At 35.7% G+C, this 72,089-nt stretch overlaps 2 pseudogenes; both read left to right on the top strand.

Annotated features, from left to right (window-relative positions):
- The first annotated feature begins 47,776 nt into the window (after positions 1-47,776).
- LOC122738229 lies at positions 47,777-48,273 on the top strand (annotated as a pseudogene).
- A 1,285-nt stretch (positions 48,274-49,558) lies between these two features.
- LOC122753804 lies at positions 49,559-68,514 on the top strand (annotated as a pseudogene).
- The last annotated feature ends 3,575 nt before the right edge of the window (positions 68,515-72,089 follow it).

Genomic DNA, 72,089 nt, shown 5'->3' with positions numbered 1-72,089 from the left:
CATCCCAGTTATCTTTGCCAGGAAAATCCCAAATGGGATTGTGAAACATCAGACAGTACTGAAACAACTGAACAACATAGATCATATACTGGAAGTTATTAATACAGTTGTTTGTTCCAAAGACAAACGACCGACTAATTATAAAGCAGTATGATTGTGTATTTTCTGTATACTGTAAGTGTTTGTAATGGTTTCTATCAAAAGTCCATTTACCCAAAGTAATATATTTCTGTTTCTGATTGTCGATGCTTCTCCCTGGTATAGCTAATAATGTTGTACTGAATAAAGTCTTACTGACTTGTATAACAAATTACAATAAAGTTGTTTTTTTCTTCCAAGACTCTACTGGCAAGTGAATTATTTAATTAGCAAATATGTATTGATTCCTCATATCAATCAGATTGGCTAACATGAAAGGAAAGGAAAATGATAAATGCTGGAGAGGATAGGGAAAATTAGGAATACCTATACTATTCCAAAGAGATAAAAGAGAAGGGGAAAGGACATATATGTTCAAAAATTTATATCAGCTCTTTTTTGCAGTGGAAGAGAACTGAAATTGAGGAGATACTAATCAATTGAGGAATGGAAGAACAGGTTATATGTTAGTGATGAAATACAATTGTGTTATAAGAAGTAGAAATAAAGAGCCTTTCATAAAAACCTGGGAGGACATATTAATTGATGCAGAATGCAGTGAGAAGAATCACTAGAATCTTGTACACAGTAAAAGCCATATTGCAATGATAAACTGTGAAAGACTTAACTACTCTGAGCATGACAATGATACAAGATAATTCTGAGGGAGCCATTGTGAAAAAAATGCTATTCACATCCAGAAAGAAAAGTGATGAACTGAGAGTGTAGAATGAAGAATACATTTTTCTCTCATTTTATTTTATTTTTTTTGCAACATGGCTAATGTGGAAATATTTTCCATGAATTCACTATAAAATTAATATGATATTGCTTGGTTCTCAGTAAGTGGGAAAGACAAGAGGTAGAGAGATAATTTGGACCTAATTTTAAAAAAATAATGTTAAAATAAATATAGTGTTAGAAAAAAATTACATGTAGTAATTACGTTCAGGTAGAAAAAAAAAACTTTGCTAGTGTTTACCTCTGGGGAATACAAAGAATTTTTTTTTAAGTCATTGTCCTAATGCAGTTTATAATCAAGTTGGAAAAAGAGAAATAATGATTATCATGTTAAATAACAAGAAAATTAATAATAAAAGTTATGTCATAAAATATTGTATGACTAGCTACCAAACAGTTTATAAATTGAATGTTGATACAGGTAAACTCTTGTTAATACTATTTGTCACTAATCTATAAAGACTTATTTTGACTAATTAGTTGTGACCCTTTGCAATAAAATATAAGCAACAATTTTATGAAAAAAAAAGATAGAATTTAAATGCCCTATAACAGTACTCTCTATTGAGGTTTAAGTTAAAATATATGTCTCTTCATCTCCTTGGGGACAAACCAAAGCTATATCAACTACACTATTTTTTCCCAGGAGAGATTAGCATAGGATAATGCACTTTTATCAGAAAGTAATTTTTAATTTTCCCTAGGAATTTCCTTCCTTTCTTATTTATTTCCCTTTTAAGTTGTTACTTGAGTGTCATAACTCATACAGATTGTGTTCTCTGAGAAAAAGGTTACCAAAAAATTCAGAAATATACAATGTGTATATTTATGTATATATGCAATATGCATTATGTGTGTATTTCACTTTCTTGTGAGAATCTTTATGATAGTACAACATTAACTGTGCTGTGATAATTGAGTAGCATGTTTCCAGACTAAAAGTGACAGTAGATAGGGAGTATTTCAATATTATAATTTCCTTTAAACTTTCCAATATTCTTAGTTGTGTCTTAAATAAAAATTCAGAATTCAAAATATTTCTAAACCCAGCTTAGAATTTGATATGTCCAATCCAAAAAAGATAAAAAGGCCTAGTTCTGTAAAAGAATAGTATTTTAAATTTTCAAATACATGATATTATAAACAATATTATCAGTAGATAACACCTTTCAAAAGTAGTATATGTATGTATACACACATACATATAGACACACATGTATATATTAATATTTATATACATATATGTTTATTTAATACCCTAAGGTCAAGAAGCTAGAAACATTATATACACAAGTATGTATACTTTGCTTACTTTATATATATATATATATATATATATAGTGTGATATTAAATATATATGAATGTATTTTTGTAACTTATCAATCTTGAAATGCTATGTAATATATGATTTAAAAGCCTTATTCTAAAAAAAAAAATACAAAAGATCATCAGACTGCCAAAGAGATAGATCTATGGCATTAATTGGGGGGTGGGGGCATGAATTAGAAATCCTTGTTAATGCAATCAATGCAAAGTATTGCTAGTAGTATATGCCACCAATTCAGAGCATCATACTATTGAAATTTCATGCTGAAAACATCAGTAGTGTTATGTGAATATCTGTCCTTGCTGTTTACTGACATCTGGATCCCACAGGGGAGAAGATATGAACTTCTTTCTCTTCCAGAAACCAGGAATTGCTTCACCATCTTTTTTTTGCCTCTTCCAATACAATTAAAACATTCCTTCAATAATTTTTAACATTGCCCACCTCTCCTAAGTTGTGTGTTCATGTTCCCTAGGAAAAAAAAATTGTAGGAAAAATATTATGTTATGTTTTGGTGATGTCAATGAAATAACACCCCTGATATTAAAAAAAAAAAACTACTTTGTTTTGGAGAGCTTCCAAAGTACTTTACAATGTTAATTGCAATCCAACAGTTGTTCTGTATGATGTAAAAAAAATGCTAATGAGAATTTAGCCAATTAAGCAATGTTGTGTTAATAAAAGGCAATGGAGTCCAATAATTGGAACATTTCTCAGCTAGAGTACAGAGTACTAAAATCAGCCGATGTATGTTATCAGAAAAATAATACAATGAATGAAAATTTTCATCATCTCATTTAACTGGAGGGAAAACTTGCATAAATGGAAAAAAATGCTCATTTCAGAACTCATGTCTTTGTAAAAGAAGGCAATTTCGCTTTCAAAACACATATTTAATTTTAATTGATTCTCTTATCATATTTCCTGAAAATATTAATGTAAGTTTCAAATAGCCTCCTCTTAATAATGAATGTAATATAAAACTAGTAATAAGGTATCTCAACTTCCACCCAAACATGACAGAGTTCTTTAGAAATAGGAGATTAACTCCATTCCAATAATTATAATAATGGTTTGTAACTGATTTCATGTTTTATATTATTTGATCCTTAAAATAATTCAATTCAATTCAACAGAATATCATAAAGAATCTTTTATGTAAAGGTACTAGTCCAGATTCTAAATACAAAATTTAAACAAAATGGTTTCTTTGCCTTAAGGGGTTCGCATTATGCTAGGTGGCTACAATTATACAGACAAGCAAATACTATCTATATCTATAGCTATAGATAGCTATAGCTATAGCTATAACTATCTATCTATATATGTATATATAGATATATATTATTTCAAATGATCCAAAATATTTGATTTAGTAGGAGCTGAGTGTGAGAATGTTAATTCTAGGAATTAGATAAGTCTGGTATACATCCCTTTAGGACTCAGAAACTTATCTTCTGAGTTATTTGGAGTATTATAAATACTCAAATCGACTACAAAGGACCTATGGTGGAAAATCCCATCCACACATCCAGAGATCCAGAGAAGGAACTGATAAATAAAAGTGTGTATAATATAGTATAATGCTAGCCTGCTGTAGGGCAGGGTGGAGAGGGAAGGAAAAAGATAAAAAAGCACACAGCAGAGAACAAAAGAAAACTCAGAAGGAAGCCTAGAAAACAGTTTAGTTTTGAAAACAATGTGTAGTATTTATTACATAGTTAAAAAGAAAAACAGTGTGAAAGGGAAATTCATGGTTTTATATTGAATCTTCTTTTGATGTTTTGCTGTGTAATGGAAATGTTCTTTTAAAATTTTTTATTTAAGTTCAAAATGAATATTTTTAAAGTAATATTCTGAGGAAGATGGGTACATAACAAGTTTGAATGATTTAATTCCAGTCTTTCCCTAGTTCTACAACTGTTCTTACCTTCATTTACCGTGCTGCTTTTATGGAAGAGAGAATTTTTTCAATAGCATAGCAACATAATGATTCACATTTATTTAGGGATTCAAAGTACACTGAGAGTGTTACTCATATATTTTTTTCACATTAGCTTCCCAACTATTCTGTGGTTTTGATACCACAGTATTATTATCCATATTTTATGGAGATTAAATGACTTGCCTAAGGCCACTTAAGTACAATGTCACAGAGTTGGGATTTGAATTCATGTCATGAATTTTTTGTTTTTGTTTTTTTCTACACAAATAAGACTTTATTATTCACGGTATAATCAGTGACTACCTTTTCAGCAAACATTCCCTGAAGACAAATCATTTTCTCCAAATATAACACTTTATCTACTTATGCTATTTTGCTTCAGGTAGCAGTTTCCTTATTAGCTGTGTGATTGAAGACAGACTCTAACCCCTGTGATTCCTTCTTGAGAAATTGCTATAAGTGTACAGCCATTTTGTGATGTCCTCAAATGACTTCCTACCTCGGTTTTGTTTTTGTTTTTGTTTTGTTTTGTTCCCTCCCCCCTCCCCCCCCCCCAGGATTCAAACTCTTAAAAGTTTGGCCAGAAATAGACTTTCCAAAATTTGTTTCTCTTTGAAAACAGGTGAACAAATTTCAAAATTGGCTCTCCTGGGTATGGACAAACAGAAAGCATTGGCAAATGAATTATAAGCAAAAGTTTTAAAATATGGCTATAGACTATACACAAGAGATGGGAATAATTTTATGTTCTGATGAAGAAAAACTACACCATAGTAAGGAATTAGTTAAAAATCTCTGACTTTGTGGGGCAGCTAAGTGGCATAGTGGATAGAGCACCAGCCCTGGATTCAGGAGGACCTGAGTTCAAATTTGACCTCAGACACTTGACACTTACTAGCTGTGTGACCCTGGGCAAGTCACTTAACCCCAATTGCCTCACCAAAAACAAACAATCAAACAAATAAACAAAACCTCTGACTTCAGGCTTAGAAAATTATTTTAATAGGGAAGAAGCAGCTGTGAGCTAAAACAAATTTTTGGTTCAACTTCTAGCATCCTAACATAGTCTTCATTTTAAGGGCCAAGTTATCTCCTGTCTTCAGATAGGGATATGTAGGCATATACATTTAGCTAGTACAGAAGGAAGGGACTATTTAGATGTGTCTTCTTGACTTTTCTAGGTTAACAAGACCACATATTTAGAGTTGAAGAGCCTTACATGAAGAAATTAAGACCAGAGAATTAAAATGCTTTCTTCAAGATCATAGATCTAGAAAATACCAGGGTTGGGCTTTGATATAAGGATCTCAGAATCCAAAATTCAGTACACTTTCCACTAACCTGTATTGGTTTTCCCCCATTTCTGTTGTGAATATTGGTGTAGAAGAAGAAACACAAACCATAGCAGGATACTAAGTCATATAACAATAAAGTGACCCAACTTTGTGATTCTTTTCTCTTGTACCTCAATATTCATAATATTTTATAATTTGCATCATTTTATAACACTTGTTATGAAAGTTATGAAGTGCAAGATAATATAGGCACATGTGCCAATCAATATAAATTTGATTTGCAGAACTGCAGAACTCATCCTGAATCTTTAGGTTTATAGATTAATAATTTAAGAGGAAAACAAGTAAGACTGCTTGTGAATTCATGAATGTCATAATTTTTTTTCTAGGGAAAACTATTCAAATGCTTCTCTCCATGGAGTTAACAGTCTACCCTAACCTCATCTCCCCTAGCTCCTGCAGAGCCACTCTCAAGAGATATATGGCTCTTTTGTTCACAGAGGGAATCTCAATGGAACATGTGAAGATGGAGTTGTATTGCCTGAGAATGTACACAAAACTGACTGCACAGACAAAGGTAGGTAGCGGTGGAAGAATTGGCCATGAGGGTTAGGTCAGCATGATCACCACTGGAGATCCCTTCTCTAGAAGCAAGTAACAGAGTAAACGCAGCTGGTGATATTCAGATAAAATGTTACAGGCTTCCTTTTCAACTTTGTATAAGGAGAATATCCCAGTTTCAGTATGCCAATATTCTGACATTTAGATAAAGCTTTATTGGTCCTGTTTCCTCCCTGGGTCTACAGGATCTGAAATGTGTGTACACATATGCATACATATATACATGAATGTACAATATATCTATTGGTGTGTATATATACACATGTGCAAGTTTGTGTATATAAGTACACATATACATATTAGTATATGTCAATATATCTAGCAAAATATTTCCTTTTCTGTATGCAATATACATGGTATATGTAGAATACACATATGTTATCTTATAGCATACAATATACATGTATATCATATTATAAATGTTTGATGTATAATATATTACATGTAATAAATGTTTGATATATAATATATGCATGTAAAATATAAAGAGAAAATAGATATGTTGATAAATGTGTTGATATACACATATGTCTGTGCACCCATATACATATATGTGTACATAAAAGGAAACAAAGAGTTACATGGAAATTAGATTCACAACCCCTTCTTTCTCTAAGAAGGGATTGGGAGAGGTAGGGAAAGTTGAGAGGAGTGGAAAATTGGCACTCTAGATCTATGGGGTTGGGGGTGTCCTTCCTTAATCTTCAAATTATTGATATTGTAAAATTAATATATATATTTTTCAAAACTATCAAAATTAAGTTTAAGTGATTTGTTATCAATTGTGTATTTCAATAATGAAGAAGTTGCTATTAGGTAGGAGTCAAAAGAAATTGAACAAAATATCTGGAGACATATATGGAAACAAAACATGAATGATAGCCTGCATTTTTTTGTATTTGTGGGGCTTTCAGTTACGAGCAATCCTATACTTCTGACTGAAGCAACAAAATCATTCTTGTACATTCATGGTATTATGGAAATACTATGGATTGATATTGCTCCTCAAACACTCAACCAGTCTTCACAACTACATTCTTGGCACTCATTCCCAACTCACCATCTCCTGACCACTTTCATTCAATGCAATTAATTATACACCAGTTTTATAGCCACAGCCTGGTTCCCATAAAAACTGTAGTGGGAATTCTGCTATACAACTTGCTTCCCAGTGTTCTGGTACTACGGAAAAATCTTGGGAATATCTCCTGTGTACTGCCCAAAGGGCCACATGCACTTTCTGTTCCTATGTTCATTAAATCTTCATTCTCCCTATTATTCTTTTTTCCTTTTTTTTTTTCTTTTTCTTTTTTTTTTTTTTGGTGAGGCAATTGGGGTTAAGTGACTTCCCTATGGCCACACAGCTAATAATTGTTAAGTGTCTGAGGCCAGATTTGAACTCAGGTCCTTATGAATCCAGGGCCGGTGCTCTATCCCCTGAGCCACCTAGTTGCCCCCCTTCCTATTATTCTGATAGCAAAAATGGGATATGAAAAAGCGGAGTAATCTGGCATGTTAATATGTACTTATGGTTAGAAGATCCTGAAGAAGTCTCAGTTTTAGAGATAGAAACTTAGAAAAACTTGTCACTCTTAAAGGTAATGCTGATATAAAGATCACTGATTGATCATAGAACATCTCAAAGGGAGGAAGGAGGCATAAAACCAATCAAATACCTGGAGACGTGAAGTATAGCAAATTGTCTCAGACCCTTTGTTTAACTAAGATCTTACTCATTCTCAGCTTCTAAAAACTTCTGACCTGGCACCACATTCCTACATTGGTTCTCTAAAATTAATTGTTGTTAACTACTCTTTCTGAAATGAAAAGGTATAACCCTAGTTACTGACTTCTGGCTATGCATGAGTGACTTGGTGCTTTGGACCCCTCTTCAAGTGGGGGCCTTTCAAATCTGATCTCTGTTCACCAGTTTGAAAAACCTCAGCTTAAAACTCTGGGAAATATCTAAACTATAGCTAGTTCCATGTTAGGACTTTTCAATGGAGGGCTCAGGAGGGATTTTAGGAATATGACAGTAAGTTTTTAAAAGTCACTTTTTAAACTTTTTTTGTTGTTGTTTTGTTTTTGTGTATTTTTTTGAGCAAGGCAATGAGGGTTAAGTGACTTGCCCAGGGTCACACAGCTAGTAAGTATCAAGTGTCTGAGGTCAGATTTTAACTCGGGTTCTCCTGAATCCAGGGCTGGAGCTTTATCCACTGTGCCACCTAGCAGCCCCACTTTTTAAATTTTCTGATAGGATTTCACTGCCTTATGAAGTATGAGGCATTGTCATATTGACCTAAGATATGTAATATACTATATTTTGTGTCCTTCAGTGAAGTAAGGAGAAGAATAAGGTGTAGTAGAGGCCTGCGGACACTGGAGACTCTCTAGTGGTTTGGAATCAGAGGATTTCACTCTGCTTTCCAAAGTTTGTAAATTTCCAAAGTTTGGTTTGGCTGTGAAAATGCTTCAAAGAATAGAGTGGTGTTGAGTAGGAAAAAGGGCATATAAGTCCAGGGTCAAAAGGGACCTCAGAGGCCATCAAATTCCAATGACCTAATCTTATGGATGAGGAAACTGAGTCACAGGAATGTTAAAGTCACATAACATAGAAAGCATCAGAGGTAATATTTGAACTTAGATCCTCCAACTCGATAGAAATATGCCATCTTGACTACAATATGTGAGCCGAATGGAACAAATTGATCTGATCTTCATCCTTACATAAATATAACAAAATCACTTTTTGATTGATTCCATTATCTTAATTGTGTTGGGTATAGTGGTATTCACATAAGCAAAATGTTAATTCCCCAAGCACTAGCCAATCATTCAAACAAACAAGCACTTATTAAGCATTTATTATGTCCAAAATCATGTGTTTGGTGCCAGGGATATGAATACAAAAAGGAAGGATGAAAGACAGAAAAGAAAGAGATGAAAGGAAGGAAGGAAGAGAAAGAAATGGAAAAAGAATCCTTGCCCTGGTGATCCTAGCATCCATCTCAATATCAAAAGGCATCACTGTATAATGAAATAACAGGGAAATCAGAATTTGAACCTTGATACTAACATTAATTAACTTTGTGACTACTGCCAGGTGAATTAGCTTCTCTGGACCTGATTTTTCCTCATTTGTAAAATCAGCATTGTAACCAAAGCTTGTCTCCCAAGATTGTTGTAAGGGTCTAGTGTGCCAATGCATTACCAACATTACTTTGGAAACATTAGGGTTCTATACAAATGATAGTTATCAGTGTTGCAGTTATAATTAAGTTGCATGTTCACTAGTCACTAGGTGAAAGGTGAAACTGCATTTTGCAGAAAACCACTTTCAGAATAGTATTGTTACTGCAGCCCCAACATAATAGGGTAATGACCATGGAATACCTGTGTCAATGTGGTTAATTACTCAGCCATCTTGGAAACACTGGCTTATTCCAGAATAGGGACATTTCTGGTCAAGCCCCAATAACTCTGTTTCTTAGTGTTTTCCTGGTAGTGGGTGGTATCAGTAATTGGATCTGATGAAACATGCTGATTCTAACCCAATTTTTCCTCAAAAACATCACCCTTGGAGGCATTTTGTGCTATAAGATGAAAAGTAATTGAAAAATACTTAATATCTTTCCAGAGTGAATTGTGCAAGCAGAAGAAGCATTGCTAAAAAGAACAGCAGTTTGAGAAATGAGTCAAACAAAAGCACTATTAGAACTATGCAATTAAAATAAATTAATAAGGCGAATGAATGAGGGCTAGTTTATTTCTGAAAATTCAGTCTACTAACATCCATATACTGGGACCAATAAAGTGGATAAATGGGTTTTCCTTTCTATTTTATTAAATCTTTAAGTCATCAGAAAATACACAGACCTGCTGTGCTTCACTGATATCCCTTCTTCCATTAAAACTAGTAAGAAAAATGAGTCAGAAAGGTTTCCTATCTTATTGTTAAGTGAATCATATTTAATGTTTCCCTGTCACAAAAAGGTGATGTTCTATTTACTTTGACATGAGCCCCCTCCCCATCCACCCAGCAGGCACTCGGATCAATGGAAATTAACCCATTTAGGCATTTTAAATGATGTTTTCTATTTGAAAATAATAAATTCATCATTTAAAAGTCACATGTGATTTTGTAAGAAAAGGGGTATTTTTCATTTTTAATGATTCTTACTAGTTGGAATCCATGCATGACTCTGTGGTTGAGAAAATTCAACTGGATCCTATACTATTGGAAATGTTGTTCTTGTTGTTGTTGTTGTTTTACTAGACATTAGATAAAATTTCATTGAGATATATAGAGCTTCTGATAAAAGGAGCCAAAATGCTATATAGTGTGAATTGCAATTTAAAGAGCAACTCATGCTGCTGATTTTAATAATTGAGTGTGAATTATCAATATCTCCAGATCAATGAAGGTGTTCCCTTTCATCTTCCCTTTTGGACTGAATGTTTTCAAAGAAGAGAATACATCATTGGTGGATCGCTATTTCCCTCTGACCTCCATGAAAATAGGTGTTTCCTACTCTTCTGTATCCACTGATCTCCAAAATACTCTCATTTATGATGTGCTCTTATTTTTAGTCCATACAAATCACTCTGTTAAAGGATATACTTTTTTAAGAATTACATCAGGTTTCAAATAGGAGAGATTGCCTGTGTGTATCAGATTTTTTTACTGATACCAAAACATTTTTTTCTTTACATTTTAAATCTAAGGTGTTCATGCATTCTTTTTCTTCTTCATTTTTCATTTTGTTCCACTACCTCTGACTCTTCATGACCCCATTTGGTGTTTTCTTGGCAAAAGATACTGGAGTAGTTAGCTGTTTCCATTTCCAGCTCATTTTACAGATGAGGAAACTGAGGTAAACAGTGTTAAGTGACTCATCCAAGGTCACACAGATAGTATCTGAGGTCAGATTTTAATTCGGGTATCTCTGACTCCAGGCCCAGAGCTCTATCCACTGTACCACCTAGCTTCCCCTAGCTAAGTGGCTTAATGGATAAAACACTGGCCCTGAAGTTGAGAGGACCTCACTTTAGACACTCAGCTGTGTGACCCTGGGCAAGTGACTTAATGACAATATCATTAACTATCTGGGGCCATATCCAGTCATCCAGATATTGCCACTGGACTCAGATGACTCTAGAGAAGAGAGTGAGGTTGGTGACCTTGCATAGCATTCCCTCACAAATCCGATTCACTTCAAGTTATGACATCACCTCTTGATATCATAATCCTTTTTGAAAATGAAGAACAACAGCAACTCTTCTTTTATCATCTTTAATTTCTTTGTCTTATTTATAGATTCCTAAAGTCATAATAAGAAAACCAAATCCATCTAATGTTAGCTCCCTCTATCCCATATTCCATACCTCAAAACCCTTTTTGGTAAATTACACTTCATTTTCTTCTGCTTTGCCCAATCTCCAAAGAAGTAGGTTGTGTTTTTTTTTTCCTTCCAAGGCTAACCTCTCCACTTGTTCATTTAATTTTGCCCTTTTTAAGGACCCTTCCTTCCTTCCTTCCTTCCCTTTTTATTCATTGATCCTCCTTTCTTACTGATAAAGAGACCCCAATCTCTCTTTCAAAAACAAAATTAAAAAAAAAAAAAACTTTCTTCTGACCTTGCATCCCCTCAAGCTAATGTCCCATATCTTTTCTCATTTTCAGGGTGTAACATCTACAGAAAGTAACCTAAATTTGTTTCTACTTTTGTCTACTGAAACCCAGTTCTCAATTCTTTGCAGTTTGGGCAACAAGCCCACCCCTAAGCTCCAATTTCTCTTAGCAAGTAGCTCTCAAGGCCATAGATGATAAATCTAATATAGTTTTCTCAGTATTCAAAATTTTTAAGTTCTGAAATATATAACACTATTAACAAGCATGTCAAATTCAAATAAAAACTGGGGCAACTAATCCACGTATAAGGATACTCATGAGCCACATATTAACTTCGCTTTAAAATGTACTGTTAACTATGTTTTATTGTGTTTTTATTTTGTTAAATACTTCCCAATTACATCTCAGTCAGGTTGAGGCTTCACTTGGGAGTATTGCCAGCTGCATGTGACTGATACTCTTCAAAAATTTCTTGCCTTGGTTTCCATGATACCATTTTCTTTGTAAGCCTCCTGTCTAAGTTTTCCTCTGGGTATCCTTTTCTGTATCCTCCTTCCCCTCCCTTTCTTCTTCCTCAACTAAATGTGTCTATCACCTAAGGATATAGCATGGGTTTCCTTCTGTTGTGATCTCTCTCTCTCTCTCTCTCTCTCTCTCTCTCTCTCTCTCTCTCTCTCTCTCTCTCTCTCCCCCCCCCCTTTCCTTGGGGAATGATTTCTCCATTGGTGACATCCACTATAATCAGGATTTGAAATATCATCTCTATATGTATTACTTACAAATCAATCAGTACACCCAGCCATGATCTCTTTCCTGAACTCCAGCAAGACATTACCAACTAACTTCTTTACATCTCTACCCAAATGTCTAATAAATATTAATTAAATACAAGAATAGAAATCCTAAGAATCAAAATATAAAATAATAAAATTGAAAGTTGAAAAAACAATTGAATTACTAACTAAACATAGGAGCTAGTTTTATGGAAAAAAAACTAATAAAATAGATAAATCATTGTTTAATTTGATTTAAAATGAGACAGAAGATAATCTAATTCCCACTATCAAAAAGGTAAAGGATGACTACACCTGCATTGAAGTTGAAGTAAAAGAAATGATTGGCAGCTATCTGGCCCAGTTAAATGTCAATAAAGCTGACAATATAAAAAATTGATTAGTATTTACAAAAATATAAAATGCTCAGGTTAATAGAAGAATACTAAAATAAGCTTATCTCGGGAAAAAGAAACTGAATAAGCCATAAATGATATCCTAAAGAAAAAAAATCAGATGGTTTCACAAGTGAATTCAACTATATAAAGTACAATTTATTGCAATACTATATAAACTCTTTGATAGCAATAAAGAGGAAGTCCTACCAAATTCTTTCTATGGGAAAATTATGTTTTATACCTAAATTAGGGAGAACAAAAAACATAGAAAGAATACTATAGATCAATTCCCTAAAGAATATTGATGGGAAAATTTTTAAAATAAAATACAAATAAGGAGATTATAGCAATATATCACAAGGATCATACACTGACTTGGTGAGATTTATAGCAGGAATACAGGACTGGTTCAATATAAGGAAAATTATAGCTATCATTGAACATATTAATAACCTAACTAGCAAATATATAATTATATTAATAGATGCAGAAAAGCTTTTGACAAAATATAATACCAATTCTTATTGTAAAAATAAAATTAGCGGGGGCAGCTAGGCTGCGCAGTGGATAGAGCACCAGCCCTGGATTCAGGAGGACCTGAGTTCAAATCTATCCTCAGACACTGGACACTTACTAGTTGTGTGACACCAGGCAAGTGACTTAACCCTTTTTGCCCCACAAAACAAAACAAAAAACAAACAAAAAAATTAGAAAGCTTAGGAATAAATGGAGCGTTTCTTTAAATGATAAATAGTATTTATCTAACATCAATAATAGTACATTTTTTACAATGTGGATGAACTATAAGCTTTCCAAATCATATCAGGACTAAAAAAAAAAAAGATGTTCATTACCACCACTATCATTCAATATTGCATTGCCAATGCCAGCTATAGCAATAAGACAAGAAAAAGAGATTGAAATAAGAATTAAGAATGAGAAATAAAAGTTTTACTCTTTACAGATGATGGTGGTATACTTAGAGCACCCCAGAAAATCAACTAAAAAACTAGTTGAAACAACTACCAACTTAAGCAAAGTTGCAGGATACAAAACATGCCCATAGAAATCATTAGCATTTCTATATATTATTATTATTTTTTTTTTGGTGAGGCAATTGGTGTTGACTTGCCCAGGGTCACACAGCTAGTAAGTGTTAAGTGTCTGAGGCTGGATTTGAACTCAGGTACTCCTGACTCCAGGACCAGTGCTCTATCCACTGCACCACCTAGCTGCCCCTATTTCTATATATTATTAACAGTACTCAGCAGGAAGAGATATAAAGAGAACTCCCATTTAAAATGACTGAAAACAGTATAAAATACTTGGGAGTCTGCCTGACAAGACAAATCTATGAGCAATATGAATATCATTGAAATTAACAAAACTGTTTGCACAAATAAAGACAGATATATACTATTGGAAAAATAGCAATTCCTCATTAGTAGGCCAAGCCACTTTTTTAAAAAATATCAATTCTAAATTCATTCTTCAGTACCATGTCAATTACCTACCAAAGAATTATTTTATAGACTATAAAAATATCCAAAAATTCATCCATAAAACAAATATCAAACATATAAAGTCATCCATGAAAAAGAAATTTGACTGAAGGCAGCTTAGCAGCACCAGATTTCAAACTATATTACAAAGTGACAAGCATGGAAACAATCTATTTCTGGCTAAGAATAAATTCCACTGATTCACTGTTCTATTTAAGTACACAATACTCTGTAGTAAATGACCAAATAATATAGTGTTTGATAATTCCAAAGATCCAAGCTTTTAGACTAAGAACATACCATTTGAGAAGAATTGATGGAAAAACTGGAAAGTAGTTTGGAAGAAACTAGTCATAGATTAACAAATCACACTGTATGCCAACATAAGAGAAACCTAAATAAATTATTTAAATATAAGAAATAACAACATAAGCTGACTAGTGAAGCATGGAAAAAATGTACCTGTCAGATCCATGGAAAGGGGAAGAATTATGACAAAGAAAGAGATAGAAAGGATCATAAGAAATAAAATGAATCATTTTGAAAGCATCAAAGGAGGAAGTATTTTTTTACAAACCAAACCAATGTAGACAAAATTAGAAGGAAAGCAAGAAACTAGGAAATGAACCTTAATGGAAAATTTCCTTGAAAAGGCTTATTTCTTTTCTTTTTTAATTAATAAAGTATTTTATTTTTTTCTGTTACATGTTAAGATAGTTCTCAACCTTTGTTTATACAAGCTTTACAATTTCAGATTTTTCTCCCTCCTTCCCCTCCCTCCCCCCTCCCCTAGACAGCAGGTAATCTGATATAGGTTATATATATACACACATAATAACATTAATCCTATTTCTACATTAGTCATGTTATAAGAGAAAAAAAATCAGAGCAATGATGGATAACCTCTAAATAGAAAAAAAAAAAACAACAAGCATCAAAAACAAAAGAAATAGTATGGTTCATTTAGCATCTATACTCCACAGTTTTGTTTGTTTGTTTGTTTTTTCCTGGATTTGGAGATCCTCTTCCATCACGAGTTCCCTGGAACTCTTCTGTGCCGTTACATTGGTGAGAAGAATATAGTCCATCACAGTAGATCAACACTCAATGTTGATGATGCTGTGTACAATGTTCTTCTGGTTCTGCTCATCTCACTCATCATCAGCTCACATGAGACCCTCCAGGTTTCTCTGAACTCCTCCTGCTCATCGTTTCTTATAGCACAATAGTATTCCATTGTATTCATATACCACAAATTGTCCAGCCATTCCCCAATTGATGGGCACCCCCTCAACTTCCAATTCTTTGCCACCATGTAAAGAACAGCTATAAATATTTTTGTTCATGTGCGTCCCTTTCCCCCTTCCATGATCTCTTTGGGAAAAAGACCCAAAAGTGGTATTGCTGGGTCAAAGGGTATGCACAGCTTTATCACCCTTTGGGCATAATTCCAAATTGCTCTCCAGAATGGTTGGATCAGTTCACAGCTCCACCAACAATGGATTAGTGTTCCAAGTTTCCCACAGCTTCTCCAACATTTATTATTTTTCCTTTTTTGTCATTTTGGCCAATCTGATAGGTGTCAGGTGGTACCTCAGAGTTGTTTTTATTTGCATCTCTCTAATCATTAGAGATTTAGAGCATTTTTCATATGGGAATAGATAGCTTTGGTTTCTTCATCAGAAAACTGCCTGTTCATATCCTTTGATCATTTCTCAATTGGGGAATGATTTGGGTTCTTATAAATTTGATTTAGTTCCTTATATATTTTAGAGATAAGGCCAAAAAGGCTTATTTCTTAAATATAAAATGAACAGAGCCAAATTTGTAAAATTGAGTGCAATTCTCTAATTGCTAAGTGCTCCAAAGATATGAACAGGCAGTTTGTTTTTTTTAATAAAAATTTGTATTTAAAGTTTTGAATACTAAATTCTATCCCTCTCCCCCCACCTTATTCCCTAAGGCAGTAAGCAATCAGATGTAGTTTGTACATTTGAAATTATGTAAAACATTTCCATATTAGACATTTTGTATAAGACTCATAAAAGAAAATGAAAGAACAAAAGTGAAAAATAGCCTGTTTCAGTCTGTGTTCAATCAATCTCAATTCTTTCTTTGCAGGTGGTTAGTGAGCTTCATCATTATTCCTTTGGGATTTTTTTGGGTCATTGATTTGCTGAGAATAATTGTCATTCACAGTTTTTCGTTGAACAATATTGCTCTCACTATGCACAGCATTCTCCTGGTTCTGCTTACTTCACTATGCATAAGTTCATGTAGTTCTTCTTCTTTTTTTTTTTTTTAGTAAGGCAATTGGGGTTAAGTGACTTGCCCAGGGTCACACAGCTAGTAAGTGTTAAGTGTCTGAGGCTGGATTTGAACTCAGGTACTCCTGAATCCAGGGCCAGTGCTCTATCCACTGCACCACCTAGCTGCCCCCATGTAATTCTTCTAAAAATCATCCTGCTTGTTATTTCTTTTTTATTCCTTTTTTTTTTTTTTTTTGGTGAGGCAATGGGGGTTAAGTGACTTGCCCAGGGTCACACAGCTAGTAAGTGTCAAGTGTCTGAGGCCAGATTTGAACTAAGGTCCTCCTGAATCCAGGGCCGGTGCTCTATCCATTGCGCCACCTAGCTGCCCTGACTGTGAGTTCTTTAGGCACAGGGACAAAGTTTTGTTTTTTTGTTTGTTTGTTTTTATGTTTGTTTGCTTTTTGTCTTTTATTGTATGTGAACAATGAATTAGATAAAGGTAGGAATGACACATAAATTCTACAAATCACTAAAAACTGAGAAAGATAGCACATTGATTGATAGAGTTAAGATCAAAAAATTATTGACAGATTAAAGAACTGGGGAGAATCTAATAACATGATCTTCAGTAGAGATAATTGCAAAGGTTTTTGTGGATTCCAAAAATCAACTTCACAATCACGAATTGGTGAAAGACTATTTAGATGGAAGTTGCATAAAAAACATCTGTGGGTTTCATGAATTCAATATCAATTAACAATGGGAAGTGGTGGGGGAAAACTAATGATATTTTAGGCTATGTTAAAATGGGCAAACATTTCTCAGGAATTAGAAGGTGATTTCATTCTGTCTCTGATAGACTACAGTTGGGATATTGTGTTCTCTTCTGGGTATCATAGTTTACATAGGACACTGGTAATCTGGAGAATGTCCAGAGAAGGGCAACAAAGAGTATGATGGGCCTCTAGTTAATGTCATAAGCCATTTAAAGGAACTGAGGAAACTTAATCTTAGAAAGAAAAATATTTCAAAGAGTAATTGCTTTCAATTATTTGGGAAATTGTACAGTGGAAAAAGCCGTAAGCTTCAGAGATCCCACTAAAAAAGATAGAGGCAATGGAGGAAATTTTGAGAAGTAAAAGTTGGCTTGATAATTGGATGAAACTTCCTAAAATTCAGAACTCTTAAAAAATTTTAACTCAAATTCTGTGATTCAGTGATTAGTCTAGATTCACATGGACAATAAATTTTATGGACAGACATAAAAGTAAATTTTTGTCACAAATCAAAAGGTAACACTTGGCTGCCCATATGCTTGAATATTTTCCCACTTTTAAAGCCTATATTAAATATACTCTCTTATATAAAAGCTTACTTGACCATGCCAGCCTCATGTGACATTGCCTTTTCTGGTCATACATCTTCTGTACCACTTCTTAGGCACTGAAACATCCTTGAATCATTAATTATACTCATGACTATGTTTATTCTATAGGAGTACATGGTAAGCTTCCAAAGGGCAGGATCCATGTCTTCTTTGTGTACAAAATACTACTCAATACAGTATATATTCATAAAAGTAGTGCTTAGAGAGGTATTTAATGATTAAAATAAAAAGTGAGTATAGATTTCATTTGGAACAAAACATTTTCCTCATTGAGACATGGAAATTAAATAATATAAAATTTTATATATACATGTGTGTGTGCGTGCGTGCATTTTTTTTTTTTTTAGTGTAGACGGGGCCATATTTTCCTTAACAAGTCAAATATTCAACTTTTCACTCAGGGCCAGTATCTATCACTGGCCACTAGGCACTCTATTAGTTTAAACCCAGAATTGAATGTCTCTGGGAAACTTTATTGGAGGAATTTGAAAAAGTAGCAAAAATAACCTTGCATATCTGTCCCACGATTCTCTAGATCAAGAATTCTTATCCTGAGGTCTATGAAGTTTTTGTATCAATGTTTTTATAACTTCATTTTAACATAATTTGTTTCCTTTATAATTCTAAGCATTTTGTTTTATGAGAGCTTCACCATCCTGTCAAAGGGGTTCATGAAACACACACACACACACACACACACACACACACACACATCCCAAATTAAGAATCCCTGCTCTAGACTCAGAAGTAGATAATACCAAGGGGTAGGGAATACTTGATTAGTTTGGAAGAGGAAAAAAAAATTCCAGCATGCAATATGAAATGCTATCCCCACTGAAAGACAGAAGAATAATGAAACAACATTCAAATCATCATGACTTCTCACATGTAGCCTAAAACTTGGCTGTGCTTTAGAGATGAACATGAAACTGTTTTCCCTTGACGGGAGAAGCAGAATGGAAACATTCAAAGCTCTTTTTTCTGTTACAACATGGCCAGTGGCCAAAGCTAATGAACATATTATCCTCATCTGAGGTGATAATTGTTTATGTGCATTTAAAATCACACTTGACAAATGTAATTCTTTGTCAATGTGCTTTTGGTTCCAAATTTTCCTTAGCAAGCTAGTCTCAGGAACCATACATAATATTTCCAAAAAATGTCCTGAGAGGATGGTCTTTATGCTACTCAAATATAAACTGGCCAATGTACACATCATAAAAAGCAAGCAACATGGAAGAAATAATGATAATCTGCAATCCATCCAGTATTTAATCTGTGACAGTAACATGCTCTTTAAAAAAAATGCCTAGTCACCAATTTAATAAATGCTCATTTTAGTAACACTGACAGCTAGCCCAAACCTACTCCCTTTGTAAGTTAATTTGTAGTAATTTTCATTTCTTTTTTCTTTTCTTAGACTTCCCTTTTTTTCTTTTTTTTTTAATGTTCAACAAAGATTCTGTAAAATGTGGATTTGAATTTAAGGTGCAACACAGTATGTTAGTGTCAAATGAACTCTAAAACCAAAGACAGAAAGCCAAGATCCTTATGTGAGCCCTACCACTTTGTGGTCTGGGAAAAGAAACATAACTCCTCTGATTCTCAATTTCCTCATTTGCTAAATGGAAATAATGATTACAGAGCCCACTATACTTGTTCCTCCTCTCACACAATGTTCAATCTCCCCTTATTCCCATAAATTAATAATATTCCTCAATTGATGTTAAATATGTCAAAACCCAGATTGAAACAGTCTCAAAAAATTATGGTTCAAGAGACAATCAAGAGGAACACAATGGCATTGAGCATACTATAATGAAGATTTATTTAGAGATGGCACAAAGGTTGTTATCAGACATGTAAGAGGAAAAAAAGACTTGGGTCCTGCACATAATAAGAGTAAGGATTCATATAATTCTTTGTAGCTTATACATGTTCTAGTGACATTCACTGTTTAACAGACTCCTGGACTTCAAGTTAGGAAGACTTGAGTTTAAATCTCACTGCAGATATTAAATCTCTGTGTGATCCTGGCTAAACCATTTAATCTTTCTCATATTTAAAATACGGATCATAATGGTACATAACTCATAGGGTTGTTATGAGAAAAAATGAGGAAACACACAAAAACCACTTTGCAAATAGTTAAGCACTATGCAAAGGCTGGTTACACATGTGCATATATCCATCCATACATATATAGGTACACACACACACAGGAATAATGAGAAAGTTCTTAGGAGTTACAAGTATCATCTTCCTTTGTAAGAATGTAAACAGTATAACTTTACTATGTCCCTTATTATTTCTCTTTTCTGTTTACCTTTTTATGCTACTCCTGAGTCTGGTATTTGAAAGTCAAATTTTCTCTTCAGCTTTGTTCTCTTATAAGTCCTCTATTTCACTGAATATACCTTTTTCCCAAAAATGATTATAGATAGTTTTCCTGGATACATGATTCTTGGTGACAATACCAGCTTCTTTGCTCTATAGAATATCATATTCTAAGCCCTCTAATTCTTTAATGTAGAAGCTGCTAAATCTTGTGTGACTCCATGATACTTGAATTGTTTCTTTCTGGCTGCTTACAGTATTTTCTACTGGACCTGGGAACTCTGCAATTTAGCTATAAATATTACTAGGAGTTTTCATTTTGGAATCTCTTTCAGGAGGTGATTGGTGGATTCTTTTAATTTCTTTTTTACCTTCTGTTTCTAAGATATCAGGATCATTTTACTTGATGATTTCTTAAAAGATAATGTTTAGTGAGCTCCCAAACTCATGGCACGATCATTCCAAAAAACATCCAAATAAGGCCATAGGAAAATGCCCGGAGGAGCAAAACTCACAGAAGAATGTGCAGAAATCATCTTCTAACCAAGAATGGCTTAGAAGGTCAGAAGGAGGGATCTGCTGTGCTGATACAGGAGTCAGGCCCAACCCCACAGTCACCCTGACACAGATCCAGTCTCAGGAAGTCCTCACCAGAGAAGGAGACCCCCAGAGACTCTGAATCAGCTGAAGCACCAGTGTTGTCTGGAACTAAACTCACAGTCTGGTGAGTGGGCTGAGCCCTGGGCAGGGGAGAGACTACAGGGGTCTATGCTGGTGCTTAGGTAGAACTTGGATTTTACATCCCTATTGAGAAACAGGAGGTAGGCTCGAGTAGAAGCGGCCCAGGTTGGGGAGGGGCACAGGCTCATCAGAGCTAACAACCACAAAGCTGGTTGATTAGCAAGTTGGTCTGGGGTCATCTAGGACCAGGAAACGGGCCGGGCAAGGGAAGAACCTGATTCTCCTTAAATCATACCACCTGGGACTTCTTAAGCTTGGGATACTGCAGCCTGGAAACAGTGCCCCACTTTAAGGAGCTAAAAGTCTAGTAAAAGAAAGGCAAGATGAGCTGACGAGAAAGGTGATGACCAGAGAAAGTTTCTTCAGTAACAAGGAATACCAAGGGAATACCTCAATACAATACAAGGAATACAAGGAATACCTCAGAGGAAGATGTCAACACCAGGGCCCCTATATCTAAAGCTTCCAAGAAAAATACTAATTGGTCTCAGCCCATAGAGGTGCTCAAAAAGGACTTTGAAGATAAACTTAGAGAGGTAGAGGAAAAATGGAAAGAGAAATGAGGGTGATGCAGGAAAGACATGAGAAAAAAGTCAACAGCTTGAAAAGTCAAATGGAAAAGGAGGTACAAAAGCTCTCTGATGAAAATAATTGCCTAAGAATTAGGATTGAACAAATGGAAGCCAGTGACTTTTTGAGAAACCAAGACACAATAAAGCAAGTCCAAATGAATTTTTAAAATAGAGGACAATGTGAAATATCTTCTGGGAAAAATTGCTGACTTTGAAAATAGGTCCAGGAAAGATAATTTGAAAATTATTGGTCTACCTGAAAACCATGATCAAGGGAAGAGTTTAGACACCATCTTGCAAGATATTCTCAGGGAAAATTGCCCTGAAATTCTAGAAGAAGAAACTAAAATAGAAATTGAAAGAATCCACCAACCACCTCCAGAAAGAGATCCCAAAAAGAAAACTCCTAGGAATATTATAGCCAAATTTCAGAGCTCTCAGGTCAAGGAGAAAATATTGCAAGCTGCCAAAAAGAAAGAATTCAAGTACTATGGAGCCCCAGTCAGGATAGCACAAGATCTAGTAGCTTCTACATTAATGGACTGGAGGGCATTGAATATGATATTCCAAAGGGCAAAGGAAATGGGATTACAACCAAGAATCACCTACCCAGCAAAACTCAGCATTTTCTTTCAGCAGAAAAAAATGGGACTTTAATGAAAAAGAAGACTTTCAGATATTTGTGATGAAAAGACCTGAACTGAATGGCAAATTTGACTTTCAAGTACAAGACCCTAGAAAACCATAAAAAAAAATGGAACTGGGGAACATATGTGGGGTCATACAGTGGGCAACTATCTTGTGTCTGAGGCCGAGTTTTGGCTGGAATCCTTCTGGGTCCAGGCATGATGATTTGTCCACTGTGTCACTTAGCTAGATGATAACATCTTTAGGGTTAAATTGAGGGGTGAAGGGAATTCACTGGGGGAGGGGGAAGGGCAGAAGTGAAATCCTACATGAAAGTAACAGGAAAAGGATTATGGAGTGGGGGAAGAGATGGGAGAGGAGCAAGGCAGTAAATGAAAAGAGAAAAGGGGGGAAATTGTACAAAAATATTTATAGCAACTCTTGGTGGAGGCTAAGAATTGAGAATGAAGGGACTGTTCATCAATTGAGGAATGATGGAAAAAGATGTGTTATATGATTGTAGTCGAATGGACTTGTGCTACAGGAAATGACAAACAGGATGTTCCCCCAAAAACCTTGAAAGACTAATGAACATCGATGTATAGCGAAGTGAGCAGAGCTGAGGACATTGTGCATAGTGACAGCAGTATTGTTCAATGAGTAATTGTGAATGACTTAACTACTCTCAGCAGTACAATGATCCAAGACAATCCCAAGGGACTAATGACAAAGCTTACTATGCACCCCTATAGAAAGAACTGATAAAAAAGAACACTTGTGGATTGTACATATATAACCTGATTGCGATCTTGTGGAGGGGGGAGGAAAGGGAGGGAAGGAGGGAGAAAAATCTGGAACTCTAAATCTTATGAAAATTAATGTTGAAAACTACCCTTACATGTCAATGGAAAATAAAATGAATGTTTGTTGCAAAAAAAAAAAAAAAAGATAATGTCTAGGCTCTTTTTTATCATGGCTTTCAGGTAGTCCAATAATTTTAAAATCATCTTTCTTGGATATATTTCCCAGGTGAGTTATTTTTCCAATGGAATATTTTACATTGTCATCTATTTTTTTCATTCTTTGGTTTTGTTTTAGTTTCTTGATTTCTTACAAAGTCATTAGCTTCATCTTGCTCAATTCTTATTTTAAAGAGTTATTTTCTTCAGGGAGCTTTTATACCTCTTTTTCAATTTGGTAATTTCCACTTTTTAAGGAGTATTTTTTTTTGTTTTATTTTGTTACATCAGTGACATCAGTGCCTCTTTTTCCATTTGACCTACTTTGTTTTTTAAGCTATTTTCTTCAGTATTTTTTCCATCTCCTTTATCAAGCTGCTTATTCTTTTTTATGATTTACTTGCATCACTTTCATTTCTCTTCCCACTTTTTCTTCTACCTCTCTTACTTGACTTTCAAAGTCCTTTTTGAGCTTTTCCATGGCTTACAACCAATTCATATTTTTCTTGGAGGCTTTGGATGTAGGAGCTCTGACTTTGGTACCATTTTCTGAGTCCCTACCCTGGGACTCACTGCCAGGACAGCAACCTGGAGCTGAGTATGGGCAAAGCAAGACAGTCCTGCTTCAGTACCAGGAAAGTGATCCCTGTGATCTCATTCTGATCAGTTGTTTGATCCCCTTATCTGTGGGCTGCTGATTTAGTGGCTCCAAAGGCCTGTTCCTGGTTTGCTGGGGCCCTGTCTGTGCTGGAGCTGCCTGCACTGGACTGTGCTCCACTCCCCACCAGGTGCAACAGACCCTTTTCCAATGACCTTCTGAGTTGTCTTTGGCTGGAAAATTATTTCACCCTTATTTCATCTTTTTGTGGGTCCTACCTCCCCAGGAATTGTTTTATGGCATTATATAAAGGTGTTATAAGGGTTTAGGCAAAGCTCAGGCAAGTTGCTACCTTTTCTCTATGATCTTGACTCCACCTCCTTCAAGGACAATTCTTTATCCAAAACTCAATGCTACATATCTATTATTAAACTCTTATCCTTCCATCCACACACCTTTTACAAAGGATTGACCCATCATGGTGAGGGGCTTCCTATTATCCCAATATGGATCCCAATTGAATATATGGACTATCTAGTTTAACATTATTCCTTCTTGTAGTAGGAAGATGAATACTTGAGTAAAAGATTAGTAATCTTTCAAATATGATCATCAACAAAGTCAGTAATAAAGTATGTTGTCTTATATGTCTACATGTCACAGTATTAATAACAAATAAGGTAACCTGAAGATCTTAAAATAAGGAATTAAATTTGAGTAAACTGTATGGATCAGAATAAGAAAGATGAAGAGTATCACCTAAATATATTAATAGATTTTTTTAATTAGCTATAAACAAGCATTATTTATTAAGAACATATACTCTTGTATGGAATTTTATGGCTCAAAGTGAAAGAGCAACATGGCAGAAAATTGTTGGATGAGAATCAATGAACAGAGGAAAAAACACAATGTTTTGGTGAGAATATGGTATAGACCAGGTTACAGGAGGAAAAGGATGAAGGCATCTTGACATCCTCTAACACTGAGCTATTCAAATTGTTTATTTCTAATTCTTGCTTATTTAATCTGTCCTTTTTAATGATTTTTGTCTTCTTTTGTAAGGGCCCTTCAATCTCAAAACTCAAAAAGTAGCTCCCTTAGGGGTTGGCATGAAAATATGGGAGACTTTATTTGTAATACTCAAAAGAATACTAGTCCTTTCTTTGACCACATGAAGACTGTGAGCTAGTGCCTTTTGTTTTCTCTCTCCCCCAGATAGCTTCCCCTACCTTCCTCAGATTACTCAATTTTCATCAGAATACTCCATTACTCCCAGCTCAGGGTCACATTTTTCCTAATAAAATCTCACATTCTTGAAGGGAGTGGTGGGGTGTTGTTGGAAATTATTTCATTTATAACTTTTTCCCTCCAGTGTCTGGCAAACATTGGATAGTTTTAAATGTTTTCAGATTTGAACTGACAAAGGCTGATGTCAAAAGAAAATATACAAGATACAAGTGAGGCTGGATTATAGAAAGGACAGAAATAAGTATTTATTAAATACCTACCATGTGGCAGGCACTGTGATAAGCACTTTTCATATATTATCTCATTTGATCTTCACAACAACCCTGGGAGAGAGGTGCTGTTATTATCCAATCTAACAGTTGAGAAAACTGAGTCAAGCAAAGGTTAAGTGACTTTCCTAGGATCACTCAGTAAATGTCTGATATCACATTTGAACTTGGGTCTTCCTGACTCCATGACCATTGCACTACAACAAAATCCACATTTTTTTCAAAGTAGGAAAAAGAGTTAGGTGGTAAATTGTACTAGGTTAGGCAACCTTTCCAAATATATTTTGAGCTACTAAAATATAAACATTTGATTTTTGTAGCCCAATTTCTATTTCATTGTGTGCACCACCCAGCCCTCAAAAAAGCATTGAGAAAATTAACGGACATCAAATAAATTTATGAATTTTATGCTCTTTAGCCACCCTGAAGGCTCACAACCATAAATGCTAGAAAACCCCATTTAGCTTTCATAGAAATACAGTCACCAGTCAAAAAAAGAAAAGAAAAGAAAAACAATTCCAGGTGGGGAAACCAGTTTCAAAGTTGATGAACACAGAAAAGGGAGTAAGGGGATACTTTCTGGGGAGAGTAAGGGAGTCTCTGCACAGATCCTATTATGTCTTAATGGAATTGGTGCATATCCCTCCCACACAACCTGCTGAAAATTTGCCCCTGAGACTGTGGTGATTAAAATGAATGATGAACAGGAATTCTAGTTTCCCTTCTGTTTGGTTTGCCTCTTGTGCCAGAGAACACCTGCTGAGTTCCTCTTAGGCTTCCCATGGGATATTCTCAAACAGAGAAAATTGACTAGACGGCAGTGACTGAAACACAGTACCTTCTAACCATGAAGACCTTCAGTACATCCTCTGTTTTAAATACAAAAGAAAATTATTGATTCATGGCAGGGAAGAGGGTGGGGAGATAATGTTTGACAGAGTGGGATAAATGAGCTCTGAAGACTCACTGTCAACTAAACAAATCTATTTAGTGCTAATGGTCAAATTGGGTTGGGTGCAATCCATCAAAGGGATAGGGTGGGGAGTAGGAAGAAACCACTGAAGCAGTAGCATAAACAGGCTAGCAAATTAGAGGAATTTTTGGCTGGAGAGTTAACTTGACAATAATAGATCATCCCCCAAGCAGCATTCGTAAAGCCAACTGAAGCTTTTACAGTAAATAGGCTTCAGTGGTTCCTGATATCGATTTCTGCAAGTAGTGTAGTATTCATTTAAGGTTCTCATTACAGGGTTAAACTAAATTGGTTGCTGAAGACTCATTCTATCCATTTTTTATGTAACATTTACCTGCTACCACAACAGGTATACTAACAGTAGCTTTATTTTGGAATCATCTCTATGGGAAAACATTTCTAGTTCTGATTTTTCCTAACAGGATAGACAGAATTATTGGAACCAATTTTACAAATGAGCAATTAGCAGCACCTAGAGCTTCACTATCTAGCCCAAGGTCACACAGCAATTTAACTAGAAAATAAAGCTTCTTAATAGGAATCCTCTTCCAGAACCATGATTCTAGGATTCCTGTTTACCACACCTAGACCTATGAGTTCATTGGTATAAGGAAGTGTAAATGTAGAAATGACTTCCATCAACATGTGTTTATGTGTATGTGTTAAGCAATTCTTCAAATGTGTATCATTTAAGAAAATGGACTGGGTCACTGAAAATTGAAGTCATTTGTTCATGGTTATCCAGTTTGTGTCAGAGACAGAAGCTACATGTAGGATTTTTAACTTTGAGGTCTCCCCTCTCTTCATTATGACACAGTGCCACCTCATATAATCAGAAACAATTAAAGTTGGAAAGAACTTTAGTTCATCTAGTCTATTTCAAATTTTACAGAATAAGAAGGTGAAGTAAAAATAAGGAAGAGACTTACCTGAGGTAATTAGAATGACATATGACTTCTAAGAGAATATGGCTGCTCAAACATATATTTTTCGTTCTGTTCATTTTTTTTCCTTTTTGATGAATTTCATTTTCTTATAAAATATGGAAAGCCTTACAAGCCTTATTATAGAAGAACATTAAATCTACTGTTGCACCTTTCATTAGTGACCTAAAGGCACTGGTAACGCCTGGTACCAGGAATTTACTGCAATTGTGGGTGATAAATTAGGGAAGGGCACTTGATAATGTTCAGGTGAGTATAGTCAAGTAGAATTGACTAAAGAGGAAAAGATGGAGAGAACCCTTTCAAATTATATTAAAGTTGGGGCCGCTAAGTGGCTCATTGGATAGAGCACCAGCCCTAGAGTCAGGAGGACCTGAGTTCAAATCTGGCCTCAGACACTTAACACTTACTAGCTGTGTGACCCTGGGCAGGTCACTTAACCCCAATTGCCTCACTTATAAAAAAAATAATTAAAATTTAAAAAATTCAATCAAATTATATTAAAGCTTAGGAGAAAGAGCCATTTTATTGAAATGTAAACACAACTTCCATGGACACACTTTATGTTTTGACCTTTAATGAAATACAAATATAGTCTCAATGGGGAGGTATACTTCCTAGGATTATGGATATGGGAGTCTCCTGCTCTGTCTGTCCCATTCACGTGACATTTGAATTATTACGTTCAGTTCCAAATTCCAAATATGAAGAAGGCTGTTAGTAAATTGGGTCTCTATATGGTGCATGTATCATAGTAAGCTTACTGTGTTTTAAGATAAAAATAGATGGAAGAGCATAGATGATTTAGTTTTCTTGATATAATATCAAGCAGGTCTGAGGGCATCCTATGCCTAAAAGATTATTTTTGGTGTTGGTCTACAGAAAAGATCACAGTGCTTTCCAAAAATAGTTTTTACATGATGATTTGGGGTGGCTATGTGGCACAGTGAATAGAATGCTGAGCCTGAAGTTAGCAAGACTCCACACCTGAGTTCAAATCTGACCCCAGACATATCCTAGCTGTATGAGCCTGGGAAAGTCACTTAACCTTGTTTACCTCAGTTTCCTCATATGTTAAATGAACTGAAGAAGCAAATAACAAACCATTCCAGTAGGATGATAAACAGTCAGACACAACTGAAATGACTGAATAAAAACAATAGTATTTGGGATGGGGAGAAGTAGATCTATATCTATGATTTCACTGGCATAGGATACTCTGCTACACAACTTTAATATTAGAGTCCCAGTGCACTGAAAGGTCAAGTGAATTAGCCAGAGTGACACAGGCAGTTTATGTCAGAAGAACAACTTAAAGCAGATCCTCCTGATTCAGGAGACAGTTCTTTATCACCTATATCAATGTTGTCAAGAAACAGATCCATGTAATCTGTTTTTTGACTTAGAATACTGTAGATTAACATTAACTTTATCATAATATATTTTATTTATTTCCTCAAATACTTCTCACTGACATTTTCATCTGAGTTTGGAAAACTGGAGTTTTTCTGGCTGTTTATGGCCACGAGTTTGACAAGTCTGCCTTATATCACAGTTCAGTTATCATATAAGTAAAATGTTCTTTCAAAACTGAAGGCATTCAAATTGTCAATGCTCTGGACATTACCTCCATCCACACACACACACACACACACACACACACACACACACACACACACACACACACATGAATAAATTAGCAGAAGGCCTTTAAGAGTTGCTGTAGCCAGGGGCAGCCAGGTGGCACAGTGGATAAAGCACTGAACCTGGATTCAGGAGGACCTGAGTTCAAATCTTGCCTCAGACACTTAATATTTACTAGCTGTGTGACCCTAGGAAAGTCACTTAGCCCTCATTGCCCCCCACACACAAAAAAAGTTCCTGTAGCTTAAAAAAAATTGCTTGATAGAGAACTTGGTGATTCTGAATTTCACTAGATTGGTACTCAGGCATTAGACAGTCCTAACTGGAACCATCCTTTAAATGTATCCAGCTTAATAACACCCGTCCAACTATGGTTCCAAGAATGCAACATTCTCTCTGTACTATGAAAAAGTAATCTAGGCTATCTAAGAAGGGGAGCATTGGGAGTGTATTGTAGTTTTTCAATCTATCAATAAAAATGTACTAAGTGCCTACTATGTGCTAGTCATTGTGCTAAATTCTGAGGATATAAAAAGTGATAAAACACAGGGCCTGGTTTTATGGAGTTTATAATGTAGTATGGGAGATTAGATGTCAATATTAAAAAAATCAATAAAACAAGGTCTCTACATTATAAATAAAAAATAATTTATGGAGGGAAGATACTAGAATTAATTGGGATTGGGGAAGGCATCCTGTCAAAGGTGGAAATTTAGTTGGCGATTAAAGAATTTCAGGGAGGTCAGTAGTTCAAGTGAAGGAGGGAGAGCATCCCAGGCATGGAGGACAACTAGAAAAAATGCTCAGAGGGATAGAATGGTTTTTTCTGAATGGAACCTCCAGGAGGACAATGTCACTATATTGAAAAGCACAAAGCAGAAAGTATGGTCTAAGGAGGCTAGAAAGATGGGAGGGGAAAATGTTATAAAGGGCTTTGAATGCCAAAGAGAATTTCGTATTTGATTCTGGAGGCAGTAGGGAGCCATTGGGTAAGTTTGTATGGATGTATGTGTGCATGTGTATGTGTCTGCATGCATACATGCATGTATGTGTTTGTGTGTGAGAGATGTTTACATTTACACCTCAGAAAATAGTATACTTTTGACTAAAGCAAAATTTGAAGTTTGAATTAGAAAGTGAAAAATAACTTTCTATATCAAATAAAATGTGTATGTGTATGCATGTATATTCACTAGCAGAAATATACAGTTTGCATAATCTTCTCTGGCTGACCTAGAGGGTGACCAGAAATGAACAGGCTGACAGAAACAGAAGAGATTAATCTTGAGAACTTCAAGAATACATTAGAAAAAATTAAAAATAAATACATTAGAAATGCCCACAGAGATAGAGGACACACTGTACAGATGCTGGGAGTTAGAGAAAGAAGGCAAAAATAAAATAAACCTGACTCAACATGTCAGACTAGAATGGTATATAGAGATTAAATTAAGTGGTCTAAAAAGGAAGCATTACCTGAGCCATTTAAGTAAAACCTTTGTGTGGAGGTAGAGACCAGAGAACTGGAAATATTTTTAAATGAAATATGTTTTATTTAAAAGCAAGAGGTAAAATCACCTTTAACCATTAAGGAATTGGGACAACTATTTCCCCTAGAGAGCTGGTCCCCTGGAGAGAAGACTGATAACAAGCACCATCTGCTGGAAACACGCTGAATTGAAGTTCAGCTTTCTTCTCTAAGAAGGAAAAAGTAACGGTTCAGACTAAAGGTAGTAGTAGCTTGAAGGGGTGAATCCTAGTCTCCAATGCTTCTGAATACCACCCAAGGCAATCTGATAAGTTACTGAAAATGTATAGATCACTACTGGACATTGTTATGCCACAGAACTCTTAACATTTTTTGTACTAGAACTTGTTTTTACTCCCTTAATTAGTAAAGAAAACATATGTTCTGAAGAATCTGAATCTCATTGCTTAAAGGGGAGCTGATGGCTACCGTTGAGAGACTGGCAAAAAATGGAGTCACCTCTTTTCTTTTTTGTGCGTGTGTTGTTGTTTTTTTAAAATTTTAATTTTTTCTTTTCTTTTCTTTTCTTTTACATATAAGGTAATTTATTTTTTCCGTTACATGTAAAGATAATTCTCAACTTTTGTTTATACAAGCTTTACAATTTCAGATTTTTCTCCCTCCCTTCTCTCCTTCCCCCCTCCCCTAGACAGCAGGTAATCTGATATAGGTTATATCTATATATCTATGTATCTGTATACATATAGATATAGATATATATCTATACACACAAACACACACACACACACACACACACATATATATATATATATATATATATATATATATATATATATATATATATATATATATACAGATAATAACATTAATCCTATTTCTGCATTAGTCCTGTTATAAGAGAAAAAATCAGGGCAATGATGAAAAACCTCAAAATAGAAAAAAAAACCAACAGCACCAAAAACAAAAGAAATAGTATGGTTCATTCAGTATCTATACTCCACAGTTCTTTTTTTTTTTTTTCTTGGATTTGGAGATCCTCTTCTATCATGAGTTCCCTGGAACATTTCTGTACCATTACATTGGTGAGAAGAATATAGTCCATCACAGTAGATCAACACTCAATGTTGATGATGCTGTGTACAATGTTCTTCTGGTTCTGCTCATCTCACTCATCATCAGCTCACATAGGACCCTCCAGGTTTCTCTGAACTCCTCCTGCTCATCATTTCTTACAGTACAATAGTATTCCATTGTATTCATATACCACAACTTGTCCAGCCATTCCCCAATTGATGGGCAGCCCCTCAACTTCCAATTCCTTGTTACCACGTAAAGAGCAGCTATAAATATTTTTGTACATATGGGTCCCTTTCCCCTTGGAGTCACCTCTTTTCACAGGAACAGGTGAGATGAAAAGGAGAAGTAAGAAATACACAGAGTATACTCAGAACATTTGTGTCAGGTTGAAGGACTGACATTCCATTTCCTTAACTCCATCTTAAAATAGTCACAAATGAACAGAACCATTAGATGGCCAGTAAGATATATAAAACCAGAATTATATAGAAATAATTTTGGAAATTTAGATGCACAAATAATAGCTTTTTAACATTAACATAGTTGCAGAAAATCAATATTCTTTAATTTCTTTAAAAATATACCAAGCATACAGAAGAATATATAGCCATAATAATATATTAATATGATCTATATATGCATGCATACATGTATGTGTATAGAGAGAATGCATGTAAAATAGTATTCTGAAAGGGATGTATATGAATTCACATACACGTGTATATGGATGTATATCGATCCCTGTGTTGTGTGAGTGTATGTGTGTGTGTGTGTGTGTGTGTGTGTGTGTGTGTGTGTGTGTAGAGACAGAGAGAGAGGGAGATTAGAGGGATACAGAGGTAGAGATGGAAATGGAGAAAAATACATATATACATGCATATATATGTATATATGTGTATGTATATGTACATACATACACACATACATGTAGGAGTTTGAGACATCATGAGCTAGTATGAGAAAGCGAGCATTGCAGTCAGGTAGACCTAGGTCTATGTTTCACTTATGCTACATTGTTGAATACTGGCTTTGTGACCCTGGACAAGTCACTTTCATATGTTGCAAATAATATTTTATTTTTTCCTGCTTACACATAAAGAAAATTTTTTAAATTGATTTAAAAAAACAACTGAGTTCCAAATTTTCTTTCTCCTTCCCTCATCTGCCCACTCTCTGAGACAGTAAGCAATTTGATATAGGTTATACATGTTCAATCACACAAAACCCATGACTATATCTTCATTTTAGAATATTGTTTTTCAGATCCACAGAAGGTTCCCATCAACATCAAAAGGAGATTCTCCTACAAATAAGATCCCAGGTCTAGTCCCAATCCTTATAAATGTACAATTGAGATCACAGTTTGGTGGAGTTGATACAGTTTTAAGAGGTTGTGATTTGGCCAGTGTCACACATCCAGTATGTATCAATATGTCATGGCAAGACTTACATCTAGCTTGTCCCGACTACAGGGCCAGTTCTCTGTTCATGATGCTATAAAAAACAGGAATAGAGACACATAGAGACACAGACAAAAAAAAAGGGAGGAAAATGGTAGGTGATGAGAGAAATTGAGAAAAAGATATAGAAACAGAGACACAGAGACTGAGGTGAGGGGAGACATGTGTGGGATACACTCAAATGTACTCTCTCTGTTCCTCAAATCATGTTTATACCTATTATTTGTATCCTTTAAGAAGAAAGCTGTTTTTGCCTTAAGTCTATCAGTTAACATTTATTAAGGGCTCATCATGTTCCAGGGTCTGTGTTAAATGCTGGATAACAAGAAAGACAAAAACAGTGTTTGACTTCAAAGGGCTCACATTATAAATTGGAGAAGTCAGCAAGTGAAAAACTAGGTACATAACACAATATAGATAGAAAATAATCTAAGAGAAATCACAAGCAACTGCAATGTTGCTAAAGGAGGTCAAGAAAGGATTCCTGTATGAAGAAATTGAGATTTGAGTACAGGCCTGAAGGAAGCTAACAGATAATTCTAGACATGGAGATTGCCATTACAAAGGAATGGAAACCAAAGTTCAGTTTTCTAGTGTAAGGATTAAGAAGTAGTCCAGTGTAGCCCTGAAATATTCTTTGCCTTGATTCAAACAGTACAATATCAGTCATAAGTAGCAGCACCTTGAGGATGTCAGCATCTCTAGAGAAATTATCTTGCATTTGTTCTTAGCTCTGGATACCCTACATGATGGGCAAACATTTTTGGAAAATATATCTCTCCCTGTTTAATGTCTGATTGGAGATTAATAATGAGTGTTGCTGAGTAAAGTTATCTTTATTTCTGTACCTTTTAATAAATCTTACATGATTGTAATATATGCTTGAAAAGACATAATTGAAAGACCAGACCAAACAGTTGTGTGTCAGTAAATAATAAACAATTCTCAAAAATTTATACACAACATGCTTTTCAATTTAATCTCTCATCTTAACATTTTCTCCAATATTTTCTATATCTAGACCATCAGCAAATCAATAAATCAAGCCCTGATTTGTTGTGTAATTTCTAAGGAGTCGATGCTGACAATAAATAACAATTGGCTCTCGGTGGCTCCTTTTAGCTGTTTTCAGCACTCATCTGTGTTTGCAATTGTATTTACATAGTTCTTGTGTATTTCTTGGTAGCTATACTCCCAAGTATGTTATATATTATGCAGCCATTTGAAATGTAGTTTATCACGTTATCTTTTCCTATTGGTTTCATTGGTGTTCTACATTTATTGGTATTACATGGAAATACTTATGATTATGGGGGGTATTTTATACTTTGGAAGTTTGCTGAATTAATTGTTTCAATTAGTGTTTAATTGAATCTTGAGAGTTCTTTACCTATAGTAATTACAATGAAAATCCCATGCCATTTATTCCAGCATTCTTTCCCCATCATATATATATATATATGTGTGTGTGTGTGTGTGTGTGTGTGTATGTATGTATATGTGTATATATATATATATGTATATATATGTATATGTATATATATATATATATATACATATATATATATATATAAACTCTTCCCACACTGACCCCAGTCTAGTTCAAACAATCTTCTTCACCTATGGGACATATTGAATGGCCTTCCTGACCAGGTCTGTGGAGGAGACAGTTGTGTTCTTTGGCTTTTGAGGCTGATATTTCAAAATGTAATAATATTTGGGGCCAAGGGCCTATCTCCTCATTTTGGCTCACTCAGTCATCTTCTTCTGTATAATGAAGAAAATATATATAATTTTTGCAACAAACATTTATTTTATTTTTTCCATTTACATGTAAGGGTAGTTTTCAACATTCATTTTCATAAGATTTATAGTTCCAAACTTTTCTCCTTCCCTCCCTTTCTTCCCTTCTCCACAAGACAGCAACCAATATAATATAGGTTATATATGTTAAAACTACAAGTGCTCTTTTTATCAGTTCTTTCTACAGGAGTGGATAGTATGATTCATCATAAGTCCCTTGGGATTGTCTGGGATCATTGTATTGCTGAGAGTAAAGTCATTCACAATTGTTCATCTAATAATACTGTTGTCATTATGAACAATGTCCTCCCAGTTCTGCTGATTTCATGATACATCAGTTCATATGAGTCTTTCCAGGTTTTTCTGGGATCATACTGTTTGTCATTTCCTATAGCACAATACTATAGCACTACAATAATATACAACCACAGCTTCTTCAGTCATTCCTCAATTGATGGACATTCCCTTGATTCCCAATTCTTAGCCACCACAAACAGTTGCTATGAATATTTTTTTCAATTTTCCCCCTTTTCTCTACTTCATGATTACTATTGTTAACTGTTTCCCTCCATCCTCTTCCCTTCCCCATGATATTTACTCTATTATCTATCTTCTTTCACACTATCCCTCTTCAAAAGGGATTTGCTTCTGTCTGTCCCCTCCCCCAATCTGGCCTCCCTTCTTTTGCCCCTCTCTCTTTATCCCCTTCCCCTCCTATTTTCCTACAGGGTTAGATAGATTATTCCTCCCAATTGTGTATGTATGTAATTCCCTCTTTGAGCCAATTCTGATGAGATTAAGGTCTTTGAGCCCATTCTAATGGGTGTTAGGCTCATTTACTGCCCATATTAATTAGATTACTCCACCCAATTGGGTAAGTGTATTAATCCCTCCTTGAGCCAACTCTGATGAGATTAAGGTCTTTGAACCTATTCTGATGAGTTTAAAGTTCATTTTTTGGCCTGCTCCTCCCAAATCTCTTCTCCCACTCCCTAAGCCCTTTCCTATTTCATTCATGTGGGATTTCACCCCATGCTACCTCTGCCCTTCCCCCTCCCCCAGCGCATTCCTCTAACCCCTCAATTTTACCCTAAAGATGTCATCATGGGGCAGCTAGGTGACACAGCAGACAAAGCATCCACTCCAGACCCAGGGGGAGCCTAACCAAAACCTTGCCTCAGAAACAAGACAGTCACACACTGTACCACCCCAAGAATGTCCCCCAACTCCAATTTTTTATGGTTCTCTAGGATCTTGTATTTGAAAGTCAAATTTGCCATTCAGTTCAGGTCTTTTCATCATGAATATCTGGAAGTACTCTTTTTCAAAGAAGTCCCATTTTTTCCTCTAAAAGATTATACAATGTTTTGCTGGATATGTGATTCCTGGTTTTAATCCCAATTCCTTTGCCTTCTGGAATATCACATGCCATGCCCTCCAGGCTTTTATTGTAGAAGATGCTAGATCTTGTGCTATCCTGACTGGGGCTCCACAGTACTTGAATTCTTTCTTTTTCACAGCTTGCAATATTTGCTCCTTGACCTGGGAGCTCTGGAATTTGGCTATAATATTCCTTGAAGTTTTCCTTTTAGGATCTCTTTCAGGAGGTGATCAGAGGATTCTTTCAATTTCTATTTTACCTTCTGCTTCTAGAATATCAGGGCAGTTTTCCCTGAAAATTTCCTGGGAGATGATGGCTAAACTCTTTCCTGAAGCATGGTTTTCAGGTAGATCAACAATTTTCAAATTATCTCTCCTGGCTCTATTTTCCAGCTCAGGAGTTTTTCCAAGAAGATATTTCATATTGCTCTCTATTTTTTTTATTCATTTGGATTTGCTTTATTGTATCTTGTTTTCTCATAAAGTCACCAGGTTCCATTTGTTCAATAGTAATTCTTAGGAAATTATTTTCACCAGAGAGCTTTTCCATTTGGCTTTTAAAGCTGTTGATATTTTTCTCATGTCTTTCCTGCATCACCCTCATTTCTCTTTCCATTTCTTCCTCTACCTCTCCAACTTTATCTTCAAAGTCCTTTTTGAGAGACTCTATGGCCTGAGACCAATTCATATTTTTCCTGGAAGCTTTAGATATGGGGGCCCTGATATTAACATCTTCCTCTGAGGGTGCACGTCAATCTTCCTTGTCACTAAAGAAACTTTTCATAGTCCTTACCTTTCTCTATCTGTTCATCTTGCCTTTCTTTTACTTGACTTTTAGCTCCTTAAAGTGGGGCACTGTTTCTAGGCTACAATATCCCAAGCTTCAGGAGGTCCCAGGTGGTATGGTTTAAGGAGGATCAGGTTCTTCACTTGCCTGGCCTGTTCCCTGGTCCATAGATAACCCCAGACCAATTTGTTAATCAACCAGCTTTGTGTGCTGTGGTTGTCAGCTCTGATGAGACTGTGCCACTCCCCCACCTAGGCCACTGCTACTCAGGTCTACCTCCTGGTTCCCAGCAGAGGCAAAAAACCCAAGTTTTGTCTCAGCACTAGTAGAGACCCCTGTAATCTCCCCGCTGACAAGGGCTCAGCTCTCTCACCAGATTGTAAGCTTAGTTACAGAAAACACTGGCACTGCAGCTGATTCAGAGCCTCTGAAGGTCTCTTTCTCTGGTGAGGCCTTCCTGTGTCAGCGTGACTGTGGGATTGGGGTCCATTCCTATCTCAGCACAATAGCTTCCTCCTTCCCAATCTTCCAAGGCTTCTGTGGTTGGAAAATGATCTCAGCACATTCTTCTGTGGATTTTATTGCTCGAGGAATTGTCCTATGGCATTATTTGGATGGTATTTGGATTGATCATGTATTGAGTTTGAGAGCTCACTGCCTTTCCTCTGCTATTTTGGCTCCACCCCAGAAGTCTGGTTGCTAAGTGACTTGCTCAAGATTATATGTGATTTGCTCAAGATTATACCAAAGAAAATAATTTGAATGTCCTCCAGAAACAGGATCTTCACATATGTCTTCTCAATATGACCACAATCTTATCCCTTATAGTATTCAGCAAAATATGAAAAATATATATATATATAATTTTAGCAAGACTATTTCCCTTGACCAGGAACACTTGATTGAAGCTACCTTTTCTGTGTTCTAAGGACATAGGGTGCTTTATGTAGACATTGGTGTGGAGGTATTTTGCAAGCAGACACTCTAATTTTGTGTGAAGCTTGGCCACTTAGTTCTGGGTCAGCAGAAAGACCAGATTAAGGTCGAAGATACACGTAGGCTGATTCAGGAAGCTACCCCTTATAGTCAAAGAAATAGCCACTGAGCTAGATCATGTAGCACTTTAAAGAGGGAATGTGCTTTCATAACATAATCTAATTGATACCAACGTCTAGGATATCACAGGCCAAAATGAACTGCAGTTTCAGATCTATGGTCAATAGAAAATTGAGCTTGAGATAGCCCTATTCTTTTATGTACTTGCATCATGCCATCTACAAGAGGTGGGAATTTGGTTTTTTTGGGTTTTTTTTAAACATATGACTACTCAATTTCAATTGCTTATCTTATTATAAAGCCAACATTTCTATACTATGTCGATAGAAGATGTGACAACAGACATCCTTGTTACACTCCTTATCTTCCTGGAAAGCACTCTAGTTTATCTCTATTACATTTAGTGGTACTCCTTGATATTTGGGAAATGATCCACTTATTCCTATATTTTCTACTGCTTTTAACAAAAAGGAGTGTTGTATTTTTTCAAAATCTTTTCTGCTGTATCTACCAAAAAATAATGATAAAAAAGATTAATATGGTTGATACACATACACACACGCACACACAAATACAAACACAAACACCATGAATTCCTGACATGAACCCAACCTGATCAGAGGGTATATTCTTCCTGATGAGTTGCTTTGACCTTTTGACCAATATTTTATTTTAAATTGTTTGCATTAATGTTCCTTAGGAATATTAGTCTATAGTTTTCATTTTCAATTGTAACTCTACAAAGTTAATATAACTTATATATATATATAATGCATAATATTATATAATATATATAAGTAATATAAGTAATACCTAGTTAATAGAAGCAATTTAGTAGGATCTATGCCTTTGCTGATTTTTGCCAAAAAAAAAATGTAACATTAGAATTAATTGTTCTTTGAATATACTACAGAATTCAGCTTTCAATCCATCTGTTCCCAGAGTTTCCACTCTTGGTGAGTTTATTCATGGCTTATTTTCTATCTTCCATAGAAATTTAGTTATTGAAAATTTCCATTTTTTCTAATTGAGCATTTTTTATTTTTGTAAAAATTAATTTACTTTATTCAAATTGGTGGGGATTTTTGGCATATAATTATACAAAATAGTTGCTATTTTCACTTCTTCATATGTTGTGAAGTTTCTTTCCATTTTTGATACCAGTGATTATTTTTGTTCATAATTAAAAATCTAATGATTTTTTGTTTTATTTTTTGTTTCTATTTATTGTTTTATTTTGCTTTGTTTTAAAAAAGGCTTCTAATTAGATTTTTCAACAGTTTCTGTAGTATTTTGAAATTTTAAATATCTTTTTATTTTCAAGGTTTCTATTTTGCACTTAAATGAGTTTCCTTTTTAATTTTAGTTTTCTAGTATTGTAGTTATATTCCCCAATCAGCTATCTCTTCTTCTTCTTTCTAATTAAGAAAATTATTTAATTATATAAAATTGTCCCTAAAGATTTCTGTGGCTATGTACCAAAAAATTTCATGGTCATAGTCCTTATCATGACTTTTAAAACATTACCTGTCATTAATTCATTGATTTAACATTTCTATTGGAATTAAGTTATTTAGTCTCTAATTTGATTTTAATACTTTTCACTGATGCTTTATTTAATATAATTTTTAATTATTGTTAGTAAAACATATCTGCAATATTTTTCCTTTTTTATATTTGGCTATGATCCTTGTCAGGGGAAGCTAATTGGTACAGTGGATAGAGCACTGGCCATGAAGTTGGGAGGACCTGAATTCAAATCTCACCTCAGACACTTACTAGCTGTGTGATCCTGGGTAAATCACTTAACCCCAATTGCCTTAAATATCTGGAGCCATCACCAGTCCATCTTAATATATATCTTGTCACTGGACCCAGATCCCTCTGGAGGAGAGAATGAGGTTGCTGACTTTACATAGCCTTCCCTCACTTAAAACCAATTCAGTGCAAGTCAAGACATCACCCTGATGTTACAGTCTTCTTCAAGAATGAAGGACAGGGGTGGCACCTGGGTGGCACAGTGGATGGAGCACTGGCCCTGGATTCAGGAGGACCCGAGTTCAAATATGGCCTCAGACACTTGACACTTGCTAGCTGTGTGACCCTGGGCAAGTCATTTAACCCAAATTTCCTCACCAAAAAAAAAAAAAAAAAGGAATGAAGGACAGGAGGCAGTTGGTGGCACAGTGGAAAAAGCACCAACCCTGGAGTCAGGAGGACCTGAGTTCAAATCTGGCCTCAGACACTTGACACTTAGTAGCTGTGTGACCTTGGGCAAGTCACTTAACCCACATTGCCAAACCAAAATAAAATAAAACAGCCAACCCCCCCCCCCAATAAAATAAGAATGAAGAACAAACCCAGGCCTTGTGCTTTGTCCACTGTGTCATCTTGCTGACCCATGATGACATCTTCAAAATAATGCTAATGAAAAAAATTTTTTTTAAATAAATAAAGTTAATGGGCAAGAGGAATGAATTAGAAGAAAGAGAAAGGGAGAGGTAGACTGGGGAAAAGTAGCTCATATAAAAGTAACAAGAAAAATCTTATGGAGTTGAGGGGAAGATGGGGAAGGAGCAGGAGAGTGAGTGAACCTTACTCTCATGAGAATTGGCTCAAAGATGGAATAACATACATACTCAAGTGGGCATAGTAATATATTGTGCCCTGAGGGAAAGTGGGAGGGGAAGGAGATAGGTAGGAGGGAGAGGTGAAGGAAGGAAGGGCAGATTGGGGAGGAGGCAGTAAAAAGCAAAACAGTTTCAAGGAGGGATAGGGTGAAAGAAGATAGAAAATAGAGTAAATATCAAGGGGAGGGAATAAGATGGAGGGTGATACAGTAAGCAATAGTAACTATGAAAAATGATTAGCAGGATTATATCAGAAGGACATATAAAAATTCAAACCATCAACAGAGAAAGAACTGATAGAATCTGAATACAGATTGAAGTACAATATTATTTGTTATGTAACGATTGGAATGGCGCCAACTGCTGGAGACTTACTGTAGGAAAGCTCCAACATGAGGAGAGGGCCTCTGAGGGCAGGACCATGCGGTTTTTCTTGGGCGTAAGGAAGTGACGTTGGCTTGCAGGAGGAAGAAGGGGGAGGCTGGTGTGCTGGCTTGCTCTCTTTCCTGAGTACTCTGGTGGAGAAGGGAGCTACAAATGCATGATTAAATGAACTGCTTCAGTCCTGTAGCATGTATAAACACACAAATCAGACTCAAAAAAAAAAAAAAAGAATGAAGGACAAACAACAAGAATAATCTAAGGATTCTTACCTTCCTTCAAGTTTTATTTATTTTTTTAAGTCCTTTAAGTTTTAACTCATGCAATGGTTCTTATGGAAAGTCTTTCCAAATCCCTTAGTTGTTAATTCTCCTTCCTTCTCAGATGATCATGTTTATACTTATCTGTTTGTGTGCTGTGTTTCTCCCAGTAGACTCTTAAAATTTTTTTAAAACTCCCCAAGGATAGGAATTACATAACTTATTGTTTGGGTGGTTTTGTGTTTGCTTTATTAGGGGGTGCAGAGTTTTTAAGGAATTACTTTCTCCAGTGATCTTTTGTACCTCCTTTTCTATACAGCCAATTCTTCTTTGTAATTGGTTCCCTTCAGTGGATTTTTGCATCTCTTTGACCATTTGGCCTATTTTGTATATTAAGGTGTTATTTTAATCAGTATTGTGTGTGTGTGCCTCCTTTATCACATTGTTTACTCTTTTCATGATTTCTTACATCACCCTAATTTCTGTTCCTGATTTTTCCTCTATCTCATTTGATTTTTGAGATCCTTTTTGAGCTTTTTCATATCCTGAGGCCAATTCATATTTTTCTTTGAGGCTTCTGATATAGGAGCTATGACTTTGTTTTCTTCTGAGTTTGTGTTTTGATCTTCTCTGTAACCACAGTATCTTTATATAGTCAAGATATTTTTCTGCTGTTTGATCATTTTCCAGCATCTTTCTTGAGGTTTAACTCTATGCTAAAGTGGAGCTCTGCTTCTGGAGTGCGGAGGTATGCGTGTGTGTGTGTGTGTGTGTGTGTGTGTGTGTGTGTGTGTGTGTGCATGTGTGTGTGTGTGTGTGTGTGTGTGTGTGTGTGTGTGTGTGTGTAGCTGTTTTCAGAAGAAATTCTGGAGATCTATAAGTTTTTGGTTCTTCCATGCTGGTATGATCTAGGGAGAGGTATGTTTACTACTCTCCTGTATTGTGCACTGGTCAATAAGTGGCCACAAGCACTTTTTTCCCACCCTGAAACTCTGACCAGGATTCCTACTCCCTTGTGCCTGCAAGCTCTGGTGTACTAATGCTCCCCCTTTCCCTGAGACTGAGACCCAAGACTGCTATCCAGATTCAAGTATGGATGATGCAACTTGGTCCTAGACCTGCTGCCATTAAAGGAACCCCTGGAATCTCTTTCTGACCAGTTATCTGACCACATTACTATCTGTGGACTGATATCGAGAAACTGTCATTATTGCTACTGATTCAGTCACCCCAAGATGAGCTTCTGGTTTTCTGGGGACTGGTCTGTGCTGCCATCACCTGCACTGGACTGTGCTCTACTTTCAACTTTGTGCAGCAGACATTTCCTATCAACCTTTTGAGTTGCCTTGGGCTGGCAAATTGTTTTATTCTGTCTTTTTTGGGGTTCTACCATCTTGGAATGTGCTTTTTTCTTTTGTTGTTTTTTTTTTTAGAACATGTTGTGAAATATTATTTAAAGGTATTTGGAAGGGTTTGGGGGAGAAGTTGGGTAAATGCCTGCCTTTTCTCTGCCATCTTGTCTCTGTCTGGGGTATTGAACATCTTTTTTTCTTAAATACCTAAAACATAGCATAGTGACTATTAGCTTGCAGTGGCTTAATAAATGCCTATGGACTGAATTAAATGTAATTTGAATTTATGTTGAATTTAATCTGAGGAGGAATGATATGCTCTTTGTTCTATTTTAATATATAAACATGTAGTTTAAATATATACATTCTGAATTATTCTAATCACTTTGTATAGCTCAGGTTTTTTGACAATGTTTTAAAGACAATTAAGCATATCAACTTTATGCAACAATTAGACTAAATATTAAGAAGTCTTTTTGTGCCTGTGCTTTAGTAACATTCTGGAACTATTTCCATACATCCCATTACTAAATATTTGAATAGTCTTTAAGTGGTTATAGCTCTATGTACATGCATAAAAGCTGAATAAATGCAATTCCCAAAGCTAAAGACATAGACGATGTTTTTATTCCATTTTGAGCTGATAGAGTTTTTGCAGTTACATCAAACTTTAGATGTCACAGGGTCCAACTTTCCTCATGATGCAAATATCTTTTCTATTTATTATTGCAAGCAAGTCTTAAACTTAAATACTTCCAGGGATTGGGAGTTTACTTTTTTTTCTGAGACTACCATAGATGCAATATAATAATTTCCCTTTTGTTAGAGATTGATAGAAAATCCTTACTTCTACTGATACAAAATTCATCTCCCTTTTACAAATTGGTACTAGCTCAACTGACTATGTGCCAGGTACTGTTCTAAAGTCTTGGGATATAAAAAGAAGGGGAAAGATAAAATAATTAGTACTTCACCTCATGGAGCTTGCATTCTATTAATTCTGCCCTCTAAAGTAGCAAGATAATAACTAAAATTTACACAGGACTTTAAAACTTTCAAAGCACATTGAATGATCATCATGATAAGCCTTAAGTGGAAATGAGTTAATTTTATGCCCATTTGACTGGTTAAGAGAAAGACATTAAGAATTTAAGACACTTACCAATGATCTATATGAGTTTAGATTTCAAGCTCAAGTTTGTCCTGATTCCAAAATCTGAGACCTTTCCAATGTGTAATATAGCAAATATGTTTGCCTGTTACAAACAGAACAAATCGAATCTACTTTCCACATTCTAATTTACAAAATATTTGGGGACATAGATAAATAGCTGGAAGTCTCTACTCTAAGAGTACTTAACCTAGGGTCTGTGAACTAGAGAGAGAGAGAGAAAGAGATAGAGATAATGAGAGAGAAATACATGTATGTGTTTGAATATGCATATATTAGATATATATGCATGCACACAAATATACAATATATTTATATATCATATATATATTGACAAATAAGGAGAAAGAGGAATAGAGAGGACAGAATTGATAAAATCAGGGGTAAGATCTTAGACTAATGCTCTTTCTACTACATCATATTGCCACTGAACACTGTTTTTTAATCTTCCTGATTTCAAGTGCTTAGACTGTCATTTCAAGGTCCTTCATCAATGTAATTTAACCTCTCTCAACATTATCTAATTTGTCTATGTCCCATTTAAAGTTTGATACACAGAAACGAACATAATACCAATATAGTCTCACCGGATTAAAATAGAATATGACGGCTAGATTTCTGGATGTGAATACTTCTAATAACACAATTTAAGATTTATCAAAGTTTTAGAAAAGTCTCTCAACACTGTTGTCAATTATATACCATGTTTATTTATTTGACATTTGTTTTTCACTTATGACAAACTATTGGTGCATGCCCCCCCCCCAAATCCTGTGGTTATTTCATATAACTTGGACATGTTTTATTACATGTAATTGGCAGTTGCAAAGAGAATTTTGAATTCTTTCATGAAAAAGATAAATTGCATTTTTCACATTTAATTTCCCAGATTTAGCAGCCAAATCACATAGATTGAAGCTTGACTTCATGAAAACTCTAATATTTACAGGGCCTAATTCCATATTTATTTTATAACCCTCTACAATTTCACATATTTTTCAGTAACATTTACTACTGTACTAGGATACTTGAACTGATGGTTAAAAGTGTTACCAAACCAATTCCCACCTGGTTGCTATTCTCCCAAGTGACTTCTCTGATCACTTAGTAACTAAATAGAATACAGCCAATTATTTCAATAGAAATTTTGTTGTTCAATAAAATTCAGTATTTGTTTTCTTCTAAAATTATCTCCTAGAATGGAAAACTATGGGAGTAGTTATGCATACATGTATGGAAATATATAAATGTGTATTCTGTATGTATACATGCATGTATACACATAGATAGATAGTTCTATATTAAGAACTACATTAAGTGAAAGAAGATCTCCAATTGATAAATGATCAAAACACAAAGTTTTCAAATGAAATCATCAAAGCTATCTATAGTCATATAAAAATTCTGTAACACTATTTAAAAATTTTTTTTATTATTTTCCAGTTACATATAAGGATAGTTTTCAACATTTGTTTGCACAGTATTTTTAGTTCCAAATTTTTCTCCACCCTGCCTTCCCTCCCTCCACCCCAACACAGAAAGTAATCTGATATAGGTTGTATATGTACAATCACATTAAACATATTTCTACATTAGTTGTCTTGTAAAAGAAGAATCAGAGTACAAGGGAAAACCTCAAAAAAGAAGGGGAAAAAAACAGTCCAAAAGAAGAAACAGTATGCTTTAATTTGCATTCATAATTCACAGTTCTTTTTTCTGGATGTTGAGAGCATTTTCTATCATGTGTTTTTTGAAACTTTTTTGGATCGTTGCACTTCTAAGAAGAGCTAAGTCTATCACCATTGTTCATCATATAATGTTGACATTTTATGTACAATGTCCTCCTGGTTCTGCTCCTCTCAGCATCAATTCATGTAAGTCCTTCCAGGTTTCTCAGAAATCCTCCTGCTTGTCATTTCTTACAGCATCATAGTATTCCATTACATTCATATACCACAACTTTCTAAATCACTATTGATTAGAAAGATCCAAGTCAAAAAATTCTGGGGTATCTGGATTGGATAACAGGACATTAGAGGAAAATGGCTAAAGTTGTAGGGGGTAGGGGGTAAATTGGACATTAATACACTGTTGGTGAAGTTGTAAACTAATGCAAAATTTCTCTAAAGTAATTTGGAACTATGGCCAAAAGGGCTATAAAACCATGGCTACTCTTTGACCTAGTAATAAATACCACTACTAGGCTGGTATCCCAAAAGAGATTTAAAAAAATAAAGGATTTATATGTGCAAAAATATTTATAGTAGCTCTTGTCTGGTGCAAAGAATTTGAAATTGATAGGATGCCCATCAATTAGAGAATGGCTCAACAAGTTGTGGATGTGATTATACTGGAACACTATTGTGCTGTAAGAAATGATGATCAGGATGCTCTTAGAAAAACTTCAAAAAACATATGAGCTGATGCAAAGTGAAATGTTCAGTATACAAACTAATAGCAATGTAAGATCATCAGCAGTGAATGACTTTGCAATATAATGATCCAAGACAACTCTGAAGGACTTATAATGAAAAATGTGATCCATTTCCAGAGAAAGAACTAATGGTGTCTGAATAGAAATTGAATCATAATATTTTTAGTTTATTTTCTTTAGTTTTTTTGTATGTTTTCTTTCACAACCTTACTAATATGGAAAGGTGTTGTATGTCTACTAATGTGTAACTTATAATGAATAGCTTGCCTTCTTAAGGGGGGGCATGAAAGAAGAGAATTTGGAGCACAATGTTTTTAAAATGGATATTAAAATTGTTTTTACTTGTAATAGTAAAATTAAATTCTAAATAAATGAAAAAGAAAGGAGGAAAAAAATTTTAAAAAGAGAAATAAGAAGAAGAGGAGGAGAAGGAGGAGAAGAAGAAATCACTATATTTTCCCCCAAAATATTCACATTTTAAAATAGATGAACTGAATATCTTTCCCCCACTTAGATCTCTCTTGACATGGATCATTAAATGTTACTTTGGCCTCATCATTTAAAACAATGAATTACTGACATCTCAAATCTTGCCTCATGAAATTGAAATGGGGAAAATTTAATTTATGAGAAATAAATTAATCTACCATTATTTTTAAATCCCTTGTTGGATAAATGAAGTGACCTGGCATGACAGAAGACATTAAAATATATTTTAAAGGTTGGTAAGTTAATTTCTGAGCTTGGTTGGGGAGGAAGACTTGGAGTTGAAAGGCACAAGAAGATTGCAAAGTGGCAAAGGGTGTAAACAAAGAATTATTGTTTAATAAGAAATACCTAATCTACTTTGCATGGATATGAGCTCTCAGTGCATAAGCAGACTTGTCACAAGATGGATTTATGAATGTAACCAGTTATGTTCCAACAGTAATATAATGACAACTCCAGAGTTTCATCAAACTTATTAAATTCAAAGCAGTTATTTAAAATTCTTATTAAAACTAATCAGTTTAGAATCATTTATAGAACCTATAACATTTAGTTTTAATATAAAAAAAACTATGCATGGTAATATGGAATGAGACCAATCTGATATGTATAAAGAATCAGGTTCTTATAAGGGCCCAGTCACAAATAAACTTGAAGAGCCTTGCTCTGCCTCAGTTCCCCATCTCTAAAGATGGAATAAGATAGAACATACTTTAATAGATGATTTTGAGACTCAAAAAATGTAAGATTCTTTCAGAACCTTAAATAAGTACAAGCTACTGCTGCTGCTGCTGCTGCTGTACTACTACTGCTACTACCACTACCACTAATACTACTACTAATATAACCCCTATTATTACATTTAACATTTCATTCTTCATTTTTAACTTATTAAATAATGATATTAAACTAGATACTTATTAATATCCTTTCTACTGTTAAAAGTTAGACCCAGGTCTTTTGGCTCCCAGCTCATGGTGGTGAAGGTGCAACTTCTTTCGGTCATCCCGAATCTGGGTTCATCTGACACTGGCAGCCACCCCACAGTGACCAGGCCGAGCCTCCACCTTCGTCACCGCCATGCCTCCCAAGTTTGACCCTAACAAAATTAAAGTCATGTTTTTAAGGTGCACTGTTGGTGAAGTTGGTGCCACATCAGCTCTGGCCCCCAAAATTGGTCCCTTGGCCTTGTCTCCCAAAAAGTTTGGTGATGACATTGCCAAGGCAACTGGTGACTGGAAAGGGCTAAGGATCATGGTAAACTTACCATTCAGAACATACAGGCCCAGATTGAGGTTGTGCCTTTTGCTTCAGCCTTGATCATCAAAGCCCTAAAAGAACCTCCTCGGGATAGAAAGAAACAGAAAAATATTAAACACTGTGGAAACATCAGTCTCAATGAGATCAACAACAGTGCTCAACAGATGAGACACCAATCCTCAGCAAGAGAGTTCTCTGGAACCATGAAAGAGATCCTCGGAACAACCCAGTCTGTGGGCTGCAACATTGATGGCAGGCATCCTCATGATGTTATTGATGACATCAATAGTGGAGCTGTGGAATGCCCAGCAAGTTAAGCTACAAAGGAAGACTATTGCAATAAATTAACATTTGACAACAACAACAACAAAAGTTAGACCCAATCTTTTCTGGTAGAAATCAATTCTTTGAAGAAAAATAATAAATTTCATTTTTATTTTTGAATCCTTATCTGCTCACATGCTGCTTGACACAAAATAGGTGCTTGTTAAATATTTGTTAATAAATGTTAGATTTACAGCCAGAAGTAACCAAACTGTTATCTTGCCTAACATTTTATGAATGAGAACACTGGGGCCCTAAAAGGATAGTGATTTGTTCATAGTAACACTATAAGTTGGTGGCAAAGCAAATGCTTAGAACTCTTTCATTTAACTCCAAACCCATTTTCTGTAGATCCACATTATTTCTCAAGTTTATAATTTTATTACTTTTTTTCTACCCCACAAATGGGTGCAAAAAATTTCTATAAAAATAGCATATCAACATTGTTAAATTTTGAAGACCAAGGGAAAAGATAAGGTGAAAATTGTCCCATGTTTTCTTCTGTTTCTTCATTATTTATTCATTTCCTATGCCTAAACTTTAGGAAACCTCCTGGAAACTGAGATGGGAAGCTAATGAAGCTATCAAAGGCAACAAGGTGGTTCAGAAGATGCAATATTGAACCTCGAGTCAGGAAGATGTGATTTCAAATCTAGTCTAAGACACTTAATAACTGTTTGCCATTGGGCACATTTTTGAACTTCTTTATGTTGAAGTTTTCAGAACAGAAAAATAGGAATAATAGTAACTAAATCCCAGAGTTGTTCAAATGTAATCATGAATATAAAGTACTTTGCACATTGCCTGAGATGTAGTAGGTGCCTAATAAATTCTTACCTACCAGTAGTTTTCCAGAAGACATCCTTTGTTAACACTAGAGAAATGATGAACTTAGGGAATGTTTTATTCCTATTTGGTCTCTATTATTTCCTTATGCAGAGAAATGGTTTCAATTTTCAACTTCATTTTTTGTGCATCCCATAAGTTGGTAACCACTCATTTAAGCCATGATTTCTTTTGGTGCATTTCTTTTTCCAAGAAATATCTGAGAGTCAAAGTTTTACAGCTTGACAAGTATAACTTAAAATATATTTTTAAATGATGTTCTAAAACTACCTTGATAATTGTCTCTCTCTGGAATGTTCCAATGAAGAAGATACTTAGTGAACATTTCCAAAAGTAATTGGGAACTTAGGCTAATAAATATGACCCATAATAAATTTAAGTGAATGAGAAAATTAGATGGAGGGTATCCTGAGAGCAAATTCTATAGTAAAGATGGAGGCAATTTTTAATATTGAAGAAGGCATTGAAAAGCAACTCCTGTAAGACTTGAAAAGGATATAATTAATTCACTTTAGCACACAAGGATCAGTAAAATATAAATGAATAACTCTGGAGGAAAGCAAGAAAATATTACTGTATTTCCCTGGTAGAAACTGAAGTGTGATGCAATGGAAACCTGACTCACCTTAATAAGTTCCCAAATGACTCTTACAGAAGTTCTTGGAGGGGCAGAAATAATTATGTGGGGTATTCCAGAAGTCAGTGAAATTTTGAGAAAACGTTTCTTCTTTCTATATGTGGGGAGGGCAGGGAACAAACTTCTCTTCAGTATAAGTTACTATATACACAAGTAAATCATTAAAACTGGTAAATTACTTACTGATATAGTTGTCTCCTGATAGGCCACCCATATGCATCCCTTGTTTTAAATCGAATGTCACTCTCTTAAGAAGCTTGCCCACTTGATGATTCTGTAGTTGTTAAATAAATTGGTGAGATTCTGTTGCCTTTTCTTTAGGTGGTAAATAATCATAACATCACAGATATTGATATTGGAGAGATCTTAAAAAATCCATCAAGTCAAATGCCCTAATTTTGATGAACAAATTAAAGCTGAGAAAGGTTAAGGTATTTGCCTAGGGTCACATAGGTAACTATGTGCATCTAAGGAATTATTTGAACTCAGGTATTCCTCACTGCAAATACAGGGCTCTATGTACTCTACCATCTAGCTGTTTCTGAATAACAATACAGGACTGGCCTCAGGATTTCAAAAATCAGAGTCAAATCCTGCATATAACATTTACAGTCTGTGTGACCTTGAGCAAGTCACTTAAACTCTCAAAACTTCAGGTGACCCTCAGAAAGCATAAATTGCAGAATAGTTGGAGATCTGCATTGGTACAGAAGGAGTCTTTATATGTCCTATATATAAGAAATGTAGTTCCAGTAGTTGCCTACACATAAGAAATCACAGGTCTGTTTCCTACAAACACACACACACACACACACACAGCACACCCTACAGTAACAAATTTGCACACACACACACACACATGTATAAACAAAACAAAGGTTTCTAAAGTATTTACTGGGTAGAGGCAATTGCTATCATTTTTACCATTTTAAAGATGAGGAAACAGGGCAGATTTGAAGTCATTTATCTAAGGCCACATGGCTTGGATGTATGTGACAGATAATTTAAGTCATTTTCATAGCTAGAAACCCAATGATCTATTCACTACATCAGAGTGGCTTTTTAAAATTAATTTTTATTCCATCAGTTAACAATGTAGAGCCTACATATAATGTCTAACAATATAATTTTAAGGATAATGATTTCTACCTCCAAAATGAAGAGGAACATAAACATATGTTGATATATCAATGTTCTCTTATTTCATCTATGTTGAAGCCTACTAAAAAACCAAAGAATCAGAGTAGATAACTAGAGAAGACTAAGAGAGTTTTATGAAGCTCTAAGAGTTTAAATAACTTACATATGTTCTTAGAAGTAGTATGTGTTCTATTTAGGTGAAATGTATTATACCTAGCCTTTAGGTAGTGAAGGTGAGTGTAATCACTATTACAACTGAAAGGATATCATTCTTTTATTTTTTTAATAATAAAAGTTTTTTGTATTATTTTCTAGTTACTTGTAGAGACAGTTTTCAATGTTTCTTTTTATAAGATTTCTAGTTTCAAATTTTTCTCCCTTCCTCCTCTCCCTTCCCTCTCCCTAAGACAGCAAGCAATCTGATATAGGTACAATCACATTAAGCACATTTCTGCATTAGTCATGCAGTGAAAGAAGAATCAGAGCAAAAAGGAAAAACCTCAAAAAAACAAAAACAAAAAAATAGAAATAGTATGGTTCAATCTGCATCCATATGCCACAGTTCATTTTTTCTGGATTTGGAGAGCATTTTCCACCATGAGTCCTTTGGCACTTTCCTGAATGATTGAATTGCTGAATCAAGTCTATCACAATTGATCAACACACAATGCTTTTGAAACTGTGTATAAGTTCTCCTGGTTCTGCTCATCTCACTCAGCACCAGTTCATGGAAGTCCTTCCAGGTTTCTCTAAAATCTGCCTGCTCATGATTTCTTAGAGCACAATAGTATTCCATTACATTCATATACCACAACTTGTTCAGCCATTCCCCAGTGGATGGGCAGCCCCTCAACTTCTAATTACTTGCCACCACAAAAAGAGCAACTATAAATATTTTCCCCTTTTTTATGATCTCATTGGGGAAAAGACCTAATAGTGCTATTGCTGGGTCAAAAGATATGCACAGCTTTGTAACCCTTTGGGCATATTTCCAAATTGCTCTCCAGTATGGTTGGATCAGTTCACAGCTCCACCAACAATGTATTAATGTTCCAGTTTTTCCACAGCTTCTCCAACATTTATTATTTTCCTTTTTTATCATATTAGCCAATCTGATATATGTCAGGTGCTACCTCAGAGTTATTTTAATTTTCATTTCTCTAATCAATAGTGATTTAGAACATTTTTTACATGGCAATAGATAGCTTTGATTTCTTCATCAGAAAACTACTTGTTCATATCCTTTGACCATTTCTCAATTGGGAATAACTGGGATTCTTATAAATTTGATTTAGTTCCCAATATCTTTTAGAAATGAGGCCTTTATCAGAAATACTGGCTATAAAAATTGTTTTACAGCTCTCTTGCCTCCCTACTAATTTTGGATGCATTGCATCCATTGGACAAAACCTTTTTAATTTAATGTAATCAAAATCATCCATTTTGCATGTCATAATATTCTCTTTCTCTTGTTTGGTCATAAACTGTTCTCCTTTCCAAAGATCTGAGAGTTAAACTATTCCTTCCTCTTCTAATTTGCCTATGATATCACCTTTGATGCCTAAATCATGTAACCATTTTGACCTTGTTTCTACCATATTATCATCCAGTTTTCCAAGCAGTGTTTGTCAAATACTGAGTTCCTATCAAAGAAGCCAGAGTCTTTGGGTTTATAAAATAGTACATTAATAAAGTCATTTATTGCTTGGTGTCCTGTGCCAAACCTATTCCATTGATCCTCCATTCTATTTCTAAGCCAGTACCAAATAGTTTTGATGACTGCTGCTTTATAGTAAAACCTCAGATTTGGTACAGGTAGCCCACCATCCTGTGCATTTTTTTTCATTAGTTCCCTTGTATATTATTGAGCTTTTGTTTTTCCAGATGAATTTTGATAATATTTTTTCTAGCTCTATTAAGTAATTTTTAGGTAATGTGATTGGTATTGCACTGAATTGTTATTTTTATTATATTAGCTCGGCCTATCCATGAGCAATTTATATCTTTCAAGGTCTGTTGTCTTTCCAATGAGGTATTTCACATTTTTTCCTATTTTTTTCATTCTTTTGATTCTGTTTAACTGAATCCTGGTTTCTCATGAAGTCATTATCTTCCATCTGTCCAATTCGAATTTTTAAGGTATTGTTTTCTTCAGTAAGCTTTTGTACCTCCTTTTCCATTTGGCCAAATGAATTTTTTAAGGAATTGCTTTCTTCAGTCAGTCTTTGTCCTTCCTTTTACAAGCTGTTGATTCTTTTTTCGTACTTTTCTTGTGTTGTTTTCATTTCTCTCCCCATTTCTCTCAATTGATTTTTTAAATCCTTTTTGAGCTCTTCCAAGAAGGCTTTTTAGTCTTGAGACCAATACATCTTCTCTCTTGAGGTTTCACATGTAGGCAATTTGAGAGTATTGTCCTCATCTGAGTTTGTGTTTAGCTCTTCCCTGTCAACACAGAAGCTCTCAATGGTAAGAGCCCTTTTCTGTTTCTTACTCATATTGTAGCTTATTTTTTAAAAGTTGAGGTCTGCTCCTAGGGCACAAGGGTCATGGTTTCAAGCTTCTTGTGCTGGGGGATATGGGCTGTTTCACTAGCTTTCTACTTTGAGGCCTCTATGGCTTGTGGATTTCTCACCACCCTGGGCTTGCTCCCTGGGCCTGCTCCAAGTGCTGGGATGGCTAGGCACAGTTGTCCTGTGGGTGGCCCTCCAGAGGGTAGCCTGCCTTTTATGGGCCAAATTTAGCATGGGGAGAGTTAATTGGGTGGCTCACTGTAATATTGGGGTTCAAAAAATAATGAGAGACTCTAGGTCCAGAGTTTCCTCTCTTCCAAACTACCGACTGATAGGAAAGGAAAGTAATAGCCTCTTTTCCACAAACAAATCAGGGTTTATTAATGGGAAAAAAAACCTACCACACAAGAGAAGTTAATAGAGCCAGGAACAATAAGGAAGGGAATAGGGGACGGGAAAGATACAACACACTTCCTAAATGATAAGAATCTAAAACTCTAGGGTAAAAAGGCCCCCAGATACCTTGAATAAGCTCTGCTTCCTCCACCACCCAGAATAGCTTAGCTCAAACAAAAAACTGACTCAAACCCTAAACTTTCTTCCAGCTCAGCTAGCCTAAAGACATAACCTCACTTCAATAACACAAACTCACCACCACTTGGAATCTGCAGTTTCAGGGAGAATCAGCTGTTCAGTGTCTCCTGGTTTGGTCTGAAGGTCCACCACCACCAGCTCCTCTCTCTCTCCCTTCCTTCCTGCCTCTCCCACCAGAAGGGAGGTTCTTAGCCATGCTGATTCTCCAATTGGTTCAACATACCCCTTGGGCTGTCCCCATTATAATTTGGCCAGGCCCATGTGGGCATGGGGGAACTCCTAGGTGGGGCTTAAGGTTACAACTTTTCAGTCTGACCATAATGAAGCAAAGATGGGGTCATGGAAACCCCAAATCACAATTAATTTCTTATAGCCCTCTCAGCTGATTCTGGTGGATCTCACAACTGGCCTGCTGTGCCACCAGCTTGCTGAGCCAGGATCAAGAAGCTTCAGTTGCTTTGCTGTGGCCAAGAGGTTCCTGCTGACTTGCCCAGACCCCTTTCCATGCTGTGCTGTGCTGTCTGAGTTATACTATGCTCCCCTTTTAACCAAGTGAGACTGGCCTTTCCTGAAGTCTTCTAAATTTTTTCAAGTTGCAAGATTGTGTCTCTCTGTCTTTTTGTTGTAAAGCCTAAAAATATCTAACTTTGATGCTTAAAAAATCTAATGATTGGTCACCTTAAATTAAAAGCTTTAGCACCAGTCTTTGGGCATTAAGCATTTATTAAAGTATATTAGGGGTTAGCAAAGAGAGAGAGAGGAAAAATAGCTTTCATCTAGCTATTTAAGAGAGAGAGAGAGAAAGAGAGAGAGAGAGAGAGAGAGAGAGAGAGAGAGAGAGTGTCCCTGCCACCAACAGCTTGAATGAAAAGAGCCCACTTCTCAGCAGCTTCTCCCAAAAGCCCTCTTTGAAACAGGAAGCAGAACCATTCCCACACACAGCTCCAAGCTAATTGGCTGGTAGCACTGATTGACATGAAACAGGCAGTAGGCACAACTTCCAGATGGCAAACTGACCTTTGAAACCCCAGAGAGGTCACTTCCGGACACCAAGTCACATGTTTTCTTTTCAGGCCTGATTCTCACAATGTCCCTCTCAGCAGGGGGTGTTGTTCCAATTCTCACATTCTAGATTCTGTAGTTTTGGAATCCATTTAGAGGCTTGATTTCGTGTTCTTTTTGAGGGAACCAAAGGAGAGTGGCAATTTGTTGGCTTATCTCTGCCATCTTGGCTCTGCCTCCAGATCAAGGATATCATTCTTTAATAATTAGGACATATATTTGTGTTACAAGATTGATTGAGACAAATTTGATGCAGGGATAGGAGATTTAATCTTCTATAGAATTTGGAAACCACTTTGCAACCCTAGTGAGTACATTGTAGAAATCTGTAGAATTAGAAGAGGAAAACTGAACTAAATATGTTTATTTAAAAATCTACCATTTTAAAATCTTTCTTTAATCATATTCTCTCAGTATACTGTAAAAAGAGCTGGCAAACCACTTTAGAAAGGATTATGGTTTGATATTCAAAAACATTTGGGCATGGATGGAGGAGCCAAATAGAGGTGTTAATGCAGTCAAATACTCCCAATATTTCCTTTAAAAACATGTCAAATAAGGGCAGTTAGATTGCACAGTGGATAGAGCACCAGCCCTGGAGTCAGGAGGACCTGAATTCAAATCTGACCTCAGATACGTGACATTTACTAGCTGTGTGACCCTGGGCAAGTCACTTAACCCCAATTGTCTCACCCAGAAAACAAACAAACAAAACATTAAAACATGTCAAATCAAATTCTGCACTAGTAGATCAAAGAAAAGATCAGACTGCGGCATTCATCTAGCCCAAGATACTTAGGAGATTGGCAGAAGAGGTCTGGACACTATGGTTGGGTCTCATCCAGAGTACATACTGCAGCAAAACAAGCTGTGTGGCTAGGAGGCAACTGTACCAACAGCAACAGCACCATCAAGAACTCTCATCCCACAGGTGTTAAAGAGGTCAGAAAAATTATCAGAAAGATTACAGGGGACCATGAACTGGTACTGGGCACATACTCCCCCCTCCCGCCCCACACCGTGTAGTCCTGGGTCACAATACCAGGGCAGACATGAGTATGAGCACTTGCAGGCACAGGAGAGTAGAGACCCTGGTCACAGTCCCATAGCTGAAAGGAGACCTAGTACTTGTGGCTACAGAAGAGCAGGGTCCTTCCTATGTAATGTCCAGAGCACAGAGTATGAGAATAATCCTTAGATCCTTAGATCACATCACCTTGGAAACACTAAAAACTTACACAACTCTAGGACTACCTCAGAAAACATGAAAAATCCTGAAGCTTGGGACAGTGGAGAGAGACAGACAGACAGACAAACAGAAAAAAGAAAGAATGGAAGAAAATAAAGTTAATAATTATAACTGTGGATGTGAACTCATGAATTCAAAAGTAAAACAGAAGTAGTTAAATGTCTTAGCAAGCAGAATTCAAAAATATGTTGTTTACAAGAGACACACTTGAAGTAGAAAGACACACATAGAGTTAAAATAAGGGACTGGAGCACTCTATATATACATACAGACATATATGTATATGTATACATGTATGTATGTGTATATATGTACATATATGTATATATATTATGCTTCAGCTGAAGTTTAGAAAAAGGTAGCAATCATGATTCCAATCTAAGTAAAAGCAAAATTAATTACCAATTAAAAGAAATAATCAGAGAAACTACATTTTGCTAAAAGGTACCATAGACAAAGAAGTAATATCAATACTATACACATACACACACACACACACACACACACACACAAAATGTTAGAGCATTCAAATTCTTAAAGGAAAAGTTAAATGAGTTAAAGGAAGAAATAATAAAAATATAAAAGTGGGGGATCTTGATTTTCTTCTCTCAGTACTAGATAAAAATAATCATAAAATAAATAAGAGAGAAGTTGAAGCAATGAATAGAATTTTTTTAAAAAATAGATATTGAGGGCAGCTAGGTGGTGCAGTGGGTAAAGCACTGGCCCTGGATTTAGGAGGACCTGAGTTCAAATCTGGCCTCAGACACTTGACACTTACTAGCTGTGTGACCCTGGGCCAGTCACTTAACCCTCATTGGCCCACAAAAAAAATTAAAAATTTAAATTTAAATTTAAAAATTAGATATAATAGATCACAGGGAAAAGATGAATGGGAATAGAAAGGAATGTACCTTTTCCTCAGATATGTATATCTTCATTTAAATTAAACATATTTTAGGGACTAAAAACTTCGCAAATGCAGAAAGACAAAAAAGTTAAGTACACATTTTTGAGAACATAATGCAGCAAAATATTTAGTAAAGAGCCATGGAAACATAAATTAAAAATTTATTGGAAATGAATTTAATCCCAAAGAAAAGAAATCAACAAAACCCTCAATAATTTAATTAAAGACAATGACAATAATGAGACACTCAAAATTTGTGGGATTTACTCAAAATAAAACTTAGGGGGAAATTTACATTTCTCATTGCTTTATATCTCTAATTGCTTATATCAATTGATAAGGGAAAGAGCAAAGCAATAAATTAGGCATGAAATTAAAAAAAAAAACAAAAAAACCCAAATATTCAGTCCTCAATTACACTCCAAAATAGAAATTCTGAATAATCAAAGGTGTACTAATAAAATTGAGGGCAAATAACCATTGAATTAACACATAAAATTAGGAGCTGTTTTTTGCCCAAAAAAAGGAGAAATAAATGAATAAAACAGTTAATTTGATTAAAAATGAAGGAAAAATCAAATTATAAGTATCCAAAATGAAAAGAGTGAATATAACATCAATCACAATGAAATTAAAGCAATTATTAGCATATATTTTCCCCAATTTTATCCCAATTAATCTGAAAATCAAAGTGAAATGGACAAATATTCACAAAATTATAAATTGTTCAGATTAACAGAAGAGAAAATAAAATAACATCTTAGAAAAAGAAGTTGAATAAGCCATAAAGGACCTACCCAAGGAAAAATACCTGGACCAGATGGATTTATAAGTTAATTCTGCCAGCTAAGGAGCAATTATTCCCACTAGTATATAAAGGAGTTGGAAAAAAAAATAAAGGAATCCTACCAAATTACTTTCATGATATGAATATTTTTTTGATACATAAACCAGGGAGACAAACAACAGAACAATTTCCCTAAGGAATATTCATGCAAACAAATTAAAAGACTAGTATAGAGATTAGAACAACATATCACAAAAGATTGTGTACTATGACTGGGGTCATATATACTAGGAACATAGTGCTGGTTTAACATGAGGTAAGCCTTCAGCTTAACTGACCATATCAAAACCAAATAGAAATCATATGATACTCTCAATAGATGCAATAAAAACTAGCAATAAAATACAATACCTATTCCCTTAAAAAAACACTAGAAAGTATAAGAATAAATGGAGCTTTCCTTAAAATGCAAAGTAGTATCGATTGAAAACCATCAGCAAGCATTATCTATAGTGGGGATAAGAAAGAGAAGCCTTTCCAATAAGATCAGGGGAGAAGCAAGGATATCCATTATCACCACTATTATCTAATATTGTACTAGATGTGCTAACTATAGCAATAAGAAAAGAAAAAGAAATCAAAGTTATGAGAATAACCAATGAAGGACAGCAAATAAAATTTCTTTGCAGATGAAATGATGGTATATTTAGAGAATAGGAGAGAAACAACTTAAAAAAAAAAACTAGTTGAAACAATGAAAAATTTTAGCTAGGTGTATATATATATATACACAACACAAATGTATCACATATGAATATATGAATATATACATACATATATACATAAGTATAAGCATATAATACCTATTTATATTCATACCTGTACGTATGGAGATAAGAAAGCAACTATGTGGCTCATTGCATAGAGTGTTGTGCCTAGAGTCAGGAAGACTCGTCTATCTTCCTGAGTATAGATCTGACCTCAGACCCTTACTAGCTATGTGACTGTGGGCAAATGTTTGCCTTAGTTTTTTTTTAATCTGTATAATGAGCTAGAGAAGAAAATGGCAAGCCACTCCAGAATCTTTACAAAGAAAATCTCAAATGGAATCATGAACCATTGGAAACAAGTGAAAAAATCCCTGAACCAAAACAACGATAACATCATAGAAGGGAGAGGGAGAGAGAGAGATTTTCAATGGGCCTGAAAGTCTAAGAATATATTGTTCTGGAATCGCATATATTTCTGAATGGACATGGTGAAGCAGGGGAGCAGGGGCTTTGGTCACAGGTCCAGAGTAGAGAAGAATACTTGTGAACACTCAGATCACTCAGACCAGAACATTGGCCAGGACAGCTATAATCACACGTAGACCATACCATTTTTGAAGTGTCAAAAATTTATGGACCCTCCCCCCAGGAACTAGTTTGGAAATAGCAGAATGAAAAACCTGAAGTCTCAGACAGTGACATTTCCACTACAGGAGCCAAGCATACCATTACCATGAAGATAAAAGTTAAAGAAAAAAAATAGGCTAGAAAATGAGCCAACAACTAGAATAAAAGAACCTGAAAGAGAAAGTTACTGTGGTGACAGGGAAGATCAAGACACAAATTCAGAAGACAACAAAGTCAAAAACAATTATATGCAAAGTCTCTTTAAAATGTGAATTGGGCAGAAGCCAAAAAAAAAATCTGGAAGAGCTCAAAAAGTTTTTGAATAATAAACGAGAGGTAGAAGAAAAAGGGAAAATAAATGAGAGTGATACAGGAAAAATATGAAGAGTCAATAGCTTGATAAAAAGCACAAAAGTACTTAAAAAACCAATACCTTAATGAACAGAATTAGTATAATCATAATATAGAAAAAATCCATTAAAAGAACATTTAAAAAGCAAAATTAGCCCAATGGGAAAAAAAGAAATTAAAAAATTCACTAATTTGAATTATTGTGTTTTGTCCCTCCTAATTTGCACACCATTGTCCTTTAAAATACTTTATCTTTTTACTAAATAAAAACCTCAGCATTAAGACTCTCTTCTATTTAGAAAAAAAAAATCACTTCAGTTTCCTGTTAGATTATTATTTAACAAAATGACAGAAACTGTGAAACATTATTTAGTTCTGAAAACCTCCATGGTTCTCCATTCAATCAAAAGCATGATCCATCCATAAAGAAGTCTGATTGTGTGTTTCACGTAAAGAAAAGCTAATATGACCTCAACATGATGTGGCTCCTTTCTTTTTGTCCTTGTTTCTCCAGCAATAAAAAGAAGTGAGAGAGTTAAACATTTATTTACTTGTCAAATTGGGCAAAATTCTTCAAGAAGAAAAATTATATAGTACCTCAACCACTTTAACAGTCTAAAAGACAAAAAAAAAAGTATTGATTTTTGTTTAGCTTTGTTTTTTTTTTCCATTCTGTGGGTAGTGCTGTTCCTGACTATATATATAAGAAAAGTTATTTTAGATTCACATTGCACCACTTCTTACAAGACTAATGTTCTCAAGGAGACTGTCTACTCTGTATTTGGAAAACATTGCTTAAGATGTATTTTGGTTTTACTTTATTCTGCGCTGAGTTTCCTGGAATTGCCAAAAGATTGAGGCCTGTCTCCTCAGGAAATGTTAAGGGAGGAGTTGAAACCATCAACCCAATATAAAAGGTAAAATTAAAGGAAGCACCTTGAATTAGAGGGAAGGACATAGGACAAAGATTCTGGAGAACTATGTCCTATTCTTAGTTCTGCTACCTTGTTAACTTATACAAGTTCCCTATCTTCTCTGGGTCTGTTTTCTTTTCTGTATTATTTGTGGTTTGGACCAGAAGATTTTGAACATTCCTTTCAGCTCGGACATTTTGCAATTCTATTAAAAATAATGAGATTTGTACAGTGGTTGGAGTATTTACCTAGAAATCAGGGAAACCTGAGTTCATATCTCATTTCAGATGCTTAAGCAGTCTAAATGAATCATTTAAGCTCTGTGTGCCTCAGTTTCCTCATCTGTGAAATGAGTAAATATTGGTATCTCCCTTCTGAGATTATTGTGATGATCAAATGAAATAATATTTAGAAAGCATTTCCCAAAATAAATCTTTACATAAATACCAGATATTATATTTATTTTACCCTTAACAAGTCACCTACATTTCTCGACCCATTTCCACATCTGTAGTACTTACCTTTTGGGGTTGTTCTTTGCAAATTTAAAGTATATCCCTCAATCAGTCATTGTGCTGTATTAAGCACAAAGAAACTCAAAAGACAGTCCCTGTCCTTAAGGAGTTCACAATATAATGGTGATAAAGAGAACTGCTGCTATCATTATCATGTTTCACCTTAGACATTATACTGGCTATATGAAAACAGGCAAATGTCTCATCCTCCTAGGGACACTCTTGAAGGCTGGGAACTCTTGAAGACTCTAAGTTGCAAACTGAGTGTTCTACATTGATAGAGGGAGTTTGTTCACCTAAAGTTTCCATACATATTAAATCACAGTTCCATCTGGAAGTACAAAGGGGGAGGGAGGAGAAGATTAATCCTGAGCTGAAACATAGGTTAGCAAGCAGAAAATAAAGAGTGAAATGATGACTTTAATGGTCTAAATAATTGACTTATTTACTTTAAACATTTGTTACATGTATAGTGTTTTGAGAACACTGTACTAGATAGTATAATGGAATTATGTTAGGTCCCCACCCTTACATAGTTTTATTATAAAGTGGCAAGGCAAAGAGCCATATCAAGGGAAACCACCAACACTTCCTTTAGTAGGAATGAGAAACAATATGAACAAACACAGGAAAAGGAAAAGATTTTCAGTCGGAAGAGATCCAATGGAGTGGGAGCTATTGTATCAGCACTGAAGTTCCCCCAATGAACCAAGATTTTTCAATTTTTAAAATTACTATTAGTGTTTTAAAGATGTGATGTTCCTAATTTTGAACAGCCCCACTCTTCAGGATGGGGCTTCACCTCTGGACAAAGTGACAAAAGATTTCCTATAACCTATGGCAATTGGTCTATAATTGGAGACTATTGGAGAAGAGGTAGGTCTATAATGAATATATTTGCCCAATTATTTTTCAAATTTTCGCTTCACTTTGAAAGAAAAGAGACTTTTTTTGCCCTACAGGCAGGAATAAAGGGAAAACATTACCAGTTTTATCCTTTTCTTTCCATGTTATATTCACAAGAACATAAATTTAAAGCTAGAAAGGAAATTAGAAGGTATTAAGTCCAAATTTCTAATTTTACAGATGAGGCAATTGAGGCACAGAGAGGTTAATTGATTTGCCCAGAGTCACACCACTAATAAGTGTTTGTCAGGGTTGGAGCTCTGGTCTTCTGAACTCCAAACTCCATGCCATATTCCCTATGTCATACTTCCTTCTTAACATATCAACATTTCTTTGAATCTGCTTGGTAGAAGCACTACCTATTTGAGGCATAATGGGAAATGAAAGGGCTAGTACAAAGTGATGCATGTGTTTATTCCTAATGTAAGAAGAACTCAGATGGGGGCATGGAGCCTGCATTCTGGAGTTAAGAAGAATTGAAAGGAATTGAATAGCATTATCTCAATTAAAAACATAAACTAGGAACATTTGTGGGGGCGGGGGTGGGGTGGAGTGAGTAAAGAAAGTCTGGCCAACAACCCTAGTGAATTTGCTATAGATCATGCAGGTATTATATAGAGCCTTCTGATAAAATTGCTGAAAATGTGTTGATTAGTCCTCAAGGCAGATTGACCCAGGACAGTCATACAAAACAGTAATTAGCTACTCCATATTACCCCCATCCCCAAACCTAGAAAATAGAAGCTAATTACAGGATAGCTCCCGTAAAATTCACAAATAGTGGGATTTTTGTGGAGAAGATGTTTGGTAGTCAGATTCCTTCAAACAATTAAAAGATGGGTCCCAGGCAATTGAATTATCTTCCCTTGAATTTGATACCTCTAAATTCCCTTCAACATCTAATTCCATTTAGACAGGGTAATAGATAGATAGCTGGACCTGGAGTCAGGAAGACTTAAGTTCACATTCAGCCTCAGACACTTACTACCAGCATGACCTTGAGCAAATGACTTAATGTCTGGCTATGTAAAATAGTAATAACAATCACACCTACCTCCCAGAGTTATTGTTAGTTCTAAATGAGATATTTGTAAAGAATTTTGCAAAGCTTACAATTGCTCTAAATGATATCATCATCGTTATCCTTTGATGTGATGATAAATTGGCAGAAGAGCAATGGATGAAATTTTATTTATAGAAAGGATCATTAACTAAAGACTTGGAATGAAGAAGCAAAGTAGAGAAGTTCCACAGGACAATGGTGAGGGAGGTGGCAGAGTCAAAGCTAAAAATCAGAAAGATTGAAGGAATAGAGTTCCAAAGAAATGAAGTGGCTAGTGACCCTGCCCAAGTGAGGTCATTGTCACATAGGAGCTTTTTGTTTGTTTGTTTGGTTTGGTTTGGTTTTGCTTTGTTTTTGTTTGTTTTTTAATCCTTGGCCGTAGGTAGTAGGGATTGTGAGAATGATTTTACTATTAAATTTTCTCTTGCCATTAACTTGGTTATTCTGTCATAAATGTTTTACTATTTGTTTCTCCCTTGTCTGTTCCAAGGGAACTAAAGGGGACTTTAATTGTGTTCATATAATCATGATTACCCCCTCAAAACAATGCACACTAAATAAGGGATTCCAAAGTTAGATTCACATAAAGTGACATTCACATAACACCTAAACCCTCCCATCTGCCTTCTTTCACTATTATTGTAGAGAACAACACCATCTTCCTAGTGCTTAAAGCTCACAACTTAGGAATCATCATGGATTCCTCATTATCTCTCACACTCTATACCCAATCTTTGGCCAAGGACTGTCAATTTAACCTTTTCAACTCATTTTGAATACCCCCTTCTCTTTTCTGACACTGATGCCACTCTAATGCAGATCCTCATCACCTCATAGCTGTATTATTGCAGTATCCTGATGGGTCTGCCTACTTCAAGTCTCTCTCAACTACAATCTATCCTCCATTCAGCCATTAATATGATTTTATCTAAAATACAGGTCCAATCATATTTCTCCTCTATTTAATGAATTCCAGTGGTGCCCTATCATCTCCAGAATCAAATACAACTAGCTCTACTTGTCATTCAAATCCCTTTATTGCCTTGCCACCTCCTACGTTTCCAATCTTCTCTCACCTTACCACCCAACAAATATTCTACAACCCAGGGGCAGGGGCTTCCTAGCTATTCTTTGACCACCACTCATCTCTTCAACTGAGATTTTTTTTTCTGTCTACCCACAATACTTGGAAGGCTCCTCTCCTCTGCTCTGACTATTAACTCCCTGTCTTTCTTTTAATCCTAACGAAAATCCCATCCTCTATAAGAATCCTTCTCAAGCCTCTCTTAATTCTGTTTCTTTCCATCTGTTAATTATTTCCTACTTATCCTTTACATAGTTTGCTTTGTACATTTGTTTACATGGTAACTCCCCTATTAGATTGTAAATTCCTCTATACCCAAAAGTCCCCCTACACAACTATGCATACCCTTTGACCATCTATATCACTACTAGGTCTATATCCCAAAGAGATTATTAAGAAAGGGAAAAAAGATCCACATGTACAAAAATATTAATAGCAGCTATTTTTTTTGTGGTAGCAAAGAATTGGACATTGAGGGGATGCCCATCAAATGGGGAATGGCTGAACAAGTTGTTGTATATGAAGGTAATTCAACATTATTGTGCTATAAGAAATGATGAGCAGGCTGATTTCAGAAAAACCTGGGAAGACTTACATGAACTGTTGTTGAGTGAAGTGAGAACCAGGACAATAGCGTGCACAATACCAACATGATTGTGCAATGATCAACTATGATGGACTTAGCCCTTCTCAGCAATGCAATGATGTAAGAGAATTCCAAAAGACTCATGATAGAAAATGTTCCATCAAAGAAAATAAATATGGAATATGAATGAAGAGGGAAGAGTACTATATTTCCCTTTTATTTTGTTTATTTCTTGTGGTTTTCCCTTTTTTTCTGATTCTTCTTTCACAACATAACTAAAGTGGAAATATGTTTAACATGATTGTACTGTATAACCTATATTAGATTGCTTGTTGTCTTGGGGAGAAGAGAGAAAGGAAGGGAGAGAGGTAAATTTGGAACTCAAAATCTTACAAAAATGAATGTGGAAGACTATATTTACATGTAATTGGAAAAAATAAAATATCATCAAGATGGCAAAATAACTTCCCATGTACTTTAAACACATATGATACTTAATATTAAAAAAGTAGGGGCAGCTAGGTGGCTCAGTGGATAGAGCACCTGCCCTGGAGTCAGGAGCACCTGAGTTCATATCCAGCCTCAGACACTTAACACTTACTAGCTATGTGACCCTGGGCAAGTCACTTAACCCCAATTGCCTCACCAAAAAGAAAAAAAAATAATAATATAATTAATACTAAATGCCTAGAACATAAAAGATATTAAATAAATATTTATTGAATTGAATCATAATTACCTCTAAAAGTAATTTTAATTTATTTTTACAGATGAGCAGACTGAGTGCCAGAGAGTTTAAGTGACTTTGCCAAATTCACAATTAATTATAAAGCTTAATTATTATACCCCAGTGATATACATCAGTGTATCTTTATTTTAAAATGTTATAATCTAGTATGTATTGCTTTCAAGATGGACACTAGATGTGTATTGACCTTATTTTTCCTGTTATAGAATTTCAAGCATGAAAATAAATGGCATAAGTGTGTTAGTTCCATTCGGCTTCAGGAAAAGCAGCAATAATTCAACTATCATTTATTAAACCCCTAACATCTGGGAAACTTCTATTTGATTGGGAAAGGACATGGGTCTTTTTGTTAATCGTACTCCTTATTCTACCTTTATTTATTTAAATTTTCTTTCTTTTAGTCCTGTAGCCTCTTTTTTCTTTTCTTTTTTTTGTTTTGTTTTGTTTGGTTTTGGTTTTGTGAGGCAACTGGGGTTAAGTGACTTGCCCAGGGTCACACAGCTAGTAAGTGCCAAGTGTCTGACACCAGATTTGAACTCAGGTTCTCCTGACTCTAGGGCTGGTGCTCTAACCACTGCGCCACCTAGCTGCCCCTAATATATATATATATATTTTTTTAGGGGCAATGAGGGTTAAGTGAATTGCTCAGTGTCACACAGCTAATAAGTGTGAAGTGTCTGATGCTGGATTTGAACTCAGGTCCTCCTGAATCCAGGGCCGGTGCTTTATCCACAGTGCCACCTAGCTGTCCCCTAGCCCTGTAGCCTCTTAGTCATTTTTTCATATTCTACTGCCATCCTTCATGCAGGATACCTTTCCTTTAGGTCACAAAAGACTACAATGAATTCTTTTTTTTTTTTTTTATATAACACATTCCTTAGATTCCTGAAAGTTGTTTGTATATTGTGACTTTCAAAAACAACAACAGGAAGAAAACAAAAACACTTTCATTATTCCTCTACTGAGGTCGATCAAAGAAATCTCACTACAAATGTCACCCATGAAATGTAAATCTTTACATTGAACAAACTGAAATAAAATGAGCCTCAGATATTCCATGTTTCACTTCATTGCTTAGTTGGCTGCCATTAAAGAATCTGCTGTACCCACAAGCCTTCAGGTACTATATTGGAGCAGAAAGAGGGTAGAATTTGGAGTCAAAATACTTAGGTTTAAATTATAGCTTTGTCACCTTGTGCCTGAGTGACCTTGGGCAAGTCACAATCACTGGAGGCCTCAGATTCCTCAACTGTGAACCAAGAGGGTTGGCTGTTTAATTTCATTTACATCACTTAATCAATGATCCATATTCCAAATTAAAATCCATCTAATTACATGGAAATCTGTCCAAAATACTAACCAGCTCTGTTGCACAGTATCTCATGCAGAGAAAAAACAGGTTCTTATTCTGTCAACTCATTTCCCCTCTTGCTATTTCCCAGCAAAGCTGCATACTTACCCAATTAGTAACCATATATTTCCAAAGAGAATTAAATAAAATCCTATTGGCCATGGCCTATAATCACATAAAAAAAGGTGATGGTGGCAAAGCACATATTTTCTTGACAGTAAATCTATAGGCACATTGAGAAACCCCTTAACTGGAAGGTTTTTGTTCCATTTAAAGTTCAAACTCACTCGGGGGGGGGCACTGAACTTATGATGTCAGTTTTTATTCCTTAGGAATTCAATGATCAGGACAATAACTAAAGCCCTGGAGACTCAGGAATTTTTTTTCCTCATTTTTCTCTCATCCCTCCCTTCCTCTCTTTTTTCCTTCCCTCATTACTTTTGGCTTTCTTCCCTTCCTCTCTTCCTTTCTTCCTTCTTTCATCTTTCTTTCTTGTATTTCTTCACTTTCTACTTTTCTTTTATCCCTAAGTATTTGAGCTGCAACTTTATAAAAAGGATCAAAGAAACTGGACAATTGATTTCAAGCTTCTTGCTCCAAGAGTTAATCACTCAATCAAATAATTTTTAAGAACCTAGTAACTTCACAGAGAAAGGGACCTCCTCCTGGACAGGCTCTTCTCTGCAGACACCCTCCCAGCAGATACCTGGCTCTCTGTCCTGGTCGACCTCCAGGACAGCCAGACTGTGGCTTCTGTTCAGGAACCATCTCTGCCTCTGACCTCCCCCAGCCCACCCTGAGATCCCTTCAGATAGGCAGCCCCTGGTCTTAAGGCTGCTTTTTTTCAGTGGATTTCTGCCAACATCCCCAAGAGGAATGAGGGAAAGATCATTGGTGCGTACACATGTATTCCACACTCCCAGCCCTGGCAGGCCTCACTGTTTGTCACTCAGAATTTCCACTGCAAGGGTGTCCTGCTGCCTGATCAGTGTGTCCTCACAGCAGCTCACTGCAACCACCAGAACCTTTCAGTGGATTGAAGGAAGCACAATATCCATCAGGAGGATCCCTTCCAGCAATCGATCAAGGTGTAGCACCGGATCCCCTACTCCAAGTACAGCTTCAGAAATCTGAACCAAGACCTCATGCTGCTCTACCTTGAGAAGCCAGCAAATCTGATCCCTCAAGTCCAGCCCATTCAATGGGCAGAAGAGTCTGCCAGTCCTGGGAAAACCTGCCAAGTGTCCGGCTGCGGTATCATCTTCAGTCTTATTGTCAAATATCCCAGCACTCTCCAGTGTGTGGACATCAGTATCATGTCCATGGAAAAAATGCAAAAAAGTTTACCATCAATATGAAATCACCCCAGGCATGGTCTGTCCTGTGATGGAGAAAGGTGGAAAGGATGCTTGTTAGGGTGACTCTGAAGGCCCCTTGATGTGCAATGGGACCCTGCAAGGCATTGTGTCTTGGGGCATGGAACACTGCACCCTGGCTATATATCCCAGTGTCTATACTAACCTGTGCTGCTATTGGACCTAGATTCTAAATGAAATGCAGAAGGAGCAGAAGAAGAAGCAGTGACAAACTACACCCCTCCAACCCTCCCAGGATGATTGGCCAATCTAACCAGTCCCCAGGCCACCTCAGGGGGCTGAAACTGCAGCCCCACAACCTACCCAGGCCCAAAGGAACCCAGGCCCATGATGCTTCATATCTACCTAGTTGACCATTGACCACCCCCTCTCACAAGGATAGGAATCAGGACATCCTAATTTCCCAGCCATGGGTCTCTGGAGGACCCAGGTTTCCTAGCCCCATCTCTAGTCCAGATTTGGATGCCTAGAAATGGAATCAAAAGGAGTTAGAGGTAGACGGAATATTTTGGCCTGAAATAATGGCTCTTAAAAGGACCTTTTGAAAGACCATGTACTCTGATTTTTACAAATGGGGAAACTGAGAGTTGAAGTGACCTCCTCTAATGTCACATAGGTAGGATGTCACAAAGCCAGATTTAAGAGGCATAGATCCATTCCCAGCCTTCCAGATACCCTAGCCCCTTTCATTAACCCACTGCCTTGCTCAGATATCCAGAGTGTGAGAATTAGAATGTCATCCCTACTGGAGAGATACTGTAGTGAAGCTCTGCCATGAGGAGAAAGCATGTGATTTAGAGACCATGTGACTTTCGCATCGAGAAGTTACATCTATAGAACCACTTGTGGGACTTGTCAATCAGAGCTACCAGCAAATTAGTTTGGAGCTGTGTGTGTGGACAGCCCTGCTTTGTGTTTCACAGACGGCTTCTGGGAGAAGCCTTTGAGGATCGGCCCCTTTTCGTCCAGGAAATGAGCATGGCGGCAGATGGAGAACAGGGCAGGAGGCCCTCTTAGTCTTTCAGACACCAGCTTGGTGGTGAGATATTTCATGTGGGCTGCTAGGAAAGGAAATTGCTTTTTTTCTCTCTGGCTATACCAAATTAGATCTGAGCTAGGATTTCCATGCTATAAGGAATCTGTTCTCAATCTCTCTCTCTTAACTAACTTATAATATATACTTAAATAAATCTTTAAAAGCCTAAACTCTTTCTGAATTTATCAGTGATTTTAGCCAGCTTCCCCCCAAGACAGGGGTGGGGGGGCAGATTAGAACCTACAATTTAGACTTTAAACAACACAAGAGTAACTGAGCTGGTCCCTCTTTGTTAACCCCCTCCACTATCACCAACAATCTGAGATGAATAAAACCTGTGGGGCTTCCTTTGGGGAAAAAAACAAACAAACAAAATAGTAAGTTCTACACACTAGAAATACAAAAGATGAAGTAATTCCTACTGGCAAACATAATATAATAATTTCTCAGTAATTCTTCCACCTAGAATTTTTCCATCACCTCATGTCCAACCAATTACGTTCCCTTTGAAAGAGGAATCCCTGTGGTCAAACTTTTCATCTTTTCTAGACACTACATGATGGCTTTATTATCAATGTTTGAGATTCTCTCATTTTCTTAACTCCACATCTTGGCATACCAGTTTCATTCAAGTCACAATCAGGCTCGGCTTTCTGTAACTGACCTTGTTTCCCCAGGCCTAGTCAGGAAGATAGGGGTTTAAATTAAGCCTATAATACTAAGGCCACATAGCTAGTAAGAGGCTGAAACTTAATTCAAATTCAAGTCTTCCTGATTCTGGGTCCAACACTGAAGTTAGGAATGCCTAGATTAAGAAATGTCCCTGATATTTTCCATCTCTTTGATGCTGAGCAAATGGCTTCATCACTCTAAGATTCAGTTTCCTCATTGGAAAAATAAGTCTGAAAATAACATCCACCTCATAGGGTTATTGAGATAATTAAATGGTATTCTGTACATAAAGCACTTTGCCAACTCTAAATTAGCTTATAAGGTCTAGCCGCTCTCATGAGATGCTCGCTACCTACAGCATTTTGTCTCCTGCCTGAGTCTTGTCTCTTGACAAGACTTCTCCTATGCTGGGAGTTCTCTCCAGCCTCTTCCCACTACTCAATCTTAGAATGAATGATTCAAATAAAGCCTTCTTTTATACCCCCTGTAGCTAGTGTTCCTTCCCTCCTCACCATACCTGGTGTTTTATTGATGGTATTGAAAAAAAATAGTTAATAACTAATTGTTAAAACAGGGGAGACAGGATTTGGTGTCTCTGAAACCATATTCTCTACTAGGCCAACCCAGTGTCTGAAAGATATCACTTATAATGAGGTTGGAATAATTTTCCCCTCAAGGCACCTAGGTGGGGAGGCTAATTGTGTTCTACACAAGTTTGAGTGGGGAAAAATTATTTAATTAGATTCCTAGGGCTTGGGATGATTTAGAAGTAAATTATATGAACAAAATCAGTTCCCCTAGTCCCTCATTAGAATAGGTCCACCCCTCAATATAATATCCATTCCACCTCAATACTTGTTAACCAATCAAAGTCAATTGCCACTCTCAGGTAAACCCACTCTTCTAAGGGCATATAAGGTGGTTGTGAGTGGATTCCATGAGGAGTCTTTAACATTCAAAAGGGCCACTGACTACCTTTATTAATTTTTGCTAGTATACTTAATAAAATTATTAATTACCCAGAAATTATGTTTTGTGAACTTGTTATATGTCAACAGTATGATACTTGCAATGAGTTACTTGAGGGCAGGGACAAGATTATTTTTCATTTTTTCTATCTTCAGAACTAAGAACATTTGCACGAACATAGTAGGGAACAAATGTGGGTTTGTTGAAAAGAATTGAAAAGGTTTCCTTAAATATCATCTTTTTACCCATAATACTTTCACTAGTCAAGTTCTAATTATAGCAACTACTTAGACAATATGTTGGCAAAAATTCCTTTGTTTTTTTACTTTGTTTTGTTGTGTTTTTCTCATTTTCTCTCTGTGTGTACATATGTATATGTGCATGCATCGCATAATATTACATGTTATACACATACTATATATATTTATATCTATAATCTATTTCTATATAATCTTTATTTTCACTAACTTCTACTTGAAACAAGATTTCTTTCTTTTTAAAAAGTATCAACATTGTGGGGCAGCTAGGTGGCGTAGTGGATAAACCACCAGCCCTGGATTCAGGAGAACCTGAGTTCAAAATCTGGCCTCAGACACTTGACACTTACTAGATGTGTGACCCTGGGCAAGTCAATTAACCCCAATTGCCTCATGAAAAAACAAAACCAAACAAGAAAAAAAAAACAAACAAAAAAGTAACAACATTATTTTTTTTCCTTATTTTTTTTTATTTTTTTTTTTAGCGAGGCAATTGGGGTTAAGTGACTTGCCCAGGGTCACACAGCTAGTAAGTGTTAAGTGTCTGAGGCCAGATTTGAACTCAGGTACTCCTGACTCCAGAGCCGGTGCTCTATCCACTGTGCCACCCAGCTGCCCCTAACAACATTATTTTGAAGCTAAAGGTATCCATTTGGGGCACAAAAAGTTAAACAGCCCTAATTTGGTAGGTTCCCTTCTCTAAAGGTCTTCAAATAAAAAGATGGATGGTTATTTGTCAGTCATATTATAAGGAGGATTCTTGTTTAGGTGAAGATTGGACTCAACAGGCTCTGGGGCCCATTCCAATTAGTAGATTCTGTGATCCTATGACTCTCTTCTTACATATTA

The sequence above is a fragment of the Dromiciops gliroides genome, chromosome 1 (genome assembly GCF_019393635.1).
Source record: "Dromiciops gliroides isolate mDroGli1 chromosome 1, mDroGli1.pri, whole genome shotgun sequence".
Classification (NCBI taxonomy): domain Eukaryota; kingdom Metazoa; phylum Chordata; class Mammalia; order Microbiotheria; family Microbiotheriidae; genus Dromiciops; species Dromiciops gliroides.
This window is presented reverse-complemented; position numbering and strand designations above follow the sequence as displayed.